The sequence below is a fragment of the Ips typographus genome, unplaced genomic scaffold (genome assembly GCF_016097725.1).
Source record: "Ips typographus isolate SLU unplaced genomic scaffold, UJ_Ityp_2.0 IpsContig44, whole genome shotgun sequence".
NCBI classification, from domain to species: domain Eukaryota; kingdom Metazoa; phylum Arthropoda; class Insecta; order Coleoptera; family Curculionidae; genus Ips; species Ips typographus.
Window position 1 is genome coordinate 330,084 of NW_028098575.1, and position 72,089 is coordinate 402,172.

Consider the following 72,089-nt stretch of genomic DNA (forward strand, 5'->3'; position numbering starts at 1 on the left):
TTCAATTGGGAGAGCAATATTAAATTTAAGAAAAGCACCTCAACCTCTCTCAGGTGATGCTTTCAATTACCTGAATTTCATTGATGTTATCTCGAGTTTTTTTATATTGGTAGTATTAAATGTCTTGTAGTAAACTTGTGTTGTTTATGTGGTCAAAGTATAAGATCGGCTCATTAAACGGTTTTGGTTATAAGAACATTCATGACAGATGTCAATGTGTCATGTGTCACTTGTAAGATGACTAGATTTAGCAACATGTAATATTACATTATGTATTTTCGAGAACCTCTTATGTGTTTTTTTTAAATTTTAATAAACATCTAATTAATTTATGGGCATCTTTATTTGAGCAAACGCCCAAACTACAATATGGGTAACCCAATACAGTGCCTTCTTGATTTTTAAAATTCTTACATTTAAAAGTCAAAGTTGCTATATAAATAACCTGCTGCCATCTAACTTATCAAATTTTAAAATTGCTCCCTTTCGACCTAACATCCTCATGAGTTGATTAGATTACTTCAACAGAAGAAAAAATACCTGCTTAGTGCAGTGGTGCAACAAACCCCAATTAAAAGTGACCCCGATAAGGAGGACGTGGAATGTAAAAAAATTGGAAGAAACATTGTGTATGCTCTTGATCTGGTAAGGCAGGATGAGGTCCGATGTAGACCGTGCCAGTCCATCGTGGTCGTCACATTATGTCACATTCGCGTACCAAATTGCCTGACTTCTTCGTGCCTTGTGCTTAGCCGCACGGTGGCGTCTGCATTCTTCATGCAATGTGCAGAGTGCCGTTCTCAGCTCTTCGAAACATGGTGTCTGCGTCGCTGATGTTACACCAGTTTCGTATGTTTCTTAGCCAGGAGCGTTGCTTTCTTTCTGTACCTCGATGAGTGTAGGAATGTTATATTTGCCTCCTCGAAGGATATGGCCAAGACAGGAAACTTTTCTTTCTTTAATGATGTGAAGTATTTCTCGCTCGCAGCCTGCAGTTCTTAAAATTTCTTCATTCGGTGCATGTGCGATCCACGGCACGCGCAAGAATCTCCGGAGGGTCCACATTTCAAACGCCTCGATGCGATTCAGGATTCCAGCTTTGAGAGACCACGTTTCTGCGCCGTATAGTAAGATGGGCCATATGTAACACAACACTTTACTACCCGTAGTCTAAGTGTTAGAGGCAGACTGCGAGCTAATAAGAAGTTTTTATGTTGGAAAAATGTTGTTTTTGCATAGTTCCTTTTAAGTTTAAGCGCGACTACAACCGGACAAAATAAGAAGAACACCGAACAGGTGGAGGTTGGCAAGGATTAAATAAATTCATAAAACTTGCTGTAGAATGCCAATCAGTTGGAAAACAAATCACGAGTAAGTTTGATAGATATGAATGGCTAATTGCTGGTCTTTGTTCACTCCCAATGTCAACTTGTGCACAGTTACTCAGTTCGCCATGCGTAGATTGACATTAAAAGGAATAGAAAATAAAGACACTTTTCCAAATACACATTACCTACATTAAATAAAAACTCTTCGGCCAAATACTGTGGAGCTGACAACAGAATAAATTACGCCCATAATAAATGTAGCAAAACAGTAACAAGTAACTATTAACGTTATTAAGTACTGTCATAGAAAAGCAAATTAGCAAATAAAACTATACACTACTCACCTTTCCATCTTTAGTTTATTACTGAAATAATTAATTAAAAATTCCGTGCTATTAAATACATTTATTTATTTTTGTCAGATGCATTGAACCATTTTCAAGGCTTTAGTACTCTCGGTAAAATCTTCTAGCATTCAAAGTTTTTTAGCAATAAATATTTTTGTCTCCCTACTGTTTACTGTTTCATACATTTACTTAATACAAATAACGTAGCCACCAGTTGATTTGATAAATATAAATTCACAATCATACTTTAACGATAGTCTGACAGTTCTAATTAAGAAATTACCGACATGGTCAATTATTATCTTTATTCTTATATACGCATTTTCATGTAATTTCTTCATTTGAATTCGCCATTAGATTTGTTTGAAACAATTTCTTAAACTGTCACCAACGTCAAAACTTTCACTAGTCAGTAGACAGGTAACAAAATAACTGGCGGTTACATTATTTGCAATGAAAATCTGTAAAATGATAAATAGCACGGAGACAGAAAAACATTCTGGTTTTGGTAATTTGAGAAAAAGATTCATTAAAATCCATCGAAACGTTCTCGAAATATTTCTGAAAATAGATTTTTTTTCATGAAGTTGGACCATCAATAGCAGTGGAACCAGGCACTTCTTCCTAATGACAATGACGTCAAATCGTCATATTTTGTGTCACGGTACCTTATTGATCATAGGCTTACTGTACACTCTGTAGAATACCTAACTTTGAGAAATAATATTGTAGTACCTGATGCTCTTCCCGAATCTGATCTGATCAGAAATACTGAATAAATAAAGTAAAGATTTGTGATAACTATCCATGCGATAAGTGATTTTAGTGAGTTTTGATACTGTTAATGATAAGGATTAGGTTATTTTTATTTTTCCTACACCTGAGTTTGAAATTTGTATTACTTTAATAGAGTAATTTTAATAATAAAATAAATAATATACCAGGTGTCCAAGAGCACCCTGGACATAGGAGATTAAGATGGGAAAACGGTTTTGATTTTTTTGCGCCTGTACGGTTGATTTGATTGAAAAATCGTATTAATGAAAGTTGTAGTACCTATCACGGGCTAGTTTTCTGTATTTTTTTCAGTTCTGTAACTTGAGCCCTTTCGTCGCGGGGGTGAGGGTAATCATATGTACACAAACCCAAATGTCAACCTCACCTGCTCGTGTGGTGACCGGTCATCCGGTACACCCTGCTAGATAACAGACGATGGCGACCGAATGATTGCCGGAATAAGCAATCCCCACTTCCTGGCCAGCAGCTTCGGGTCAAAGAGCCAGCAAGTGTAAGGGCACTCTTATGTCCTGGGGTCAAGAAATTGATCTCAAAGGCGGAAGAACTATCAATTAGTCAACGGCATAAGGATGCAGAAAGCAACAGGAAACTACTGCATTAAAGATCTACGGATATCCTTAGTATAAATCATCATGGCGATGTTCAAAACGAAATTATCCGGAGTAATAAGTTCCCCAATCGGATCTCCGGGGGGAACAGTAATGAACAAGACTGTGAAAATAAACAAGTTAACGATCGGTACATGGAACGTGAGATCCGTGTATAAACCTGGAAAGATGCATAATGTAATACACGAAATGCAAAGACTGAAACTCAACATCCTAGGAATCAGTGAAACAAGATGGCCAGGACATGGCCAGACCCCAACAAATGGAGGCATGCTATACTTCTCTGAGAACGACGATGATAAATATCACAGACACGGAGTAACAGTTGCAGTCTCTCGAGAAGTTATGGCGTCCGTTACCAACTTCGTCCCTGTCTCAGACCGTGTCATGCTGTTACAACTACAGACCAGCTCAAGGTAGCTAAACATACTACAAGTATATGCCCATACTGCAGATAAGCCGGAAGAAGAGAACGAGCTCTTCTACGAACAAATCAGACAAACGCTTGAATCACTAAAAACAAGAGATATCACTATAATTCTTGGAGACTTTAATGCGGAAGTCGGAAAAGGGAAGAGTGACAGGTACATAGGTGAATATGGATTGGGGACAAGAAATGAAAGAGGCGATAGATTCGTATAATTCTGTCAGGAGGAAGAGATGATAGTAACCAATACCTTATACAAACTTCCAAGCCGACGACTTTACACATGGAAGTCCCCGCAGGACAAGGAACAAAAGACGATAAGAAATCAAATAGACTATATCTTGATAAGCGCAAGGTATAGAAACAATATTAAGGCAGTTAAGACTTACCCGGGTGCTGATGTCTCCCCGAACCATAATCCCCTAGTCGCTCGAATGCACGTTAAACTCAAAAGAATCATAAAGAAGATAGAAACCCGGTTAAATATAAAACACTTAAAGAACCAGGAAATACGGAATCAGCTACAAACAAAAATAAACAAAAATCTGGAAACACTCGAAAGTAAGGAAGAATACCGGAACTGCAGAAACGTAAATGAAAAATGGTGCGGAATTAAATCAGCCGTATTGGAACCCTCAATAGACATGTTAAAGAAAGAGAAGCCCGCAGGAAGGAAAGAATGGATAACTGGCGAAATCCTTGATCTCATGGATAAGAGGAGAAGCTATAAAGGAAAAAATGAACAACGATATAAAGAAACACAACGAATACTCCGCTCAAAAATCAGGAAAGCAAAAGAAGACTACTATAAACAAAAATGCGAAGAAATTGAGAAATTACAAGCCAAACATGATAGCTTCAACATACACAAAAAGATCAAAGAACTCGCCGGCACCAATAAACAAAAGCAACTCAATATATTAAACAACAACAACGGAAAAATAGTCACAGAAACAGTACAAAAACTAGAAATATGGTAAGACTACATTACACAACTATTCGAAGATGAAAGACGACAAACCAATCTTGATAATATAGAAGGGGATTTAGGCCCGGACACAATTAAGGATGAAGTGACATATGCACTGGAGATGCTGAAGAACGGAAAAGCTGCAGGTCCGGACCAACTGCTAGTGGAGATTCTTAAGCTGATAGAGGAAGACCGGATTCCTATTTTGGTAGAATTAATCAATACTATATATAGAACAGGAATAATACCAAATGACTGGTTGCTATCAACTTTTATAACTCTTCCAAAAAAGAAAAATGCCAAGCAGTGCTCTGACTACCGTACCATTAGCTTGATGGGTCACATATTGAAAGTCCTGCTGAAGGTAGTCCATGGTAGAGTATTCAGGAAAATAGACATAGACATCGGCGATACACAATTTGGATTCCGTAAAGGCCTAGGAACGAAAATGAAAGCGCTAGTTTCACTCAATGTTCTGTCACAAAGATGCCTAGATATAAATCAAGACATATATACATGATTTATAGACTACAATAAAGCTTTCGATAATGTAAGGCATGACTTGCTCATAGAAACATTAATAAAGAGAAGAATAGACCTCAGAGACATAAGAATAATATCAAACTTATACTATGGTCAAAAAGCAGTAGTACGAATAGAAGACATGACATCAGGAGAAATAGAAATACAGAGAGGTGTTCGTCAAGGGTCTATACTATCACCAATCCTCTTTAATCTGTACTCGGAGGACATAATAAATAGGGCACTTGATGATCAGAACATAGGCATTAAGATCAACGGCATGACAATAAATAATCTGAGGTATGCTGACGATACAGTTATTCTGGCTGGAACATACGAAGATCTGCAGACGCTAATTAATAGAATGGTCACGGTAAGCGAAGAATATGGACTATCACTGAACATAAACAAAATAAAATATATTTTGATGACAAAAACAACTCAGGACATTCGTAGGATATACGTAAACAATCAACCTATTGAGAGAGTAAGAGAATACAAATACCTAGGCACGATCATTAATGAAAACAACGACAGCTCACAAGAAATACGAATCAGAATCGAACAGGCCAGAAGCACATTTATTAAAATTGAAAAGGCTTTTCTGCTGTCGGGATCTAAACCTGGAACTGAAAATACGACTAATGAGATGCCATGTGCTGTCCGTACTGTATTATGGGATGGAAGCCTGGACGCTGAAGGTAACCGAAATGAGGAGACTGGAAGCGTTTGAGATGTGGGTATACCGAAGAATACTGAGGATTTCATGGGTAGACAGAATAACCAACGTGGAAGTGATGAGACGTATGAATAAGGAGAGAGAAGTTATTACGACAATTAAGGCCAGAAAATTGCAATATATGGGACATGTCATGAGGGGGGAAAAGTATCGAATATTGCAACTTATTATGCAAGGAAAAATCGAAGGAAAGAGATCTGTGGGGAGAAGACGTAATTCATGGCTGAAGAACCTTAGAGAATGGTTTGGTTGCAATAACAACGAACTATTTAGAGCTGCGGTCTCAAAAATAAGAATCGCCCTGATGATTGCCAACCTTCGAAACGGAGACGGCACCTGAAGAAGAAGATACAAATAATTGATAATATACTAATAATATCTTGGCATACTATCGGTTTGTGTCTCTCCCGTAAAAATTGCCAAAAAACGCTTACGCCTATTTGTCAAATCGACGTAGACATTAAGAAGCATTTACGAGCCAATCAAAACACAAACAAAAACATAGCTGGGTAAGGGTACTGTTCTGTGAGCTGATGCTGTACAAAAATATATAAACAACTTAAATGTTTACTTAAAATAATTAGGAGAAAAGTTTTATTTTTCATTAAAATTACTTTTCAATGGTGTGAACCCTATTCTGTCTACTTTTTACACGTGTGACCTTTAATATGAATTGAAATAAAAACTTTCGCAAAACATTCTTTGACACATGACAATCTTTGCATTTAAATGGCTTTTTACCAGTGTGAATATGAGAATTTTAAGTAGAAACATGCTCAAAGCATTTTCACAATGTTTACATTTAAAAGCCTTATAAATAATAAATTATAATAATTTTTATTTTAAAATGTGTGTTAAAGTCAGGTTGGGTATGAAAGCATTTATTACAGAACTTGCAATGATAATCATCTTTTTTTGAATAGTTTTCCAAGTCATGGTTGATATTATGATGATCTTTTTTGTCAGAGGTATGGGTGTTTGGTTTTTCGTTTTAATAACAGTTCGCACTTAAGATTGGTTCGGAAATGGAAGGGATTTCTGGGTGCTTTTTTACATTAAAAGAAGACACATTTAAATCAGTTTGCATAACGTGAGTCTCACAATTGGCATCTGGTAATTGATGTGATGTGACAATTTTTCAATGCAGCTCTTTTGAAAAAACAAACAGTCTGCGCATTTATACTCGGGTTCTGGTTCATAGAGGGTTCTAGGTTCATGCTGTGTCCAATGACATAGATCACAATTGCTAATTTGGATATGAAGTTGCCGACAGAAATACTTGCAGGATTGTTGATGTTGGTGACATTTGACCTCGCGACGATCCTTTCGCGGTTCTATGCGCGTCAAACATTTGTAGTAAGGCCGTTTTGCTTCATGATCCACATTTGAAAATTGTGTACACAGCAACTTATGCCTGAAATAAAAACTAGTTTACTTTCAATTCCCAATCAACTTAAATGTAATTTGTTAAAGGACAGAATACCTATGACTGTATGTATATTTATTAAAGTGTCTCGATATCTAAAATTTGATTGAAGTCCCACAAGACCCTTTTTGACCTGTTTTTGCAACAGATATGGTAACCATAAGATCGGTGACCACTCACATACATCTTCAGTTGTAAATAAACCTCAACTCTGTCATTAAACAAATTAATGCATTTCAGCCATGTAAACACGGATATAATAATTTTTAAGCTTGTGTTGAGAAAAATACTGATTACACGCGACGCACAGTGGTAAATCCACTCTATTTTCAAATTTTTTAAAATGTGGTTACTTTTGATTCTCTTGTTTAAAATTAAACAATTTCTTTAGATCTTTTTCGGATGAAATACGGGATTAGAAAAATTACACTTAAAACTACCCAATTTAAGTAAAAACTTATAAACTGCATTCATACAGAGTGAACCAAAAAAAAATCAAAATAAAATCTTATGTGCATGCATTTGTAGACGTGTGTTGAGTACCATAGCAACACGCTATTGTCAATAGTGACAATTTATTTCGCCGCTTCGAATTTTTGGCATCGAATGACATTATCTTTGACTCTTTCTTTTGTTAGATTAACAGTAGTAGTTTTCCGATGGAGAATTATCAGTTATTATAAGGCAAGTAGGGAAGTTAGAAAGATTATTAATTTAAAAATGAGCTTAATTTATAAACAGGTTACGGGAGCGCGGCTTCTCACTTAGTGAGATAAGGAACATCTTGGCTGCTCCCAGGTCCACCGTCCGTACACACCGTACAGGGTTTTCAAAAGAAATGTTCGGTTTGGAAATGCTGGATACAGACTTGCAGGACGAAGTGGTCGACCGCGTTCTACAAGTCGCCGCCAGTCAGTGCGACGTCGCCGCATCTTAAATGCGACCCAAGTTAATGCAGCCTTGAAACGAACGTGTGCAGTCAATCCTTCATCCACTGTACGAAGAAGGCTGCATGAACGTGGATTACATGCAAGAAGGCGAGCCGCTTGTCCAGCTTTGCTGCCTGCACACCGACTTGAGAAGGAGATCATGAAATTGATGAACGGAGTAAGTGTATGTTCACGGATGAATGTCGGTTCAATTTGTATGAATCTGACGGGCGATTATTGGTATGGAGAGAAAGAAATGAACGATATATGGAAGAATGCATGGATGCTAGGGTTGCTTTTGGGGGAGGTGGAATTACAGTTTGGGGCGGGATTATGAAGAATGGAAGAACAGATTAGTCTATTTGATTGAGGATAGTATGAATGCGCATAGGTACAGGGATATGTGTATACGTGATATCGTTGTGATCCCTTTTCTCGAAACTTTGGGAACGGTTTTATCTTAATTGACGACAATGCTCGTCCACATCGAGCCAGAATCGTACAAGAAGTTTTGAGAGAGAACAACATCGAACGAATGGAGTGGCCTGCAAAGTCACCGGATATGAACGTAATAGAGCACGTATGGAGTAGAATGAAATTGAAAATAAATGGCTCAGAGCATTAATTTCAAAATTTGAATGAGTTGGCAGAAATGGTGAGGGTTGAATGGGAGGCAATTCCCCAAAATTTTATTGCAAAGTTGGTGGATAGCATGCCAAGAAGGGTTGCGAAGTTGCAACAAACTGCTGGGGGGCCGACAAGGTTTTAAGAACAAATGGGTTTGTAGTCCGCAAAGTCATCGGATATGAATGCTGTGGACTTGGTTTTTTTAAATTAAAAACCATTATTTTCGATTAAATTTACCGAATAAAAATACATGTTTTATTTGTATGGTAAAACATTTGATTTATCTTTTGTATGATTTTTTAACCCACTCTGTTTATAAAGGTTCGCGGTTTATAAATATTCACCTAAAATGGGTGAGTTGAAATGCAATTTTGCTAATCTTGTTTTAAATTCAAGTAGTATTCATTTCATTGTAACAAGATAATTAAAAAGAACCATTCTAAAAAAAAAAAAATTCATAAATATTGTAAACGGCCCTTAATCGCCAAACTGTCGAAAACGTCTAGAGATATGAATTGGGTTACTAAAAAAATAGTGTGCTTCTCTATTCAATATCATTATTTTCCATTAAAATGACTGAACATGCTAAGATTTATGATAAAACATATGATTTTCTTTTAAAATTTTTTTTTGGGTCACCCTGTATTCCGCAGTGTATGTTTTTTACTTAAATTGGGTAGTTTTAAGTGTAAACTTGCTAATCCCGCTCTTCTTCCACAAAAGATCTAAAGAAATTGTTTAATTTGAAACAAGAGAATCAAAAGTAACCACATTTTTAAAATTTTGCAATAAATTTTGTAAACGGCTTTTAATCGCAAAACTGGCGAAAACGTTTAGGCAAAAATTTTTTTTGCGAGAAATGGCGTTGGACAGAATTTTTCATTTTTTGACTACACCTCAGTCACACCCTGTATACTCGGATCCGTGGCACCTTTCAAAAAGATCATTTAGGTCATAAGAAAGAGGAAGAAAATACCTTTTAATCCTCAAAAAAATTATTAGCATCAAGTAAATCAATTTGAAGAAGCAGCCGCTCAAAAAAGAGCAAAAATTTTGATGTCCCATTCTTTTTGACGAGCAGTTTATTTTTCGAAATAATTCAGGGACTTTTTACACACAGTGTATGTTTATTTTTTTTTAGTTTGTCCGGTAAATTACCAAACGAAATTTTTTGTAATTAAACTACAAATTCCGACCATTTTAGACTAAGCGTCCCGATTTATCTGTATTCAAACGCAGTTTTAATTGATGTGGGATGAACTAATACTAAATGTTAAAAAATTATATATGAAATACAGATCTTAACTGATTATCAAACTAAACGCATTATAGTCCTAATATGGGACATTATCAAATATTGTCCCGTTCGCTAGTCGACAGTTTTTGCAATTATTTAGCACACTTATTTAGTTAATTTAAAAAAATTACTTTGGAGATATTTTAATGACGTCAATGCCAACTTAGATAGAAACTACTTTATATCTTTTTTAACAAGAAAACTAAATTTTTTCTTACATGTATATACTATTAAAGCAAAAAACCAGATAAAAACAAAATAATTATATGAAATATAATAAAAAAGTTGAAGACAGTATCTTGAAACCGAAATGTAGAAATTGAAAACCAAATATAATAAAATAGTCCTTAAAAAGTTGCTCTAACAATGTTCAGGAAAAATTTCAAATTAGATATGATACAGCACTTTTTTCTGAAAATGCTCGATTTTGATTTTTCGGAATTAACTCAAGAACGAAACAAAAATTTAATGGTGTTGGAGGCAAATGGTGTTAAATTGCCCATTAAATGCACTAAAACATTCCTCATTTGACCTTTGCAATAACTTTTTTACGGAAAACGACTTCCATCAGTATAGAGAATCTTGGAACCAATAAGCATGAAATAATACGTCTGAACTCTTCGCTACACAAAAGGCGGCATGCACGCATGGTTACCACACGTGGTAAGTCTTTTATTTAGAACGTGCCTTGTAATATACGTTTCCACTTCTTCAGCAAACCCGTTAATGAAAGATTACTGAACAAAAAATATTTAAAAAAATAATAAAAAATTTGTTTGTAAATTTTCTTTTTGTTTGCACAAAAATTGTCAACGTAGACAAGGTGTCCGATGACAAAAGACATTGATCGATATAAGAAAGACGATAAATAGAAGAGTTTTGTAAACTTGGCAACATAAAGTAAAGCCCAATCCAGTAAGCTCAAGTGCAATTCAATTAAAATATTTTCAATGTTACAGCACTTCTTGTAGTGCCGCAAGTAAGTACTAACTTGCTTATTATAAATAAAACATTCCGTTTTTTGTTACACTTTTAAATACTCTTGACGATTATAAGTATGTTTCATATATCATATTCTATATCTATATTCAATTATTTTCGATATATTGTAACATAAAGATTACACTAGGTGCCGTTAACTTAAGTTGCCCCGGTCTCCCCCAGTACAATGTTTGTGTCAGCAGTATTGGCGAATTGGGGTCATGATGTGAGTATAAATACTGCACCAAATGCACGTACAGATTACCGAACTCTGGGGTCTTCCCCAGAGGGAGGTCACTGACTGATCTCTGGGTTAGTCTGGGTACGCCTATTGTGCAACTTAACGTGGAGCAGTAGGTGACCAAGTGCCACACCCTAGATCAGCCCTAGCAAAGGAAATAGTGTGGGCGCGCAGCTTAAGTTGCCGTTCCAGCTTACCTCCCTTTGTTAGGTTCTTCACGTCTTTGCCGGCTCGGTGAATGCCCTCGGACCTAAGTCTAGGGTTCATTCACCACCGCTAAAGCGCTGCCCCCCGTGTACCTTTGCCTAGAAGCCAGACCACGTCATGATCCCCGCCATCTTAGCCATCTGGGGGTAAGATTATCGTCTAGAGATTAAGGCACTATTACTTAATAAAGTGGGTTACCTGTGGAATCCTGCGTATTCTTCCCCCTCAACCAACCCTTAACGTGACAATATTGACGCTTAAAAAATGAAATTTTTACAACCTGGAGTGCCACAGGTCTTAAAGTGGTTGTGAGATAGATAAAAATGATTTGTAATACTTCAACCTAATAAAAATGAGACATTTTGGTGACATTGCGAGACAATCTCACTAAATTCCGCTCCACCTTTTAAATTAACCAATTAATTTTCTATAGCATGTTTTCCTTACCAATTTTCCTCGTCCTCGTGAAATTATGTAAATAATTTGTAAATAATCATTTTAAAATAGTAGCACTTTAAAATACAAGCATCCCAAATACTTTTGAGTTTTTTTGATTAGTTAATTAAAATGGCAAAACTATTTTTTGAGGCACACATTGAGCCACACTTCTCAACCATAGTGACTCTTTGGTGTTTATTTTTTACTCTACCCTTTAAGTATCGTACAATTAATTTGGACTACCCTGTATTAATTTTTTAATGTTTCTGTATAAACCAGACATAAATACTGCTCGCGCTTTTAAATTAACCAGATAATTTTTTATTCTAGGATGTTTTCCATAATTACACTAGTCCTTTAGGACCAGTGAAATTTGCAAAGATGCAACTAAGCCACCAAAAAAATTTATTGGTAATTGAAATCTCTCGTGGTACCCCTGATAATTTCAGATTATTAAAAAAAGTTAAATTTTAAACCGTCAAGGCCCTGTATATCCCAGTCTATCAACATTCGGATTAGGAGTGTTTGTGTGAATGGCCATCATTTCACTTTTTACTCTTTAAATGACTGTATTGCACTGTTTTTTGTGTTTTTCAGCTTAAAACACAAAAAATATTTTGTATGCAATTCTTCAAATTGTATCATATAATCTAGAGACATCGGGTGACTTAGCAGGCTACGAAAAAAGGTCGTCTTTTTAAATGCTATATCTATATTTTTATTTCATAAAAAAATGATATCAAATTTAAAGCGAGACTCATTAGTAGGTATTGCCAAAATTTGTATAATAAACCTACAAGAAACATTAAAAAATAGTCTCTTTTTTCTGCAAGCAACTGATGATATAAAATATAGGAAAAAAATATTTAAAAATATTATATTGTATGAAGTCACACTTTTTACTGGTGTGACCCTGTTACACTTAAATATATATTTCGGAAATAGCCCTTTAATGTAGGTCTCCGTTGACACGAAATTTTTAATTCTACGATTTTCCAGATATCTTAAGTTAGAAAGACCACCCTGTACAGGGTGTATCAGATTTTAATACGCAAACTTAAACTTTTAAAGTATATTCCAAAAATGTTTCGTTAAAGAAATACAGTGTGGAAGTTTTAATTTTCTAGTAGTTTTAGGCCCCCAAATGGTTTTCTAGTGAGCCAATAATGTTTTTTTCCTAAAAATTCAAATTCCTGATTTGATTTAGAAACTTTTTTCTGTCATTTATTGCTTCCGTATCTGTAACCGTTCTCAAGCAGATTTTTTAAAATTTTTATTTTTATGCAAATTGGAAGAGAGTCTGGGGTGGTTTTTCTGATAAATTTGTAACTAACTTAACTTAAGAGGAAAAAAAGTTTGAAAACTAAATGTTTGTGGAAGAAAAAAGAGGACCCAAACACCAAAAAAAGAACACTCGGTAGAGTTTTGCAAAATGTTGGCTTATCGAATGACATAGCATGATAAAATACATATAGTCCAAATTTGAGCTAAATGTCTCAAAAACTGTAAGCAAAAAAACTACAAAAAATAAAACTTTAACACCCTGTAGTTCTTTAACAAAGCATATTTGAATATAGTTTATTTAGCAAACTGTAGTTATTTTTAGACGTAGAATACGCGGTTTAAGTTTGCGTTTTAAAACCTAAAACATCCTGTATAAGTTTAAGAATGTATATTATATTATATAGACGCCTAAAACTCGGTTAGTAATATAAGCTTTAAATCTAAACCTGTAAAATATGTGAAACTAAATATGTTTCGTTTTATTACCGGTGTCAATATTTGTTAAGTAGTATAACTTGTTAGGTTAGAAAAATGAAATACAGTGCATATAGACTGTTCACGATCTTTTTGGATCATGGAATTTTTCCTGTATAATGAAACAATTTTTTAAACGCCGAGAAAGATTTTTTGGTATGTTATTCAGAGGGACACTGTAAGTTGTCACATTTAAATAAACAATTATCATTATTTGGCTGATGTACAAAACCAACAGTTTCAAGAAAAATAATTGTAGTACGAATTAATTAATAAGTAATAGATGTCTATCATTAAAACACCAATGCTTACTGTCCTCGAAATAACCAATTTAACAAAATAAAACAAGTTTTTTAATATATATTAATTTATGAATCTTGTTTAACTCTAAGAAGAAGACACTTGCATTATCGAACATCTCATTATTAGTTGGCAACGCGGCAATGAAATTTAAAGAAATATTTGCCTATAACTTTAAATAAAAATCATTGTCAAAAATATACAGAGGGCAAAATTTCAAAATTCCATGCATAGAGTAGATCTAAGGTCGTGAACAGACTATAAGTAGTATAATAAAGGGTGGTTTAGTTAAAAACTGCAAAAAAAATAATTTAAGCTTTGAATTTCTTTGACCAATTTTATAAATCATTATGTTTTCTTGGTTTTTGGTCAACTTTTCAGGTCAACTCACAATGAAACAGCATTCAAGTCAACATTTTTTTCTTTAATGTGAACGTTTCGGAGTTTATTTAAATCCTTCTTCAACACAAGATTACGGGTGAATAATAGCTAGAAGGTTGTACATTTCAATAAAAAAATAATAAAAAGCTTTTTATAAATAGACTTACCTATCGATAAAAAGCAGCCCACACAAACACACAAAAGTGACAACAAAATTTCGACCATGTAGGCAGCTAAGTATGACATCATATTAGTTTTAATTATTTTTAAATAATTTATTTTGAGGGGTTATATTTTAAATATTTTGGCCATATTGTCAGTAGCCTTGAAAATTAGCAGGCCCAAACTGAACAGTCCATTTGTTGGAACCAAAATTTGTTTATATTAACAACATTCCTGAGATAAAACCTAAAACGCTCTCTACCCCTCCACAATGGCATCAATTAATTACACCAGAATAAATTTTACATACAGGGTGGCGCAAAAGTCCCATATTGTTGTTATTTCTGGTTTTTCTAAAAAAACATCCTTGTATTAAAGATAGGATCATTTGGTCTACAGCATAAAAATACTTTAGACTATACAGGGTGTTGCGTAAGTGCGGGGCAAACAAATTTTTGTTTTTTTTAAATGACACACCCCCTATATTTTTGCATATTGGTACTCCATGTAAAATTCTGCATCTGAATCAGTTTTCCGCTTTCCATAAACTGGTGGCTATTAAACAAAATAATCAAATTAAGGGCAAAACATAAGTATTTGTTATCGGCAATAATTGCATTATTACTTGTAATAAAGTGATCAAAATCGGCCGAAGGGGACTCAAACATGTAAGTAAAGGCTTAAATAGGCTTATAAAATGTTGCGTCATACAAGGTGTTTTGTACATAATGCTAGAAGTTAAGAAGTTAAGAAATTTCTAAGTGTGTTTAATCGATTTTTTCAAATAGAACACTCTGTATCTAAGCATTGCATCTTATACTAATACCAATTTTTTTCAACTTTCATTAAGATGTCTCTATGCCTATCTTCGCTAGTTTGGGGCTATTTTAATTTTCCTGAATTATTGCCGTAAAAACGCGTAAAAATAAATAAATAAATTTAAATATTACTTTCGAAGTTGGCCATTTTTCAATAGAAAAAAAGGCTATCGACCACTTGGTCTTTCTGCCTGTTTACAGTGGGATTTTTTATAGTATACATGTGAACTTATTTCTATTTATTTACAATTTATTTACAAAAAAAAAAAGTAGTCCTAGTTAAAGTGCTCTAGTAGGGTGGCAGTGGGAAAGAGTTAACGGGATTGTCCGGTTTGTCTTGTTATGCACAGTGGATTTATTATTGTCCAGTTGTTTGGATTATTTTTCCATTTGTTTTGTAGTTGTATAAGTCTGTTATTTTGGTCATGTTTGTACGTTCGTACAGAAGTTGGTTGTATGGGTTGTGTAGTGGGTTTTCTGGGTATCTTATTTTGGTTATTAGTCTTAGAGCAATCTGTTCCGTAGTCTGAGTATATCTTTTAGTTTTGTCAGTAGCGTTTGCTCTAAGTAAGTGTCCGTAGTGTAGAACTGGTCTACAGATGGATTTGTATATTTGTGTGCCTGTTTTCGTGCTGATACCTTTGTTCTTGTATGTCAGTGATCGAAAATGTTTTGTCCGTTTAATAGTTTCAGTTCTTGCATTTTTTAAGTGTTTTGTAAATTTCAGTTTTTGGTCCAGTATTACGCCTAAGTATTTTACGTCATGTTTGGGTTCAGTTATGTGGCCGTCTGCGATTATGTTTGGGGAGTCGTCTTTAATCTTATTATTTGGTAGTAAAAGTTGGCTTTTAGTTGCGTTGGGGGTCAGTCTCCATCTGTAGAACCATGTCATAGTAGCGTCAGTAAGTGATTGTAGTTTTGACACTGATTATGATGTATTTTTTTCGTGTACTATAAGTGCAGTGTCGTCTGCGTATTGTAATATGTATGCGGTTTTGTCATATTGATTTTTGTCCTGCTTGTTGTGATTGTATATGTCGTGGCAGAATAGGTTGTAAAGTAAAGGTGAGAGGGGTGATCCTTGGGGTAGTCCTTGTTCAGGACTGATAGGAAAGGAAAGTGTGTTGTCTATTCGGACGTGCAGTTGTCTATTTTCTAGTAAATTTCTGATTGTGTAAAGTAAGTATTTTGGTGTATCAAGTTTATGTAATTTGTAAAGTAGTCCTTTGTGCCAGACACTGTCAAAAGCTTTGTTAATGTCCATGAACAAACAAGCTGTTTTGTTGCCGTTGAGGCGCGTTGTTTGTATGTTGTTAGTGTAGATAAAAGGTGGATGTATAGTCGAGTGTTTTGGTTTAAAGCCAAACTGGTATAGTGGAATATGCTGTCCAATCTGTTCTTGAAGTCGGTTTTTTATGATGAGTTCGAGTAATTTGCTTAGTACTGGAAGTAATGTAATAGGTCTGTAATTTTGAGTTTGTGCTGTCGAGTCCATTTTTTAGAATGGGTATTATTATGCCCGTTTTCCATGCATCCGGAATTATGTTGTGTCGAATGCAGTTGTTAAGTAAGTCTAGTATAAGTTTGTGAGTTTCGGAGGTTAAGTTTTTCAGCAATTTGCTTTTAATTTTATCCTTGCCTGGTGCGGTGTTCTTTAAGTTAGATAGTGCTTCATCGTATTCAACGTTAGAGATTAACGGAAAAGTATTGTCTGTTTGGTTGTCTGAGTATTGTACGGTGCCATTTTCGTTTATTGTTCCAAGCGGATTGGTTTTTTTGTATCGTGATAGTTTTTTAATTTTTTGCCAGTATATTTTTCCGTTGTCATGTTCGATTTCTTGGCATGCTTGCAGCCATTTGTCTTGTTTGTATTGGTCTATTAAAGTCTTGACGTTTCTGTTGAGTTCGTTAAGCTTTCTTTTTAAATCATTGTCTTGTGTGTGCGTGTATAGTCTGTGTGCTCTTTTTCGTTTGATTAGTCTCAAAAAAAGGCAGGGTATGCTGGTAGAAAGTGTTTTTTACCCGTGGAGAAAACTTTTGTACTGCCAATGTCAATTGTTCATGTAAGTTTTCTATGGAAGGTATGAAAAAATATTAACAACAAATAATAAAAAATATTGTAATTATTATAAAAAAATAAGTGAAAGTTGTACTTAGACATGTGTTATATTTTTTAATATTTTTACCATACAAGGTTTATTAATGACAAACTCTTTCCGACTTATCCCTTTGCGTTTAGTTCTCCTAAAGTGTTGAGATTTTAATTTTGATCAATTATTGCTAAGAGATCATTACTTCTTTCCTTTAGTTTTGGCTTACTTTGTGCAATATTGCAAAATAAAACATGCTGGGGTGTTTATTGATGAAAAAAATTTAATTTATTAAAACACTGAAATAAAAATAATGATTATTTTATTAAAAATAACCAAAAAACTGACAGCTAAATCGATAATAAATTTGATATTTAAATGCTGTTAGTGAGTTTCACAGCACTCTAGAAATTTTAAGCTACTTATTCTTAGGCGTTTTTAGATGATAATTCAGAAAAATTAAAATAGCGCCAAAACAAGAGAAGACAGGTATAAGGATATCATAATGAAAGTTGAGGAGAATTGACAGGAGAATAAAATGCGACCCTTAAATACAGGGTGTTCCATTTAAAAAATCGATTTAACCAATTTTACTATTTTTGTTTAATAAATTATACAAAAATATACGGGGTGTTTCATTTAAAAAACAAAAAAACATTTTTGCCCCGCACTTACGCAACATCCTGTATAGTCGAAAGTATTTCCATGTTGTACACCATAAACTTTTATATAAAATATTTTTTTCGAAAAATCAATAGCAACAACAATATGGGACTTTTTTTGTGACTTTATTCTGTTTTCCAGATATTGTGATGTTTGTCCAATGTATACTGACTGATTGCAGGGAATTTCATATACAATATTGCTGGTTTTATTTTTTGAAGTTTCAGATTTTAACTTGCTGAAATGAATAGAGTTATGTTGTATTTAGATAACAGATTGTTAAATTGTGTAGATAAGCCTTTGATATATGTTATCAGTTTTGTTTTTGAGGATAATTGTTAAGTTTTAAGGCGTTCTTAGATTTATTAATGGATTTATCTTGAAACTGCCTGTCTGATAATTTTTAGGCTCGGTCAGCTAACCCTATTATTACAGATATTTTTGGCTTAAAGGATGATTTGAACCAAAGTGTAAATAACGTGAGGACCATGTTTTTTTAGTAAACCATTCGGTTAAAATGTTGATAGTTGATATTCGAAGAAGTGTTACATCTAAGAAGTTTAGAATTCCGTCAAAGAAGTTAAAGTTAGTTAGTTAAAGTTTTAATTTTGTTTTGAAATGCTGCATGTTTTACTAGGTTTTTGGAATTTTGCAAGCTCATTAAATGGCGATTGGATACATGAAACAATTGGTCGTAAGAGAATGTCTCTCTTATGTAACTTTGGTAAACCTTAAATTTTGAGCGACAGAGCACTGTGGATAATTAAAGGCTAATTTCATGAGAAACCACCAACTTACCTAAATCAGGTACATAAATAAAATTGGCTAAAATAACAACACAAAAAATTCCTGAATATTTGGTTTGCTACAATATAGCCCATACATAAAAAATTCCAAATGGGAACAAGTTGGAAATCGCAAAAGATAATAATATACAGGGTGTCCGCATTTTTTTATAGCAAAATTTCTACGTTCCAAGCCGAATTTGAAGTAAATCATTGAAAAAAAAATGCGTTATTAAGATAATAGAGGGTAGGGACCAAACTTAAATCAATGGTTATTAAAAGTCGCTGGTTTTCTATACAATACAAATCAGACCTGAATATCTTATTCAATTTAGAAAGAAAGAGTTTTCTTGTTACTTTTCGCTACAGCGTTTCTGTTCGGAGTAAAAAAAATCATGATAATGTAGGTACCTAGAACTATTCGGAGACATTTTTATTAAAAAAAAACGCTACGGCACTGCCTGTTTCTTACGATTTAATGATATTGTTAGTTCAAAAATTACAATTTTTTAATTAAAAGTTGAACACCCTGTATCTCCGTAACGAATCTACTTTGGACCATATTATTTATAAAGCAAACTTGGATTATTTTTTCATATCTTATGAAATCCTGTAAAAATATGACGCATTTTTCGTAAAACATGTGTATAAGAGTAACAGGGTTGTCCACGTTATTCTCACTCCACTCCTTCCCACACTGTTTCCGATCAGGATAAGGCCGATCAGATGATAGCCGAACACAGAATTCCTAGAAACATCACCAAGAAAAATTGGCGACAGTCGTTTTTTCCTCGTTCAATCTGCGGCGGGCTCAGAATGTCGTCGTCGAACTTGGGTGGAATTTTTTTCCACCCAAATTCCTATTTTCTCAAAACAACCTGCCTAAACAAATAGTAAGACAATGGAAGTACTACCCCCGGTGCGTATCAGCATAGCTGAAGAACCCCGCGGCTCCCGGAGTCCTGGCCATCGGAGTCGATGGGGGGTGGCAAGCTACCATTAAATCAATCGGCGGCAACTGAAGAAAACAGAGCGAAAACAAAACGACCTCGACAGTACCATTATCAATATGATAGGCCAGGATTAAGCAAAGGCTTCTCAAAACGATGGACGAAAAGCGACAGTTGATTTTAAACCGGGTCGAGGCAAAGCTGGGGAACAGATAAGTTTGTCAGCGAGTCCGAAGAGGATTTTAAAACAACAGAGCATGGCAACAGCCAGAAGCAAGTTGCCGTGGCACATCTAAGACCACTTATAACCACCAGGTAAAATGTTGGTCAGATGGCTTGGACGGAAAGAAGCTTTTAGGGGTTATCCTTATTAGTAATTTTGCGCCACCGCATTGCGGATTTAATCATTCAACTAGAGGTAACAACTATAATTATAACAAAAATCACGGTAGCAGACAAAGGACATATTATCACTATCGGAGAAAACCATAAATTCGAAACACTAACAGACGTTATTCGGGAAATCGCGGTAATCGCGGAAGAAATAACTGTAGTACGAATAGGAATTTTAAGAACCAAAATGACTTACGTCATTATGAAGATACGAGGTAATTAAATGCTGCAAAATCGATAAAATAAACAATTGCGTAGTTTTATCAGGAAAGTTAGGTAATGGAATTTTTCAAAAAGAAGTAGTAGTCTATATTCTTTCAGTGGAGTTGTACAAGTTCAAAAAAAAAAGGAATCACACGCAGTCGTCTCAACAATACTGTCGTCCACAATACGTCTCCTACAAGTATTATGGAGACGACTGCGTGCCATTCCCTTCCTTTTGTAATGGAATTTTTGTTGCGGGAGGTCTGGTTCGACTCAATCCTAACTCAATTTCTTTTAAAATATTGTCACATGTAGAAAAAAGGGTTGTTAGGGGTAGAAGATAGACAACAGTAGTCCTGCATGCTTCTGTATTATAAGAAGGGCTTTAGGCACTAACAAGGGGGGTGCACAGTTGTGTTAGCCTTTCGGTTGCGCCTGTAAGTAAAACCCGTGGCTACAAGCACGAGGTACTTATCCGGCGCGCCCAAAGGGCTAGTTTAAACTGACAGGGTTAAGGGTTCAATCGGCCACAACAAGTTATAACGAAGGAACCCTTTCTTATCAGCCTGGGGCTGCGGAGAAAGTAGTTAGCAGCCGGTGTCACTACAAGTTGTAAGCTTCTAGCTGACAAACCCAGGGACCAATGATCTTAGATGTGCTTGGGTGCACCTTTTATATTCGTACCTGACCGTAATCCTGATGATTATGTTTATTAGCAATTTATACAGTGTAAGGTACGAATATAGTGGGTGATCTTCCAATCTGTGACAATATTAAATACGCGTGATCAGGATGTTCAGTTAAATTATTAGTTGCGGGTGCAAACGATTTCGAGATAGTGAGTTATGCAGGAATAAAATCTTTCCTCCGTGGGTAGAGTGGACAAACTTTTAGATCTTATTGACAGAAGTATTCTAAATAAAGAGGAAAGATATTTCATTCAGAAAGTCTGCGCTAAGTCCGCTAACGTGTTTCATTTGCCATGCGATTTACTTTCTGCAACAAACATTTGCAAACAAAAAATAAGATTAAAACAATATGGTGTTCCGGTTTATGTAAAACGTTATCGACTTTCACATGCTCATAAAAAAATAAATCATTGAATAAATCGATAGTATGCTCAAGGACGGAATAATAGAAGAAGCGAAATCCAAATGGGCAAATCCTTTACTGATTATACATGAAAAACCTGATTGCATTGGTAATAAAAAGTATAGTTTGGTTATTGATTATATTTCACTTAATCGGGAAATAAAAGATGAAAAGTGGTCGCTAGGTTCAAATTTTGGAGTCACTCGGGAAAGCCTTGAATTTTTCGAATTTAGACCTAAGGCAAGGCTACTATCAGGTCGCATTGGACGAAGTAAGTAGACCGTATACAGCATTTACTGCCAACAGGACAATTGCAAATGACAAGTCTACCTATGAGCACAATAGTAAAAGTACTTCAAATGCTAAAAGAAGTCTACTTAAAATTCAATCCAAAGAAATTTTTCAATTTATGAGATAAAAGTTATGTATTTCTGCTATTTGTATTGTATGTAAATAATATTGTACACGCGATTAATGATTGTAGTATAGAACTGTTTGCAGATGACACGATGATTTATATGATTGGGAGGGATTTACATGAAATTCATAAAATAGTCAATAATGATTTAGATAGACTGTTCGTATGGCTTAATAATAATAGTTTAAGTTTTAATGTATCTAAATCGAAATGGTGTTTATTTGGAAAAAAGGGCAAATCGATTAATTTTAATTACGGTAGCGTAAGCATAAAAATTAATAATGAAGAACTCATGAAAGTTGAGCAAATTAAGTACCTGGGAGTCTTGCTAGATTCAGAACTGAATTTTCATGCTAATGCGGACGGTATCATGAGAAAATTGTCTAAAAAAGTGGCATTCATTTCTAGAGTAGGAAAAAACTTGTCAATGTACAATAAAAAACTGTTGTATAACAGTATAGCTGCACCACCCTTGGAATTTTGCTCTAGATTGCTATATAGTGTACCGAGTTACTAAATTAATACTAAAGCGATGTACATTCATATAATACTAGAAATTGTAATGACTTTATACTTGTTGACAAGTGCAAAACAGATCAAATGAAAAGTTCTGTTTTGTATAGGGGATTGTATCAATTTAATTCGATACTCATTGATATTAAAGACTGTGATAACATTACTGTATTCAAACGGTTGTTACGAAAATATGTAAGATGTCAACATTAACTTTAATTTTAATTTGTTTTTTGCCGTTAAATTTCTTTTATCTTTTTAATTTTTGTATTGGATCGTTTTCTTTGTAGCATTGCTATTAAATGAACATTATCATTATATTTAGGTCACATTATCTCAGCCAAAGGAGTTTACTCCGATAAAGAAAAAAATACAGTAGTGCAGCAATATCCGGTACCCAAAAATGCTAATGAGACTAAAATATTTGTGGTATTTACAAACTGCTATAGAAAGTTTATACCTAATTTTGCAAAAAAAACGGCTTCTCTAAATCACTTATCAAAAAAAAGAGTCAAATTTCAATGCAAGTGATCGTCAGAGATCTTTTGAGGCATTAAAAATAGCGCTCTGAAGTGCATCTATTCTACAGTATCCTAACTTTTCTGAAGACAACACATTTATTTTAAAAACTCATGTATCGGGTTTTGCGATAAGAGCAGTGCTGTCAAATAACGACGATAGACCAGTTGCTTACGCAAGCAGGTCATTAACAATGTCGAGCGAAGTTATCATACTATAGAGAAAGAGCTATTAGCTATCGTATGGGCGGAAAAAAAACACTTTAGATTATAGACCACTAATTTACTTGTTTGGGATGACCAATACATCTAATTGATTGACAAAGTTTCGCTTAGTTTTGGAATAATATAATTTTGTACTTGTAATGTAATGTCGCACTAATTGAATCTTGGAGGACCAAGATATTACAGGAAGGCCGAGTGTCAGCGTCACAAACTATTTAAAATTACGCGCCATACTGCCCGGATATACTTAAGGTTACAACTGTCAAGAGAGAGAGAGAATTGTGAAGTTAAATAAAAGTAATAGATGTGTGTTATCTCGGTCCTAATAATTTGTATTATTTTGTCCCTAACTACGAATGCGAGGTTTCCAAAGGGCGGTAGTTGTGATGTCCTTTGAGTGAACTAACAATATATAACATTTTTTTTAATACATAAACAATATAGGCAAGTAATCGACTTAAAAAATAATGAGTTTTATTAGTTTTTAAGTTTTTGGACCTGTACTAAATATAAGGCATGGGGCAAAGTGAATAAACCATGCTGTTAACTTTGCCCCACATTTTATAATACTTCGACAGCAAACATTTTTAGTAGAGATAAGTAACCTTGGAATATGGGAAACTTTGCTCCAATTTTTGACAAAAAAAGGTATTAAAAACTATTTGGAAATCAAGTACCACTTTTTTTATATTCTATAACAAACATTCCATAACCTAAATAACAAACAAGTTATTCATTCACAAGTTATCAAAAGATTTTCAAATTGGTTAGAGGTATGCCGCATTACAGATACATGTAACATCTGAGAAAGGGACGTTGAAACGCATTTTTTCAACCTTTGGTTGTCCTGATAATGTGTCTTGTGATAACATACTGTTACGGTTTGGGCCTACTATGCTCGATACTTCTGAACGAGCTCTCGATTCGGGATGAAACCGATGCGCCGCAATATCTGGCCGGGCGCGTGCTAAAGTAGGCCACAGTTAGGAAGCGCCACACCTGGAAGAATCTTGGACGTTCGATGCAAATCGCGAAGAGTTTTGCGGTCATTCTAGAACGTGGTTTGCGAATATAAAAGAAGCGGTGTCAGACGGCACGAGTAGTGAATTTGGAAACGCGGTAAAGTTTAAATAGTGGAATAATTGTGGAATTGTAGTAGTGTTTTTAGTAGCTGAATTAATTATTGTAAGGAGTGTTTTAAAGTGTAAATAAATTTATTAATTGTTGAGTTAAACTGACTTTGTGTGAACCCACGGGAAAATCGTAACAATACTTTTCAGAGGTGCAGCGGTTAAAGGAATCGCCACTCCATGAAACTTAAAAATTGTTGCGAAAGTCTAAAAACGTAACATGTTTTATATTTTATTATAGTAATTTTATTATTTATTATTCCAAAAAAAATGAAATCAATTTAGGCCAGTTTTTTCTTCTATTAAAAAAAAAACATTTATTACACAACACTTTTCTTTAACTGCCTAAGCAACAAAAGTCATAAAAATTAAGATTTATAGCACTTCGTATTTATTATTTATTATATCCCACCATACGGTGAATTAAATAGTTAATATATACAGTGTGACCCATTTAGAATGGAAACACCCCTATAAAATTTTAGGTTAATAACCGATTTCAATGATTTTTTTTTTGAAATAATTAGGAATGAAATGTCTATTACGGGAGAAAATTTTAAATATTTATTTCAGTTTTCAGGTCATATTACGATACTTTTTCTTGATAGAAAATGCAGAATTTTTATTAGCGATTTTTTTATTGAAAAAATTACTACGCCACTGGATCTATAGTGCTTTCAAATAGCTGTGACCAAATTTTATTTATTTTTTTTTTTTTAATTTTTTTTTTTGATTATTTTTTTTGATTTCTTTTTTTTTTTTTAGAAATTAATCAATTAATAATTAATAATAAACAAGTAAATAGTAACACCATTTTAGGCAACAGTTGATGCAGGGTGTTCTTTTGTGACCGTTAGCTTAGAGGATTTTTGAATTTTAATTTGTCATAACTTTGTTATTAATGAATGGATTTTCATGAAATTTTGGTCACAGCTATTTGAAAGCACTATAGATCCAGTGGCGTAGTAATTATTTCAATAAAAAGATCGCTAATAAAAATTCTCTATTTTCTATCAAGAAAAAGTATCGTAATATGACCTGAAAACTGAAATAAATATTTAAAATTTTCTCCCGTAATAGACATTTCATTCCTAATTATTTCAAAAAAAAAAATCATTGAAATCGGTTAATAACCTAAAATTTTATAGGGGTGTTTCCATTCTAAATGGGTCACACTGTATATAAAAAAGTTAATACTTATAAACAAAAAGAAAATTTTTAAATTGAACTTCGTAGCTATGTAAATGTAATGATAATGTAACTATAAATGTTAACCTTACTGGTTAAATTTTTTCCTCAACTCGAAAGTTTTATATTTGAACATCAATGACCAGACTCCAGATTTTAGTGAACCATTTAAGTTATTTAAGAAAAGTGAAATTTCTTAGAATGTCTGGGTTTTTGCAAAGTTTCACACAAACTCTTAAAATAATTGGTCAAAAACTCGTCCACTTTCATTTGGAGAACTCGAAGTCAATTTCATTAGATTCTTTAGTAATAATTGAAAACTGTTGACCCAATTTGACAAGCTTGGATCTTCATCACATTAATAAGGCTGAAGACAATGAACCTGTCACTTTTCCGGTACCCTACGCTTTTGGTAAGTTAGAGAGTTTATTTATGAAGACATACTACTGCAGACATATTCTGCAAATTTTTGATACAGTATTTGTTGTGTTATAGAGATTATTGGCAACGATGTAAGGTCGGTTGAGAAGTGAAGGTTAGAGTCATTTAGTGAGTTGAACGTCATATACGGTGTTTGTGCTAGTAAGTGTATCTCTAAAGTTCAAAGTTACTTCTATTCCGTTAGACATTGAAACATCCGAGTAGCCGAAACACTTAACTAAACATGGTGGCAGCTGAAAACCAATAACTAACACTCTTGTGTTGTTTCACTGAATGTCAAGGTTAAAAATCTTATTATGACTGACTAAAAGGAAAGAGTACCAACCACAGTATCAACTCCAAGAAATTTTAACTTCGCCGATCTGTCGTCTCGACAAATCTGAAACTTTAGTTCGAGCGCCGACAAAGTTAGTTCCCTTATCGGATAATACAAGTCTAGGTTTACCTCTACGGGCAATAAAACGGTTAAAGGCTTGTAAGAATTTATCAGTTGAAAGATTTGTCACAAGTTAGCAAAGAACAAATAAATATTGCTGCATAGCATTTGACTTCTTTAAACGGTTTTGATCTTCTATCACGTAAGACAAAAGGACCAGCATAATCGACGCCGGTATGTTCCAATGGAAACTTCGCCTTGAACCTATCAGCAGGTAAGTAGTAGTAGTAGTAGCAGGTAATGTATACAGGGTGTCCCACGACGAAAGACATCGATTGATATTGGAAAAAGTATAAATGGGAGAGTTTTGAAAATTTGGCAGGATACTAATGTGGGCATGCCCAATCCAACTAAAATATTTTCAAGATGGTTGCACTTCCGTTTATACCGGAAGTCGATCACAACTTTCTTATTTTAAATAGAACACCCTATATATTATTACATATTTGGATTCCTCACAAAATTCTGACCAACTTTTGTATAGAATGCCCTATGCCTATCTCTAGCCGTTTTCGAAATATTTGATGTTTTTCCAAAAAAGTGACAGTTGCAACGCTCAACATATTTTTGTACTATGTTAAAACCGTATTTAATTTTGCAATTAAACTTTGGGTTATTGTAAATAAAGGATCGTTTTATTAAACTGAGGGTGCGTAATGACTCATTTGTATACAGGGTCGTCAAAAAAAAATCATAAACTTGCCACTAAAAAAAATGAAAAATCTCTAGTTTTTTAAATAGAATTAGACCCACATTTTTTACGACGGAATCATTTTGAGCATTAAAAATTACTATGTTTCAATTTACTTGCCTATACCTAAATCCAACCCATTTCGTTTTATTTGAGAATAAACATTTTTTATTGTTACGGTTTGGGCCTACTATGCTCGATACTCGATGAAACCGATGCGCCGCAATATCTGGCCGGGCGCGTATTAAAGTAGGCCACAGTTAGGAAGCGCTACCTGGAATATTCTTGAATGGTCAAGGCAACCCGCGAAGCGTTTCGCGGTCATTCTAGAACGTGGTTTGCGAATATAAAAGAAGCGGCGTCGTCGACAACGTAGTAGTTAAGAGTAGTGGATTAGTGAATTTGGGAACGCGGTAAAGTTTAAATAGCGGAGTAATTGTGGAATTGTAGTAGTGTTTTTAGTAGCTGTGTTAATTATTGTACGGAGTGTTTTGAAGTGTAATAAATTTATTAATTGTTGAGTTAAATTGACTTTGTGTGAACCCACGGGAAAATCGTAACATTATTATAAAAATTCCAGATTTCTTGAAAATTTCTCTCTAATTAAGTGTGGATTTATGTCTATTGAACATTCCATTTTTAGTGAATTTGGCCTCGTCGCTCCAAATAATATTATTCAAAAACAATTCATCTCCATAGTGACTAGTCAGCAAAAACTCACTAAAAACAATTCTCTTCGGAAAGTCAACCTCTTTTAAGTGTTGCACTAATTTAAATGAAAAAAGGTGAAATTTATGTTTCTTCAGGATTCTCTGAATTGAGCTTTTGGATATGCCTGATTCTGCGGAAACTTGTCTTATTGACAAAGTTGGATTAGCAACAAAATAGCCCAAAATTGCAATTTCTACATTTGTATTATTAAGGATTGGTTTTGTTTTAATAGCTTTTATCTTCACATATCCCGTATTCTTAAAATTTTCAATTATTTGCTTGACAGCTTTTGGTGATGGCTTTGGTTTTTCTGGATAACGAGCGGCAAATACCTCACATGTTCTACTCACAACTTTACCACATTCTCCGTAAATAATAAACAGATTTAAGTAATCTTGGTTTGAATAACGTAACCGCAAGGCATATTTGCAGTTGTCAAAACACTCAAAACTAGTGTTATTAACATGCCCTGCAGGTCTCCAATATCACCGTGTGTCAAAAGCATGACCAACTAGAACACCACAGAATCCCAACCGTGCAGCATAATAAAAAAATGTTTATTCTCAAATAAAACGAAATGGGTTGGATTTAGGTATAGGCAAGTAAATTGAAACTTATAGTAATTTTTAATGCTCAAAATGATTCCGTCATAAAAAATGGGGGTTTTTATTAAAAAAACTTGAGATTTTTCATTTTTTTTAGTGGCAAGTTTATGATTTTTTTTTGACAACCCTGTATACAAATGAGTCATTACGCACCCGCAGTTTAATAAAACGATCCTTTATTTACAATAACCCAAAGTTTCATTGCAAAATGAAATACGGTTTTGACAGAATACAAAAATATGTTGAGCGTTGCAACTGTCACTTTTTTGGAAAAACATCAAATATTTCGAAAACGGCTAGAGATAGGCATAGGGCATTCTATACAAAAGTTGGTCAGAATTTTGTGAGGAATCCAAATATGTAATAATATATAGGGTGTTCTATTTAAAATAAGAAAGTTGTGATCGACTTCCGGTATAAACGGAAGTGCAACCATCTTGAAAATATTTTAGTTGGATTGGGCATGCCCACATCAGTATCCTGCCAAATTTTCAAAACTCTCCTATTTATACTTTTTCCAATATCAATCGATGTCTTTCGTCGTGGGACACCCTGTATAATAATATACTAGATAGATATAATCATGGTTAAATGGAATAACATGGTGCAATTACGGACTGCAAACCGACAGTGGCAGTATTTTAATCGTAACTTTCATTATTACCGGTAATTATTTAATATTTTCCACTAAATAGTGTTTGTAAACGGTTGAAAACTCAGTTGCTTGACATGAGAAATATTTATATATTTTATATAGTATTTTTTATTTGTTATATCTATTTCTATTTCTAACTACATTGTTTGCATTAATTTTGTCATACAATTTTTTGTTACCAAGTTTTGATGCAAACTCACTTGTGCACACCAATAAATTAGTGCTACCTTTATCTTTTTTTTTAGAATCCAAATTTCGTATTTACTTCTTGTTGTTTCGAATCCAATACGGGGGTTTTGTGTTAAAAAATGATGTTTCAGGGTGTTGCGAAGATGAGTATTATTTTGTTTAAAAAAAAATCTTGTCTCTACTACCCTGTGACTGCTTCTTTGTTCTGGGGATGATTTCTAAATGGATTTAAATTTTAATTTGCTAGTTTTTTAGTATCTGCTGTGCGTATTGGTTTCTGTAGATTTAATGTGGCTTTTAATTGCAACTCGTAAACAGTCTAGTAATGTAATAATGTAAGTCAACGTTAATGCATTAGAAACATGTTATTTTGTCATTTTGTAAATTCTAGATGTTCGTTAGAACTAAGTACATATTGTGCACCAAAACCTGCTGTACGGAAAAGATTATAAACATGAATGAAAAAAATGCTTATGGAAACCTATGCTAACCTAGTGGCTCATCACATTAAATTAATCAAAAACAGGGTTATGCAGCAATCGTTTTTAAAGCATTTGTTGTTTAATTAAACTTTCAGTTAAACAACAAATGCTTTAAAAACTGACTCAACCAATCTTATCAAGACTACAAATTTACGTTCCAGGTATGTCTGTTTTATTATTGTATGTTGTTTGTTAATGACTTTTACTGACCTTTCATTATTTTAGAACATTTTAACCATTTTGAAAAAGATCCTGAAAGGATCGAAACTTCAATGTAAAAATTAAAATGGGGTAACAGCTTCCAAGAGATTTTATCAACTATCACCTAACAGAACACGAAACATAATGCAAAAAGATAAAGATATCTCTTATCTTGTTCTCTTATTTATAATAAATGTTGCTATATGCATTGTAATTATTTTATCATACATCAGTAAAATATACATACATAGTACATTATAAAGTGAAAAATATAATTACTTTTTAAAATTTATTTATATTCAATTTAAATTTATTTCTATTTCGTTCCATTGATGTCCCTTACGTATCCCAAAAACTAAACACACATTGATTCTACGTTGCAACAACGTTCTCACCAATGTTTTAACGTTTCTCGTTGATTTTTGGGAGTGGTTTTTTAGTTGATTTGAAGTTGAATTTACGTTGAACAGAAAACCGCCACCATATAACAACAAATCAACGTTATTTTTATATAACTTGTTTTATTTAAAATTTTAAAAACATTGCTATCTCTTGCAACATTTTTGTCGGACATACGGTTTTTCCAAAAAAATTCAATACCTTACAACTCAGTAAATTTTTAGCCGAGACGAACAAACACATACAAAATGATGTAAGTCTCCTGTAGACTTGGATTTATCCATATCAATACTCTTGGCTGGTTCCTCCTCAGATGTAAATATAAAATCAGAAGAAACTTTGCAACAATAATTAACAACTTTAACTGAGGCTTTGGTCAAAGAGTTTATATAAGTATCACCTTGGATATAAGAGAATTAATTATTTGAAATGTTGATTATTTGAAAATACTAACAGATTTTGATTCAACCACCTGACTAAAAAGAATTCTTTTAGTTTGACGTCATACAGTTCCTCGAAAAAGTTACCATCGGCCCGATTTCCAATATTAAATGTACAAATCTTTGTACAACTTGTTGACATTTTATGCGAGGATGCCAATACGAGGTAAATATAACGCGAATTTTAAATTTCAAAGTTCAGTTTATTCATGTGTTCGTCCGCCTGGGTAGATTGGTCGCGTAGGTTTGTAGCATCAGTTTGTGTCTTCTCGCAATTTGTGTAGCGGTGTGCTTCGATCCATATTGTTACTAATCTCGTGTTTAAAGTATTTGTCTGTTTTTTTAGCGTAGCTGCTATTTGTTTAATTTCTCGTTTGGTGTTTTGTTCTATATTGCTTTCCAGTTCTGTGGCGAGTTTTGTAATTGCAGCTATAGCCTCCTTTAAGATACAGACTTCGGGGAATTCCCTTTTTTTCTTTGGTTCGTCTGGGTTCTCTACGCCTCCCATGAAGGTGTCAGCTACTTTTCTTTTAAAGTAAGGGTCAGAAACAGACATGCTTCTGCGCGACTTGAAAAATGTGTGTAAATCCTCTTTTAGTTTAGTCTAGTTGGTATTTGCTTCGCCTATTGTATTTTCCTGGTTTTTATCATCGTCCATTACGGCTACAGCGGAGTTTTCCTTATTTAGTGGTGTTCTCACAAGGCTCGACCTTCTTGCGAAGGGATTTCAGCGACGCGTGATTGGCCCTCCTCAAAATCAATAGGGCCGGCACCGGCTACCGGGGCTTCGGTAGCCGGTCGGAACCGGTGGTAGGATTTTTACCTACCTGGGGTACTGTTTGTTGGTTATCACACATCATTTGCTTGTTTTTCCTGCCCTTCCGCGTTAGTCACTCTGGTTGTCTCTCCACCGGGGTTGGTTACCCGATCTCGAGATAAACCAGAATGTCCAAGGACCACCACGTGGAGGTGCCGATAGGACGTTGGCCCCCCATAGAAATGCTTACTGCTAGAATGTCATATTGGTTTGGTCCCACTTTTTCCAAAACTTGGGAGTTTATGTTTTGCACTCGTTATTTAGTATTCATGTAAATTAATCCAAGCTTATCCATTTAAACTATTTAAGAGAACTGAAATTAAGCAGAGTTAGTAAATACATACAGTCATTTAACCAGGTCATTAGATTAGTTGTTCCCCAATTATAGGACTTTTTTTAAACATTGTCAGAATAAGAGTTCTGCAGAAAATTTATTAAGTTGTTGTGTTTTAATTGTATCAAAAATATTATAAAAATCATCTCCAAATACAAACTGTTAATGGAACTTAAAAAAGACATTACAAAAACCATAAACGAAGGATATAAAATAAAACCATCTACGGAGTGGTCAAACTTCTGAAGTGTTTGTAAAAGAACATTCTAACCAAACTAGATGTAGCAAAATATTGCACTGAAAAACCATGTTGTCACAAATGTGATGGGGAGTGCAAAGACTAAAAATTGATCCAAATATGACACTCAGCCCGGGATATAAACTGTCCAATTTATAAAAGAAACTCATTACAGTACAAATGCAATATAAATTATGACACAATTTTTTTATGAAGACATTTTTTAAATCATCCCGGCTAAGCATGAGAAGTAAAAGCATAATTTCCCCTATATATCTTATCTTTTACTAGCGAAATAAAACATTCAATTGAAACTAATGGTGCTAGACCTGTATTTTCAAAATCTTATAGATATCCGCAAATTCATAAAGAGGAAGTAAAATCCCAAATTAACAAAATGCTTGATCAAGGAATTATTCGTCATTCTACATCTCCATGGTCTTCCCCTGTATGGGTTGTCACAAAAAAACTAGATGTTTCTGGCAAACAAAAGTGGTGTGTCGTAATAGACTATCGCAAACTCAATAAACTGACAGTTGATGACAAATACCCCCTACCAAATATTTCCGATTTATTAGATCAACTAGGCAAGTGTGAATATTTCACAACACTTGACCTTGCTTCTGGCTTTCACCAGATTGAGGTAGACCCAAAAGATATTTCAAAAACTGCTTTTTCTGTTGAAAATGTTCTTTACGAATTTGTTCGTATGCCATTCGGACTCAAGAATACACCGTCCACTTTTCAGCGTGTCATGGACAACATTCTTTTAGGTATTCAAAATGTACGTTGTTTAGTTTACATGGACGACATTATTGTCTATTCACCCACTATTCATGAGCATATTTTTAGATTAAAAGAAGTTTTTAAGCGTCTACGTAAAGCTAACTTAAAAATTCAATCAGATAAATGTGAATTTTTAAGAAAAGAAGTTGCTTATCTTGGAAACCTAATCACTCAAAATGGCGTAAAACCCAATCCCGAAAAAGTAAAATGTATCGAACAATTTCCAGTCCCTACTTCACCTAAAGAAATTAAATCTTTCTTAGGTCTTGCCGGTTACTACCGAAGATTCATCCCTAATTTTGCAAAGAGTTCCAAAAGATGTTACCTTTAATTTTGATGAAGAATGTGTAAACTCGTTCAACACATTAAGAAGAGCTTTAACTTCAAATCCAATTTTAATTTACCCAAATTTTGATGAACCATTTTTGCTTACAACGGACGCAAGTTCATTAGCTATTGGTGCCGTTTTATCCCAAGGTCCTATTGGAAAAGATCTTCCAATTGCTTACGCTTCACGAACTTTATGTAGTTCCGAAACAAAATACTCCACAATTGAAAGGGAACTCGCAATCGTATGGGCAGTCAAACATTTTCGTCCATATCTTTTTGGCCGTAAATTCACTCTCATTACAGATCATCGTCCTTTAACATGGCTTTTCTCAATAAAAGACCCCGGAAGTCGCTTAGCACGTTGGCGGCTAAAGTTAGAAAAATACGACTATAAGATCGAATACAAACCCGGAAAAATTAATAGCAATGCCGATGCATTATCAAGAATAAAAATCATGTTTCACACCAGGACCCGAAATTTTGCTTTAAACGAAGAAGCTGGACCATCTACTAATAATGAAGATCCACTTTTTGAAGATGACAGTTTTAATGAAATAAATGTCGAAGAAGTAACTAACGAATACAACACATTTACGCACTTATATAAAACCACATCTATGAACGATTATTCAAAAATCGAAATATCTAATTTACAACTTTTGGATAAATCCCATAAAAATATTGTCACATTCTTTCGGAGGAATAGACTTGAAAAATTACATCATGAAATCATTGACGATATATTAGAAGAAATTTTCGATTAATGTTGTTTCTAGTAAAAGTGTTAAAGATCGCAAATATTTTATAATCCCGTTGCCCTACGACAACGACTCCGTAGCTCTAGTTCTCTTTTTCACATTATACAAAGATCGTGATAAATTTGAACGGAATACAACGTATTGTATAGAAAATAACATACAGTTACCTATAACTCCCAGTACCTAGCAGCGCACTGGTATGGAACTCTGTACTGTACTTGTCAGGTAAAATTTTTAACAGCATTCCGGTTGACATGAGAGGTATTTCAAATTTTAACGTATTTAAACGGCAGCTAAAGTACTACTTGATTAATAAGTCTTATTACTCTGTCGCAGAATTTCTCTCGGGTAATTGATTGCGGTTTGCCCCCTATTGTTAATGGTTCTAATTGGATTATTAATTTATTTTGTAATAATTAACTTAAGGTATGGCTTTGTCAGTGAGATTTTTGTATCTTTGAACAATAAAGCATTATTATTATTATTAACTGAAATGCTATGTTTTATTTTAGCTGATAAAGACATTCATTTTAAAATAATAATTGAAAATGAATGTCTCTATTTTGACATATTATGTCAAAATATTGTCAAAACTCCAGAGCCAGACCAAATCCCAATAATTTTAGACAAGTGTCACAGCGGAAAAATAACTTACATCGTGGCATAAATGAAACCATTAAAAGAATCAAAGAAAAGTATAATTGGCCAGGTTTAACCAAAGATGTTGAAAAACTAATCAAGAGTTGTGAAACTTGTCAAAAAGTAAAAGTTTGTAGGAAAAACCTTAGTACTCCTTTAGTTGTCACAGACACTTCAAAAACACCTTTTGAACGAATTAACATGACTCACCATTCGTGACGAATTAACGAAATTTACTCAAGCTTACCCCCCATCTGATAAAAAAGCTTCTAATATTACTAATACCTTAGTAGTATTTTTCCTTTGAGAATACACTGTGATCGTAGTAAAGAATTTGATAACGTACTCGTGAAAGACCTCTGTCGCCTTTTCGATATAAAATTAACTTTTTCAAGCGTAAGTCACCCCCAATCAAACGGTTCAATAGAAAGATTTCATGCTACACTAAATGAAATGATCAATATTAACAATACAGAGCATCCTGACGAACATCCTTTTAACATTCATCCATACGCTGTAATATCTTATAATAATACAAAAAAAACAAAACTCATGGTTTCAGTCCTTATGAATTAGTATTCGGACATACCTCCAGTAGACCTCCAGAAACTTTTAATAATCAAAAAGAACTGATTTCGAAATACATCAGAGATTTAAACAATCGCATGGAACATTATTATAAAGTAGCTAGAACAAGAACCATCGCACAAAAAGAAAAAGCTAAAATCAGATTTGATAATTTAGTAACTAGAAATAATATAATATAAAATATTATAATATAAAATAGGTGATAAAGTGTATGTTAAAGAGTCTCAAATGAAAGATAAATCCCATAATAAATTTAATGGTCCTTTTGAAATTATTGAAGTATATGAAACTTCAGCTAAAGTTAAAAACCTAACTACTAACTCGATTTCAAAAATAAATTTCGACAGAATGAAACCATTCTATGACTAGATGTTTTCCTTTCCAGATTCCTCGGAATTACATCGCAAGTCATCGCTCAGTTCAACATATATTGTCCCCCATTAATAATACTATAGGAATATTTTACCATGAAGCAGGTACAGTTAAAATATCAAATGGCAAATGGACACTTCTTGTTTACAAAGACCTTCAAGCAATCCGCAACAGTATACGCGATAATAATAAGATACTTGATGATTTAGTAACATCATTTAACGATCCTTCACTCCGTATGACATCATTTAAAGTTGAAATTCAAACTCATGTTAGTCTCATAAGGCAAACTGCCAGCTCAGTGGAACAAAAATATAAAGAAATTTTAGCTGATACAAACAATTACGCTTTTCGTAGTAAACGAGGTTTAGTCAATGGCATAGGTAGTATTTTTAAATCCATTACAGGAAACTTAGATTACGCTGATGGCGAATATTTTAACGAATCTATTAATAAAGTCACACACGACGAACACGAGATACAACAATTGCTTAAAAATCAAATATCAGTCACAAGTTCAGTCCTACGACACTTTAATTCTACTATTCAGCAATTCCAAATAGACGAGAAAAATTTCAATGAAAATATAGCAACTATTCAGTATGCTTTAAACCACATTACTGATGATGTAGCTTTTTATGACGCACAAGTAAAAGTATTAAATTTCTGTCAATCATTAATGGAAAGCTACGTATATTTGGAAAACCATCTTGATGATATTTTAAATGTCATCACCTTTGCTCGATTCAAAATCTTGCATAGCTCAATAATCACTCCTATTGATTTAATCACTTCTCTCCAGGAAATTTCACGAACATTATCTAAAAATAATTTTCCTTTACCAACTTACACTTCAAGTGTTGCTAAGTATCTTGATATTATTGAATTAGAAGCCTACCAATCAGAAAACAAAGTAGTTTTTGTTCTTCTTATTCCATTAGTAGAACCTGAAACGTATACACTTTTTAGAACATTTCCTATCCCAATTTTGGATAATCGAACAGGTTTGTTTCATATTCTTCAAACAACTAAAAATTACATCGCGAGAGATGATGAGTCTTTATTGTATGTATCACTTCAAAATTTAAAGAACTGTAAAAATCTGCAGACAAGAGTGAAAATCTGTTCTAACCTCCTCCAGTATCCTATTGACAGCGATGCTATATGCGAAGCGCAACTGTTGAGACAACAGAATGTTCTTCCAAGAACATGTCAAACGTCAGTCCTAGTCGCAACCGACTACAACGTTCAAGAAGTTGACTACAACTTATGGCTAGTTACAATCTCTGAACCACTACCTGCCACTGTACGATGCGGAAGCCGAAACCCAGAATCGCAGATACTGAAGACGAACTCAATAATCAAACTATCTCAACCTAATTGCAATGCCTGTATTGGAAGTACTAGAATTCATTCAAAATATCTCGTTCAAGAACGTTACGTATCGAAGCCATTCTGTGAAGATTCCCTATGATTGCTGCAAACATTTACCAGCACGATTTGACGTTCCTGATTTGAAGCCTCTTCAATTAAGCAAGATTAACTCTGACGATTTGAACGTGGCCCAACACAGACTGAATCAATACTCTGAAGAATTGGACAAAATTATCCAAGAACCTTTTATTACAAAACATTACCACTGGTTTACTACAGCTTTAATCGTAATTATTGTTTTAATCATCATTGCACTTATTTTATGCAAATGCAGGAAAAAAAGGTCCCCAAAACTTTGCCTGACCGGAAATAGTGGACCACCGCCATCGCCAAAGACTGAACACAGCAAACTTAAACAAACCCAATGGAAGAAGCTACTACCAAGAAGAAGGACTAGCATCCACCCAGAACCATCCTTTGATGAATCCTTTGAACTTCAAGCTGATCCATAAAAGTTGTTGCATGGCTCCAACTTTTTCCTAAAAAGGGGAGCTGTTATTTCATGGTCACCACCAAGACCATATAGAAGCGGACATCGACCCATTAAATTGTCAACTCAGCTTAACGGAAATAGCGTTACGAAATAGTTATAATAGTTGAATTGTGCAATAAAGCAAAGTCAGCTGAACTACATAATAAATTAAGTATCAAAGTGTCAATTTGCGTCTATTATCGTCTATACTTGTTAAGAGTTAGTAGTACCATTATTTTTATTTGTTTTATTAGAAAGTGTAATCTTTAAAATAATAAATAATTTTTTAAAAAGTGCTTTTTAAGAATAAGCACCCCACAGGTACATAGGCTACAAACTTAGAGTAGTTTTTGCTGAAACAAACTGTAAAGTTCATAACTGTGACAATGAACTTATAGCAACTGCAGATCTTGTCCTGAATGTTTATAAACTTATGTTGCCAATAATGTTAATAGTTGTTTGCAGTTTCTGAGACCGTATCTAGTGAAATTTGGCACAGAGGTTTTGCTCATTTGAACTATCATTATTTAAAGAAAACTAAGATTTGAAAAGACAAAAGCTTGTATTGTATGTTGTGAGGGAAAACAGACACGTATACCTTTTGCTAGTAGTAAAATTAGGGCCAGTACTTTTCTTGAAGTACATGCTGATGTTTGTGGGCCTATGGAGGTCAAATCTTTAAATGGGTCTAGATATTTCTTACTTTCGCAGGATGATTGTAGCAGAATGTCGTTTGTTTATTTCCTGAAGAGAAAAGATCAAGTTTTTGAGATCTTTAAACTTTTCAAGGCCATTGCAGAAAATCAAACAAACAGAAAAGTAAAGTGTTTGCGGTCAGATAATGGCGGAGAATCCTGCAACCAGAATTTTGAAGCAATTGTACAAAAATGTGACATATTACACCAGAAAACCAATCCTTATATTCCTGAACAAAATGGGATGATAAAAAGGATGAACAGGACTATTGTAGAGAAGTCCAGATCTTTACTTTTTGATTCTAATCTCCAAAAGGAATTATGAGCTGAAGCTGTAAACACTTCAGTGAACTTGTATAATAGACCATCAGTAAGTGGTATTGAAACCACACCTTTTGAAGCATGGACTGGTCAGAAACCAAATGTTGCTGATTTTCGTTTTTGGTAGTAAAGTTATGTGTCACATACCAAAGGAAAAACGTCACAAATGGGACAAAAAATAAAAAGAGATGGTTTTGGTGGGGTACGGTGAAGTTAAAGGTTACCGCCTTTATGATTCATCTTCTAATGAAGTCGTGACGTTATTATTGTGGAAACAAAACATCAGATGTATCTGATTCAGTGGGGGATCAACCACCACAGCAAGAATTGGACAGAGTCCTAGAGACTGATTCTGATGAGGAAGTTGCTGAGAATAGCAGTGAAGAAGACTATGACGATCCAGATTTTATACCAGATGATAAAAATCAATTTCAGTCTGATATTGTCACGTTTAAGGGTGCGTAGTGAGGGATGGTAGAGAAACAACTTAAGTCACAGACAAGCCTCGTTTATTATAAAATGATTAAAATAAGGAATACAGTGAAGTTATTCTTACCCCCAGATTAGAAGGGCTACTAACGTCGTATTTACCGACTCCTTCTGAGAAATTGATGGTAAAAGAACCAACAAGTGTCAACTCCCAGAAATTTAAGTTTTGCATGGACACTTGTCGTTAAACACTGTATGAACAACACAATGAAAAACGAACTTTTCAGAAAATTTTGCCGTGCGATGAATAAATGGCTTTAACATAGAAACAAACAGCACCAATATCAGTAGCCAAGCACAGATATCAGAGCAGCCAAGCGAGCTAATGCGTTAAAGTTGCTTGTGCCTGTGTGTGCCTTAAAAGTTACTCTATTGAGAATAATAATTATAAATTTATAAATCTCGTGCTTGTGAGTTTGGTGCTTATTGGATACCGTTATGGAGTCCAAACACTTAAGTGAATTAAAGCTAGTTGAATTAAAATCAGAACTGAAGCGTCGACGTTTATCCCAACAAGGTAAAAAAGCAGTACTGATAAACCGTCTCAAGTGCTCGCTTGATTCTAGTTTTTTGCCTGTTGGTTGTAAACAAACAGTGAATTGTTTGCAAAGAGAAAAGGTGGCTGAACCCACACATAAACATCATTTGCCTTCTCAACGACCTAAAACTCAAACTAAAAGGGGCAATCTTTGTTTTAAACTGATTAATAGGGTTTCTGAACTAGAGGAAAAACTGCATTTTTTAAAGGTAACTCTTACAAAGTTGAAGCTACGGCGAAAGAAATGTGAGGTCAATGTCAAGTCTGTTGCTGATCCACATCAAGCGGTAAAATCCGCGGCTCTGGTGGAGTTGCCTTCTAATCTACCCCCATCAAGGAAAAGAAATAAAAGCAGTGAGCAAACTTCTTCGCCCTTTCATGAACCGCCTGGGAATCCACGGAAGCGGATTTTTATTGCCGGTGACGGAAATGGCGAGGATTGTGTTTCGATCACTGATTCTATACTTCAAAATCACGGCGGGGAGAATAGCCTAGTGACATCCTTTCTTAAACTAAATGCTCTTTTCGAGGAAGTTTTGAATGTTATTCCGAAGGCTTGCAGTGATTTTAATTTCAATGATCACATTTTTATTTTAGCAGGTACCAGCGACGTATTAAAAGACAAAAAGGTCAACAAAGACCAAATTTGTAAACTCTTGACATCCTTGTATCGCACTAATGTTACAATATTTAGCATTACTTACTGTCATGGTCGTGTGGTTTTGAATGATCTAATGTACAAGTTCAATTGTGATCTGGTTAGAATTTCTAAGTGCTTCTCGCATGTAAAGTACATCGAAACACACATACACGTACAATCAACAGTCGGTTATCGCAATAAAAAAATTATTTTAAAATCTGTACTTTTCTCCACAATTTTATACTTAAGTGTAAATAATAATCTAATTGTGGTGCCGTTATCTGGAAATATTAGCGTGAAGACAAGCACTGGGGGAAAGTTAACCCAATCGTCGACGTCGGTTCCTTTGCTCGGTTCTGTAACTGATATCTGTGACGCAATTGTCTTATCTACTCCGGATAAATCTAATCAATCCGCGCACATCAGTCAAAATTTTCTACAATAACGTCGCCGAAATGTCCATTGAACCACAACCGCGTTACATTTGTCCATCAAAATATTCAGTGCCTCGCAAATAAACTATTAGATTTAAACTATATTATGGAATCGCAAACTGGTGATTTTTTACTACTATCGGAACACTGGCTAAATACTGAATATATTAGCGAAGTGAAACTACGGGATTTTACTCTTTGCAGTAGCTTCTGCAGAAGAGCTTTGAGACATGGTGGTGTTGCCATTTATAAACGCGATAGCTGTAGCTATTGTACTGAATGTTTGGACTTGTTTGAATATTGTGTGGAGGGGACTTTTGAGTGCGCTGGTTTGGTTGTCGCAGACTTAAAGTTAATTTTAGTTGTAGTATATAGGCCTCCTAACGGTCTTTTTACCGACTTTTTAAAATATTTTGACTGTGTTTTAAACAATCTTTTTAAGAAATCACTTTATTTGGTTATAGCTGGTGATTTCAATCTAAATTTTGCTGTACCTAGTTTTAATCTATCGCTTTTTAATGATTTGTTATGCACATTTAATTTGTTGGCTACTATTAGGGAATCAACTAGAATTACTGGTACGTCTTCAACCTGTATTGATAATTTTTTAGTTAGCGCCCCCCTTTTGCATTCGTCCCTGGTGGTGGACTTAGGGTTGAGCGATCATTATGCGCAGGTTCTGGTGGTTGATGTTGATAATATACTTTTTTCCCCGAAATCTGAGACGCAGTACGCGGTGAGAAGGAATTTTTGCAGAAACAATATAAATAGATTTGTGGAGTTTATCGAAACCGAGGATTGGGCCGACGTTTATTCTCAGAGCTGCCCTGATAGCGCCTGCCAAGCCCTTTTTAGGATACTCTCTGATCAGTTTGAACAGTGTTTTCCGCTGAGCAAACAACGCCTCACAAAAAAACCCGTTAAGTCAAAGATTCGTGTTCTGCCCCCGGAATTGCAACAATTAAAAAAAATGATAACATTATACAATAATCTTTGTAGGGTTGATTCCAGATATAGGGAAATTGTTAACAAAAGCACAAAGATATACAGAGAAAGGTTAAGGGAGCATGTTAGAGGTGAATACGACGGAAGAATACTCAAATCTAGTAATAAGTCGAAATCAATGTGGAATTTTATCGGAGAGGTCAAAAAGGAAAATCACGTAAGTGAAATTAAAATTTGTAATAATGGGGTACAGTTGTCTGACGAGAGTGTGGCTGAAAATTTTAATTGTCACTTTTCTACAATTTCGGCAAATCAAGACACTATCGATTACAAATTTATAGAAGCATGCACTACTTTGAATCAGAATACTTGTTTTCTATCTCCCGTTTGTACGCTGGATGTTTTGGACCTTATCACTGCGTTGAAGAGTTCCAACTCAGCCGGTTTTGACGGAATTTCAAATAACTTAATTAAGCGCTGTAAGCTTTTATTGTGTGATGTACTTACTTTTGTAATTAATCTTTCAGTGGCAAAAGGTCAATTTCCTGATTGTCTAAAGCTCGCAATTGTTATTCCACTTTTCAAGAAGGGTGATCCCAATGACTATTCAAATTACAGAGCAATTAGTTTGTTATCATGTGTTTCTAAAATTTTTGAACTTAACTTACGAAATCAAATGTTATCTTTCTTGCAGAAATATAGTTTTTTCAACGCCTCTCAGCATGGATTTACACAGTCTAAAAGTACTGAGTCTGCACTATGCGATTTTCAAATTCGAATAGTTGATGCACTGGACAAAAACCTGTCGGTTGTTGGCCTTTTTGTGGACTTCTCGCGAGCTTTCGACCTGGTAAACCATGATATATTACTTGCAAAGTTGCACAGATGTGGTTTTCGTGGTAAAAGCTTTGACCTAATTTCCTCTTATCTGTGCAGCAGACGACAATATGTTACCATTAATAATAAACAGAGTAAATGCTCATTTTTGACTACCGGTGTTCCACAAGGGTCTATTATTGGACCTTTTCTGTTCTTGGTCTTTGCTAATGATTTATTAAACTTTATTGAGCAGGGTGCTTCTGATGTACGGGTCACAGCATATGCAGATGACACAAATATTCTGATAATTGATCGGAGTACTGACGCTGTAATTAAGAAAACAGAAATAATTTACGATCGAATTTGTTTATGGTCCCAAAAAAATCACTTAAAGTTGAATATAAATAAAACTAATTTTGTTCATTTTTCTAATAACAGAAGTTCACTTGGAGAAATTGGTATTTTCGAGGGAAAGGATAATGCTTTATCTTCTTGCTCTACTTCGAAGATGTCGGGCATTACTTTTGATTGTGGCATGAATTGGCAGGATCATATAAATATACTCAGTGGTAGGCTGCGCAAAAGCTGTTATGCTCTTAAATTTATGGCCAATCACTTTAAAATTGATGTGCTCCTATCTCTGTATTATGCAAACTTTCATTCACACCTGCGTTATGGCATACTAAACTGGGGTCTCAGTGCTCATGTGTCGCGAATATTTTTAGTTCAGAAGTACGCCATCAGGATAATGACTGGGATAGGTCCACGTCAGTCCTGTAGACCTATGTTTAAAAAACTTGGAATTCTTCCTTTGTCTTCTGTTTATATTTATCAAGTATGTGTTTTCGTGTTCAAAAATAAAACCAAGTTTGAAACTTATCGTACATCGCATTCACACAATACACGTAATAAGGACCAGTTGCTGCCGAATTATCACAGAACTGGGTTATACCAGAAAGGCATTTTCTTTAACGGGTGTAAGTTTTATAACCGCATTGACGATTCCATTAAAAATTCACCTAACGTCAATGTGTTTAAGTCTAGATTAAAGCGGCTCTTACTTGAGAGAAACTGTTACAGTGTGGAAGAGTTTTTAGATGTAACGTAATTTATGTAGTTTTGTATTAAGTTTGTCAATTTGATGTATTCGCATTATTTGAGCATTCTTGTAAATGTAATGACGTTTTCCTCAGTTGCATGTTTTGCATGCTTAATTGGAGAAATAAATGATTTATTATTATTATTATTATTATTATTATTATTATTATCACATTTAAGAAAATTTAGAATTTCATTAATATTTAGCACAAGCCTGTTTTGTGTTTTATCATATAAATTCTTGAAATTTAGATATATTTCTTCAATATTTTTAGACCTTTTATGGACACTACCTGACAGTACTAAAACTTATTACAAATATGTAAATTAGTCATGGAAACGGTCATGTGTCAACCATTCCAAACAATGCATACTTTTTCTTAAAGAAGCATTAAGTACGTAGAAAATAATCCAGATATTCCTGATTACAACTTTGAACAAGCGGCACAAGTAAACGCAAATTTATTACCAGAGAAATCCAGTCCAACAGAAATTAGTTTTTGGATTCTGATGTCTCTGTCAATTTACATTGTTATTCTATTTGGTTTACTTTACTCTACTTTGTTTTCAATTTATTTACAAATTAATTATAAAATATAATTTATCAACTGTAACGACATAAACCGCCGAGCAACATTTGCGAAAAATATATATTTCAACAACTACTGGAATTAAATGACAAAAATATTAAATGTTAACACTCAGGTTCCTATTCAGTTCAAAAAGTTAAGGAAAAGGAATTTATTTTGTATGAAAAAAATATGTTTCATTATTTGTTTCTCTGGCCATACAGTCATAGAAACGGGGACACTGGAACTGAATCCACTTTTTGTGAAAAATGACTAATATTTAAAAAATTATTTAAATATTAGTTAGTTTATTGTTGTGAAATAAAACGATTTTAGCACGATTTTGTAGTAGAGTAGAAGATTTCCTTATATACAGCGTGTATGAATTGTATTGTACCTTTCTTATTGCAAAAAGTATTTCTTTAATGACTGTTAGCCCAAGAATATCACTTTTTTAACGAATGGCGACGTGTGCACAAAATGAAAACTGTAAATGGCGTAGTTCTCCTAGTTTATTTTCAATATTATTTAATGTTGGCGAGACACGTTTTGTACTCATTCATTAACTTAAAAAATAGATATTGGCTTCAATAGCCATTAGAAGACGTAATTAATAAGAGTATCACGACTTGTATTAGGAGATATAAGGGTAACACTGAGCTATTTTATTTCATTAATATTTACATACAACTTCCTGCAAACAACCTGCAACTTCCTTAAAGAATTCTTGTTCAATTCTTGTTTCCCTAGGGGAAACTTTGTGATTGTTTAAAAAAAACTTGCTGCTTTTTGGACCAATCACAAACTACCAAACAGTGCTGTGATTTACGCAAATACTGCACAAGTGGACTTATTGAATCTTTAACCTTACTCATGTGTCCACTTAAAACTAAAACTGTCACTGCTTCGGAACGACAATTTTCCAACATTTTCGTGAATATGTCATCAATAAAAGCCTATTACAGTCTAAATAACCTAATGTCCTCACCAGATGATACACACAAATACACTTACACCTTGACCAGAACCCAGAACATTATTCATGGTGGTCCCACCATGAACCATTTAAATTCCCCAACTCCCTCTCTCACGGAATTCATCAGGACCCTGTTAAATTAGTATCCAGTAATTAACTATTTGGCAACAATGCCGGAAATAATGACAGCAAGTGTGTCAAATTTGCTTTATTCTTTTCGATAAAATAAAGGTTAGTTATCAAGTTGCAATTCCACGAGAAACCACGTTGTTTTATTTCTGACGATCCCAAGAACCTAATTTTAACAGGTTATGAGCCCAGATCCAGTTTCTTCAAACTAAATTGTTCATGATATTGTTATTAAAGACGCATTGTATGTACCAAAGATTAAAACAAATCTTTTATCAGTTAGTCAACTTACAAAAAATGGAAATTCTTTGATTTTTGATCAAGCTGGTTGTAAAATCTATAATAAAAATAGAGTATTGATTTGATATTGAGTATCTGATTTAGTTGATAATGTATACAAATTCTTAAATAGTGTAAATTCAAAAAAATGTTTTTAAGCACCTCATTAAGTACAGCCCAGACATGGCACAGAAGGTTGGGGAACATACATTTTGCAGATTTAAATAAGATAAGCAAAGGTGCTGTACAAGGAATTCAATTTAGTGACAAAATAGAAAAGCAACACTGTATAACTTGTTATGAGGGAAAACACAGTAGATATCCTTTTCCAAATGCAAGGACAAGGTCCAAAGACTTTCTGGAAATTATACATACTGACTTATGTGGTCCTATGGAAGTGAGATCAATAGGACGTTCAAGATATTTTCTAATTTTTGAGGATGACTACAGTAAAATGTGTTTTATTTACTGTATAGCATGAAAGAGTGAAACACAGGAGTGTTTTAAAGTTTTTAAAGCCATGGTGGAGACTCAGAAAAAGAAAAAAATAAAAGTTCTGAGAAGTGACAATGGTGGGGAATTCTGCAGCCATAATTTTGAAAGTTATTTAAAACAACATGGAATTATTTATCAGACCACAAACCCGTACACTCCACAACAAAATGGTACCAATGAACGCATGAATAGAACCATAGTTGAAAAATCTAGATGCTTCCTTTATGATGCAAATCTAGAAATAGATAGAGAGAATAAATTTTGGGCAGAGGCGGTTAATGCTGCAGTCTACATTAAAAATAGATCAATAGCTGCTGCTTTTTAAGTGATAAAACTCCATATCAAGTTTGGAATGGTAAAAAACCAGATGTTAGTAATATTAAGGTTTTTGGTTCGACCGCTATGGTACATATCTCTACCAATAAAAGAAGAAAATTTTACAGAAAGTCTGAAAATAAAATACTGGTTGGTAACAGTGAAACTATTAATGGTTACAGGCTTTATAACCCACGTAACAACACAGTTATCACTAGTCGAGATGTAATTATAATGGAGAATGTGGAAAATCAGGAAGAGACTGTAATTAATTTAGATTATGAGTCTGATAGCAAAGTAAATGACAGTGAGGATAAATCTACAACCCTAGAAAGTGAGTTACTACAATTTTCAGATTCAGTGGGGAAAGTCTGGGAGAAAATCCAAATGACAGTGATTATAAACCAGATGAAAGTTTTGAGAGCGAAAATTTAAATCTAGATTTCAACCTTGATCTAAAAAGATCACAGAGAGAACCCAAGCCAAAAATATATGATGATTATGTAACTTACATGTGTCATGATGAGAAAGAATTTCTGAAAAATGGGGTTGTAGACATGGAAAAAGATCCAGAGACAGTCAAAGAAGCCTTCTCTTGACCAGATAGTGATCAATGGAGGAAAGCTATCAATACTGAATTTCAATCGTTGGAAGAGAATATTGCCTGGGATCTAGTAGAGGCACCAAATGATAAAGTGATAGAGAATGCGTGTTCAAAGAAAAAAAAAAGACAGTGCGGGAAAGTTGTGTTTTCGAGCAAGATTAGTGGCTAGGGGGTTTATTTACACAAAGGGAAGGTATAGATTATGATCAAACTTTTGCGCCTGTTGTGAGGCATAATACTTTAAGGCTATTTATTGCTTTGTCTGTAAAGTTAGATCTTAATATAACTCACCTAGATGTTTGTACCGCATTTTTGATCGGTTTTCTGTAGAAACCTGTTTACGTAAAACAACCTGAAGGTTTTAATTCTTCAGGAAATGGTGATAAGGTTTGTAGACTGAAAAGGGCTATATATGGTTTGAAACAGTCATCTAGAGCTTGGTATACTCGAATAAATGTTTTTTCGATAAAGTTGGGTTATAAAAAATCAGCATATGAACCTTGTGTTTATATTAAAAGCTCCGAAGACTGTCTCATAGTTATAGCTCTTTATGTTGATGACTTTTTTTTATTTTCGAATAATTCTCTGGAAATAAATACTCTTAAATTGTCTTTAAGTTCTGAATTTAAAACAAAAGAATTGGGTAAACCCAAGAATTGTTTGGGAATGGAAATTATTCAAAATAAGTCTAAGGGTACCACACAGTTAAGTCAAAAAGGTTAACCATACAGTTAAGTCAAAAAGGTTATGTTAACCAACTTACCAACGATTTAATATGCAAAATTGTAATCCTGTCAAAACTCCTATGGAAAAGATGCATGCAGGTATTTTACACTGATTGCAGCAGTGTAAAATACCTTTATCAGCAATTTATTGGAAGTTTGACGTACTTGGTTGTATTAACTAGGCCTGATTTGTGTCATACAGTTAGTTTTTTGAGTCAATTTGACTAATCATATAATGAGAGTCACTGGAATTGTGTCAAAAGAGTTTTGAAGTATTTACAGGGAACTAAAAACTACTGTTTGACATTTAGTAAAAATGACAATAACATAGAAGGTTTTGTAGATGCTGACTGGGGAGGGAACATAAAGGACAGGAAATCATATTGTCACGAATGGAAAATCCATTAATTCAAAAGATGGACTTATTGACTTAAAAACATAAGAATATTCGAGGATTGCGAAATATTAAGCGCACGAGGCAAGGTCGCACCATGATGCACCATATCGGTGATGAGTCACCACCACCTGCTTTACAGAAATGTGAAAAACAAGCGACAATAACAAAGGACGTCAGCCGATCAATCGGGTATAAAAGACGTCGATTTCAGCAGTATAGGGGGAGTGTGAACCAATCGACAGTAGTGCGACCAGCTGAACCAGGAAGTCGAGATGTCGACTCTCCTCGGTCAAGAAGATCAAGTTAAGTAGTCCATTCTCCAAAGTTGTTCCAACACGAAAGTGACCAAGCCAGCCGCCAGAAAATGCTAAGTCCTTAGCTATGTAAGTACAATTGTTAATTGTCAACTTTTAGTGTGTTTATGACCGTATTGTGCCGACCCATTTGTGTATACCGTATTTAATAGATTTTAGTGTTTAATAGAAAACTCAGTGTTTGATTCCATCCTTAAAACTGAGATCCCGGCACGACGTTTAACGTCGTTAGTCAGTTTAATTGATGAACTCAGAAGGGCTCATAAATTAAACGTGACATTATTCTGGTTTTGTATTCAAATTGTGAAACTCACGTATATCTTGGGAAAGTAAAAAAACAATTGTCTGTTTTTCTGTCAAGTACTGAATCGGAATATGTGGCAATTTCTGAAGCTAGAAGGGAAACTATTTTTTTGCAAAACTCATACAAAGAAATTACTGGTAATTTTTGTAGTATTCGTATTTATAACAATAGTCAAAGTGCACAGAAATTGCTGGTAAATCCTATTCATCATAAAAGAACTAAGCACATAGATATTAGGTATCATTTCATTACGGATATAATATCGAATAACTTATATCTGTTCACTATCTGTCTACCGAAAATATGTGTGCTGACGTTTTTACGAAAAGTTGTAAAACATGACAAATGTGTGCAGATATTAGGTTTAATTAATAATGGTCGTACTGAGATCAAAGATTAATTTTAAGTTTTAATGTTAATTATTGATAAGTGGGGGTGTCAAATTAGTATCAATAATTAACTATTTGACAACAATGTCGGAAATGATGACAGCAAGTGTGTCAAATTTGCTTTAATCTTTTCGATAAAATAAAGGTTAGTTATAAAGTTGCAGTTCCACGAGAAACCACGTTTTTTTATTTTTGACGATAACGCCACAAACTTTGAGAAAAAGAATATCGGACAGACCAGGCAGAAGGAAAATCCGGTACGACCACCACCACACCCATCATCATCAGATTCAAGAAACATTCATCAGATTCGAGAAAACACCAAACAGGTTTTTAAGAAAACTTTAATATTATTTCACTTATGTTTTTGAATATAACTTGCAGATAGTGTTAAAAACTCTGAAGATGAACTAGAAACGTCGTCGGTAGCATCTGAGCCTGCAAGTTCAATGAAAACCTGCGAGAACACCAGACCCAAAGAGTCCTACTTGGATATTGCGTCCAAGTTTCTTGAATTTGTCAGTACGTATCTTTGGAAGTATACTTCTGGCTGTCAACAAGTTAATACACAAAAAACGTCGCTAACCATGTCCTAATAAATCTTAAAACAAATGATATCCATTCAATGAAAAGAGATATTAATTTGTTTCTTTTTTATTTAAAACGTCAAGGAAAATCGAATATCTCCACGCGCTGTTTGTACAACACCACGACAATTAACCAATTCAGATACCAGGTTCAGAAAGCCACTAATTAAAATTTGTTTTCTCGGAAATACAGAATACTATGCCTTAATTTAAACAACTTTTAATATATCGTCGTAATAATTTTTGATGGGAGACATGAACGTCAACGTTTTCGCTTGCTTCATAGACTACCAAATCCTGAAAATAAACCGGAGTAGACCAACAGGAAATAAACATCATCTTCAACTTTTACTGGCACCAAATCGCCGATGTGAGAGTAAAACAAGGGGAGTAAGACAGGGCTGTACACTCTCTCCGTTCCTTTTCAACAGACAGAGGCCATATTTAGAGAGGCCCTAGACACAGTAAATGGGGGCATCGCGGTAAATGACATCAAGATTAACAATGTTCGGTACACGCATGCCACTGTGATCATAGCAGATAACGATAGACCTGCAGGGCATGGTCGACCGCGTTGTTCAACACAACGAGCAGTATGGACTGCTCATAAAGAAAGTGCTTGTTTATTCAAAAACTAACATCAACGCAAACCTGTAATTAAGGGCAATATCGTACAACAAGTATACTCCTTCAAGTATCTGGACACAATAATAAATGATCAGATCGACTTAAAGAAGGAAGTAAGATCCGGAATTGAACAAGCTAGAAAATTGTTTACTCAAATGAAAATACATATCACAAAATCGGACCTTCGAACTTCGAACTCGTATGGTCAGGTGCTACATTTACAATTGGACGCTTAACCGTGGTCTAGACAGTAGCCCAAAGGCCTTTGAGATCTACTTATACAGAAAAGTACTCCGCATACCATGGGTACAAAAAGTAACAAAAAAGGAGGTGGTGCGCCGTATGGGAAAACAAAAAGAACTTTTACTGACAACAAAATTCAAGGTTAAAAGATCTCAGAAGATGGTTTGGATGCTCATCAATAGACATATTCAGAGCTGCAGTATCCAGGACCATGTTAGCCATTTGGATCGCCAACCCTCGTGTGGAGACGACGACTTAAAAAGAAGAAAAATTGTTGGGAAGAACCATACATTTTCAGTTTTGGCATCAAAAAGGCGCATGTCACGGATCAACAAAAAGGTATGCTTGGAGACGCACGTTCTCTTTCACCTTCGGACGCGTGTTGGTCTGTAAACTGTTAGTAAAATTAGTAGGTAATTTGAAAAATATCGCTGAGTCGACAATAGAACAAATACGTATAAAGGGATGTTTTCGACAACTGTAAAAAGGTAGCTATAGAAGAGCTTACTGCTAGAATGTCATATTGGTTGGCCCCACTTTTTCCAAAACTTTTAGGAAGTTTATGTTTGCATCCGTTATTGAGTATTCATGTAAATTTATCCAAGCTTATCCATATAAGATATTTAAACGAATGAAATTAAGCAGAGTTATTCAATACATACAGTCATTTAACCAGGTCATTAGATTAGTTGTTCCCCAATTATTGGACTTGCATTTGGAGGACTCTAAGGCAACTAAACAAGTTGCTTTACGCGTTGCAAATTACGTGCTTGATGACACACCCCCAAACGGTAAGTTTTTTAAATCTTGTCAGAATAAGAGTTCAGCAATAAATTTGTTTTCATTTTCCCAAAAATATATTAAAAAGCATCTCCAAATACAAACTGTTAATGGAACTTAAAAAAGACACACAAAAACCATAAAAGAAGGATATAAAAATAAAAACATCTACGGAGTGGTGAAACATCTGAGGTGTTCTGATATTATTTTTACAAATTGGAATGATGTAAATCAAATGTAGAGTTAAAAAAAATATTTTCAGCATTTTCTCTTAGCCACATTAGTTATATATATATTTTTTTTTTTCAAAGTTGCATCTTTCATAGTTTTTGAGATATCGCCGATGACCTCTGTTAGTGGAAGACCCGGTACATAAAACTGTGGAGTTTAATACCAGAAAAGATGTGAGTAAACTTTCAATTGCACGTGAAATAGAGTGTGCTGTAGTGGACTGTCATTTTCAGGGGGTAACAATTGGGGTAGTTTGTATTTATAGGCCACCTTCGGGTGATTTCAACCTTTTTCTAGATAAATTACAAAAAGTAATTGGAAAACTGAATGCCGGTATGGGACAAAAACCCAAACCAATTTGCATAGCAGGAGACTTTAATGTTGAATTGCTAAAGGATAATAAGCTTAAATTGGATATGCTATCAATGCTGGATTTAGACAAACTATCTTGAATACTGGAGAAAACAATAACTCTGCAACATGCATTGAAAATATTTTTGTAAATAGTAGTTTAGACTATCTAGATAGCGATACTCTGGAAACGTGTATTTCCGATCATATGGCTCAAATTATTGTTCTGTAATTAGAGGCACCTAGTATAAATATGGCATCTTATAGGCGATTCTATAGTAAGGAAAGTAAGTTGTATTTTGTCAATTACTTGAAAAATGATTATTGGTCTTTAGTCTATAATAACGGAAATGAAAACATTGATTCACAATGGAATATTTTTATGCGAGATTTTATTAACATCTTTAATTATAGTGTAACATAGTAATTACACTATGTTCCGTACCTACATTTGCTTCGGTCTCCCCCAATACCAGACTTATGTAAACAAGATCGGCGAATTGGGGTCATGATGTAGGTATAAATACAGCTTCAAAGCACGTACTAATCACTGATCTCTGGGATAGTCTGGGGTTACCATCTGTGTAGCTTTTAGTGGAGCAGGTGGTAACCAAGTGCAAGCACCCGGAAATCAGCCTGTAAAAAGAAATAGCACGGGCGAGCAGCATTAGTTGCCGTACCGGCTTATCTCCCTTTAACAGTACCATAGCGTCTTATTCGGCGTGGTGAATGCCCTGGGACACTAGTCTAGGGTTTTATTCACCCCCGGTAAGCGTGCGCCCTCCGCGAACCTCAACAACCATCTCCACAGACTCACCGCACATCATGATCCTCGCCTTCTTGGCAATCGGGGGGTAAGACCATTGTAGTTTTATCTTAAATAAAAGCGGATTACCTGTATACCTGTGGTTTCCTTTTTCTGAACTACCCCTTAACGTGACAATAGTTTTCCTTTAAAATTAAGTAATAAAAACAAGTCAACAAGACAAATCGAACCCAAAGGTACAAAATTGCAAAAATAGACTGGACATTCCTCCATGTTATGTAGATTGGACAGTAAATATAAAACTCAGTGCAAAGTAGTAAAAAAAGAATATGACAATCTTTTGCAAATTACTAGATCTGAGCGGTATCAAAAACGTATTTTGACATCTGTTAAGGCAATAATCAAAACCTTCATGTTATGAATTTAACGCCTTAAATAGAAATTAAGTGCTACGTTTTTAGAATGCATTGTATTAATCTTCCTAAAATGCAAAATCCAGACGCTACGTCATCGAGGCGACTTTTGCACCTCGGTTGCATGCTTTTTCTATTGTCGAAAGGAGTTCGTTAGTATCGACGCGAGAGTCCGGTTCAGTCTTTCGCTAATCGATCACGTTTTGGAAATAAAACATTCATTTTGGAAGTACGCGGAGTGTTTTATTTTCGTATGGCCATCAAATCTTGTTCAATACAGTCCACAGACGAGCAACCACGAAGTATCGTACAACATCTGATAACAAATCTAAATGTATGTGGGCAATATATAGGGAAATTATAGGCAAAGAAGAACACTCGGATATTGGTATTGGTGAGAACATAGAGCAGTTGCCTACTCTTTATAGTAAATTTTTGTTGAATAAAATTCCAGCTATAATAAAAATATTAAACAATGCTAAGACTGATGTTCAAATTAATCCTAGTAGCCGGTCTATGTTATTAAGGCCAGTCTCTGAGGCCGAGGTATGTGGATTTGCTACTAAAATGAAGAATAAGTACAGTGCTGGTGTGGATGAGATTCCTGCTAGTATTGTAAAGATGACAGTTCCATACATTTGTCATTTCTGATAAACAATGCTTTGGAGCAGGGGTTTTTCCTGGCCAGTTAAAAACAGCAGTACTTAGACCGATCTTTAAGAAAGGCGATCCAACAATTTTGGACAATTACAGACCTATTAGCATTCTGCCTTCCTTTGCAAAATTATTTGAAATGGTAATGTGTGATAGACTTTTACACTTTATGAATAGGTCTAATTTAATACAACCTATTCAACATGCATATTTGGCTGGATCATCAACATACACTGCTGTTTGAATTTACAAGAAAAATAATAGACCTTCGAAAAAGGCTGTTTAGCAATGGGAATATTCTTAGACCTATCTAAAACATACGACTGTGTAGATCCACATCTTCTTCTAGACAAACTTGAATTGTATGGGGTCAGGGGAAATGCCTTAAGTCTGTTTAAATCATACTTAACTGGGAGAAGGCAGATTGTTAGGGAGTCCACATGTGTAAAATATTATTGCTCAGCGCCTTTGGCAAATGAACTGGGAATAGCCCAGGGCAGCATTGCGGGATTGTATTGATTTTATTTGTTGTGTTTTTGAATGAATTAGCTTCTGTGGTCACTAGTCCGGATGAGGCTATTACTTGTTATGCAGATGACACTAATCTTCTTGTAGGGAATAGACAGTTGAGTCAGGTAACTCGCGGTGGAACAGAATTCGGTGATAGGGTAATTCAGTGGTTTTCAGGAAATAAACTTTTGCTTAACAATGATAAAAAAAAATGTTGTGCTATTCCGGACTAAACAATCAAAAACAGAAAGACAGCAGTTTTTGTCTCTTTGTGATAGTGTGTCCAGCGTCTTGCATAGTACAAAGTTCTTGGGACTTGCTATGGATGAATTTCTGAACTGGGATGAACATGTGCAAGGGTTGATACATAGACTTGCTTCAATATGTTACGGAATACGGGTTACATCTAGGTATCTGCAGGATACAAATAGCTTGAGAATTTTGTACGGTGCAAACTTCGAGTCCGTTATTAAATATGGGATTATTTTCTGGGGTTGAAACAGTTCAATGAATAAAGTATTTGTTGCTCAAAACCGCGCTATAAGAGTTATTCTAAAGATGGGCTTTAGGGATTCTTGCAGAGGTAAATTTAGGGCAAATAGTCTATTAACAGTTTTTGGACTGTATGTATATGAGAGTGTGTCATTCTTTTTTAAAATAAGAGTAGATTTAATCTGGAAACGTTTCATACTTACAACATACTTATGCAAACTTCTAATCATTGATAAAATATGTCATAATATTCTGGGGATGCAATACAGATACTCAATCTGTATTGTATTACAAAAACAAATAATTAGTTTTTGTAATACAATACAGTATACAATAACAAAATTGATTATAACGAAAGTTGTAGAGGTATTTTTTACGAAGAGAAAAATCATTACTCTTTATGCACTAAACATATATGAAGGTTTATTTTTTATTTTCAAAAATAGGCTATTTATTATATATATTTATTAGCAACGAGAGTAGCAATTACTACATTACCAGAACAATGGATTTAGAATATCCACATATCTTCCTTGTTCTTAATTTGGAGGGATAAGAAAACTATGTATAAGTCAGTCAAAACATCTGGTCACATTTTTCAAGTGGCTATGGAACCCTTCATGAAAAAGCAAAACATTGATGGAAATGCTACTTATAAGGAGTACAAATTATTACAGGAAGTGTATACTAGATGGAACAGTACTTTCTATGTGATAGAAAGGATCCTGAAAGTTAACGATTCAATTGAGAGAGCAATATTAAAGTTAAGAAAAGCACCTCAACCCCTCTCAGTTGATGCTTTCAATTACCTGAATTTCATTGGTGTTGTGTCGGTTTTTTTATATTGACATTAAGTATACTTTCTAATTATTATTAAATATCTGGAAACATAATAGGGTGTCTTCTTGGTTGTTAAAATTTTTACATTTAAAAACTCAAAGTTGTTATATACACAACCTTCTGCCATCTAACTTATCAAGTTTTAAAATTGCTCCCTTTCGACCCAACATCCTCATGACTTGATTAGATTACTTCAACAGAAGAAAAAAAATCTGCTTGGTGCACTGGTGCTACGAACCCCAATTAAAAGTGACCCCGATCAGGAGGATGACGTGGAATGTAAAAAAAGTGATAGAAATATTTTGTATGTCCTGGATCTGGTAAGGCAGGACGACGTCCGATGTAGACCGTGCAGGTACATCGTGGTTGTCGCATTATGTCACATACGCGTACCAAATTGCGGGACTTCTTCTTCTTGTGACCTGTGCTTAGCCGCACGGTGGCGTCTGCACTCTTCATACAATGTGCAGAGTGCCGTTCTCGGCTCTTCGAAACATGGTGTCTGGGTCGCTGATGTTACACCAGTTTCGTATGTTTCTTAGCCAGGAGTGTTGCTTTCTTTCTGGACCTCGACGTCTATTCTTCTCTATTTTTCTTTGTAGAATAAGTGTAGGAATGTTATATTTGCCTCCTTTAAGGATATGGCCAAGACAGGAAACTTTTCTTTCTTTAATGATGTTAAGTATTTCTCGCTCGTAGCCTGTAGTTCTTAAAATGTCTTCATTCGGTGCATGTGCGATCCACGGCACGCGCAAGAATCTCCGGTGGGTCCACATTTCAAACGCTTCGATGCCGTTCAGGGTTCCAGCTTTGAGAGGCCACGTTTCTGCGCCGTACAGTAAGATGGGCCATATGTAACACTTTACTACCCGTATTCTCAGTGCTAGCGGCAGACTGCAAGCTAATAGGAAGTTTTTAAGTTTGAAAAATGTTGTTTTTGCAAAGTTCTTTCTAAGTTTAAGCGCGACATGAAGCGATACAACCGGACAAAATAAGAACACCGAACAAGTGGAGCTCGGTAAGGAATAAATAAATTCCGTAAATAAGTTTGATAGATATGAATGGCTGATTGTCGGTCTTTGTTCACTCCCAATGTCAACTTTTGCACAGTTACTCAGTTCGCCATGCGCAGATTGACATTAAAAGGAATGACACTTTCCCTAATACACATTACGGACATGAAATAAGAACTCTTCGGCCAAATACTGTTGACCTGAAAATAATAAATAACGCACAAAAATGCTGCATATGGCAAAACAGTAAAAGTACAGTAATAGAAAAGCAAAATAAAAAATAAAACTACACACAACTCACCCGACCATCTTTAGTTTATTTTTAAAATAAATAAGAATTCCATGCTATGAAATTCCATACATTTATTTATTTTTTATCAGATGCATTGAACCTTTTTCAAGGCAATGGTATTCGTGGTATACTTGGTATAGATCACAATTGTTAATTCGGGTATCAAGTTGCCTATAGAAGTACTTGCAGGATTGTTGATTTTGGTGAAATTTGACGTCATGACGATCCTTTCGCGGTTCTAGGCGCGTCAAACATTTGTAGTAAGGCTATTTTGCTTCATGATCCACATTTGGAAATTGTGTACACAGCAACTTGTGCCTGAAATAAAAATGAGTTTACTATCAATTCTCAACCAACGTAAATGTAATTTGTGAAAGGACAGAATAGCTATGACTTTATGTACATTTATTATTGTGTCACAATGTCTAAAATTTGATAAAGTCATACAAAACCTTTTTTGACCTGTTTTTGCAATAGATATGGTAACCAAAAGATCGATGGCTACGCACATACATCGTCAGTTTTAAATAAACTTGAACTCTGGTATTAAACAAATTAAAGCAATTCAGCCACGTTGATATAAATATAATCATTTTTGAGCTGGTGTTAAGCCCTTTTGCCCTTTGGGGAACTCAAGGTTATCTGGATACATAGCCGGGTCCGAAGGGAATAAAAACCCGGATGAGCCCGGTAAAATCCAGACGTGGACCAGCTACATACCGTAACCTCCGGGGCAACCCGGGGAACGGGGACCTTGGCTTTACTGCCTGGGCCGAGTGGATGTTAGGCACCACTATAAAAAACCTTCTGAATCCCAAGGTATCGTGCGCGCTGACGGGATGGATGGTCAGCCAGGCGGTCTGACATCTAGCGACGAACCTGGGGGCACCTGGCGCACCCCCTTGTATAAATGCCTTAGCGTCGTGTGGGGCTCCACGGCGTCGGACCACATTTCCCCATTACTCGTGGGACCAATATATGGATACCATAAATGAAATTTCTTCGGAGGACGAGGGGTCTTTGAATTCCTCGGCCTCAACACATTCGGCCGCCTCCAACGTAGGCCCTCTTATTGGGACTACGGGGGGTCCGGCCTGTACAAGTACCTCGATGCCGGAGGAGCCCGTTAAGGGAAACTCGGACATCGAAGGTATATCGAAGGACCTTGGCAAAATCAAGGTCATTGTCAAGCGCGAGAGTGGATCTCAGCGGAAGAAGAGGCGACGCCGACAGGCGGCTGCCGCTTTAACTGCGGGATCCACAGCCGCGATCCCGGGGCCGTCGACGGCGGCTGAGAGCACTGGGGGGCCCCCCGTGGGCGCACCCGTGGCTCACAGCGGTGCTGGAACGAGCCAGGGAGGCAAAGTAGCCCTTCGAAAGAAGAGCAAACAATCTGTCACTGGAGGGACGAGTAGTACACCGGGGTGGACTCTGAGGGGTCCGGCACGGGTTCCGGGGCCTCACGACCCTCTAGTGGAATCCTAAACCCCCCAAAGAGGTCCGGGACAAAACCTGCGAACTCAGAGAGGGGTTCTAAAGGATCCCTCAAGAGGCAAATGCAGCCTGGCATGACGCCTCCTGAGGGGAAATTGGGCAAGCGGCGTCGAGGGGCCGATACGTCCCAAGGCGCCAGCTATTCCCTAATTGTTGCTGAGGACAGGGACCTGCAGGTCGTCGTGACCAGGGAGGTAAATCCAGACTTGGGCTTCAACGGCGACCAACTGGCAGAGTTCCTGGACGCAGCGGGGGAAGCCGTCCCCTCAGAAGGAGGCATGGCCGTCCAGTTCCTCTCCACAAGATTGTGGAGGGGGCAAATTCTGGTGACGGCGGCCAATCAAATATCGAGGAGGTGGCTCCTAGAGACACTTCCTCTCATTAGACCATGGGGACCGGATGTGTCGCTCGTCGCCGCTGATCCCGAAAGGTTTCGGCTGCGGAGGGCCACGCTCTGGATCCCCGGAAAAAAGCACCCGTCGAATGAGATCGCGATGGCTCGGCTGGCTAGCCAGAATCCGAGCCTGGGGTGCTCAGGATGGCGGGTGTGGAGTAGGAAGGAGGAGCCCACAGGCCTCTCGCTGGTAGTGGGGATCGGGGAAAACTCGGTCGCCGCGCTGGCGGGGGTCGGGTACCGTCCTTTCTACGGACTGACGAAGGCGAGGCTGTTAATTCTCTCGCCCTTGAGAAATGAAAACGAGGGTGGTGCGTCGGAGGTAAGTGATCGGCCCCTCGCTCCTGTCGAAGGACAGGGGCAGGTCGCAGCTGTCACCGTCTCGGAGGCTACCATGGGGACAACCCTGGAGTCGGTGGGGGAGCCCGTGAGAGCGGGATTTCCTTCTGGTTCAGGGGAGGCGGGAGAAACCGAGGCCATGGGCGGGGCGCTGGATAGCGCCCCGATACCTGAAGCCAGGGGACATACCGCCTCGTCGGACGAGGAGTCTTCTGATTCGGAAGATGGCCAGAACATGACTGTGGTCGAACGAGAGTAGGGCGCGCAGGCGGCCTACTCTCAATGATAAATAATATTTTACTAATGGATAAAACACGCTTTATTCAGATAAACCTTCAGCACGGGAGAGCCTCAACGGCGCTCCTCTGTAGAAGAATAAAAGAACTGAGCTGTGAGGTGGCACTGATCCAGGAACCTTACCTGTTTCGGGGCCAGATCAGAGGGCTCGGGGCGATGGGGGGGACGGTTCACTACTGTTCCTCATCACCGAATCCTCGTGCCTGCATTGTCACCCGCAGCATACAGGCGCTGCCAATGACTGGTGCTTGCACCAGGGACATGGTCGCAGTGAGGGTACCATTGTCCATCAATGGCACAATTAGGGACTGTGTCGTCTGTTCGGCATATTTCCCGGGAGACTCGGTGTGTCCACCGGTCGAACTTGAGTCTCTCGTGAGAAGGTGCGCAGAGGAGGACACTCCAGTATTAATTGGATGTGACTCCAATGCTCATCCCGAGCTCTGGGGCTCCGCCGGGACCAGCGGGAGAGGAGCGGACTTGCTGGAATTTCTCTGCAGGGAGGGTCTGGGGGTCCTCAATAGAGGTACCGTGCCGACCTTCTTCATGCCGGGGCGGCAGTCTGTCATCGACCTTACGATCTGCGGTGGGCCCTTAAAACAACAAGTAAAGCGATGGTGCGTGTCGGAGGAGGATTCCCTCTCCGATCACCGACACATCCTTTTCGATGTCGAGGGGATAAGCATAATCCCCTCTTCCACTTACAGGAACCCCCGGACTACTGACTGGAGCCTCTACAGCGAGGAGCTGGCCAGTAGGATAAGGGTCATGTATAAAAGGACGCGCACGGCAGAGGACGTTGAGGCCTCGGTCGAGGAACTCAACGCCGCCGTACTAGCGTCATACGAGCACAACTGCCCGGCTAAGGAACGGGTAGTTGGAGGAACGCCATGGTGGAACTCTCTCTTAGAGAGACACCGTAAGAAGGTCCGTAAGCTTTTTAACAAAGCAAAAAGGATCAATACTGTGGAACACTGGGACAACCACAAGTTGGCTCAGAAGCTCTACAAGAAAGCGATACGAGACTCCCGTAGAGATACGTGGAGGAGGTACTGCTCGGACATTGAGGACACCACTGAGGCGTCCAGATTAACGCGGATCCTCAGGAGGGAGTCGTGCTTACGCCTGGGCTCTGTGGTCCTGCTGGGGATATTTAGGCGATCACTCACTCTGGGGTACATCCCTGAGGCCTGGAGAAGAGTGAGAGTCGTGTTCATTCCTAAGCCGGGAAAGGCGGATTACTCTAATCCGAAATCGTTTCGTCCCATTAGCCTCTCGAGCTTCATGTTGAAGACTCTTGAGCGCATTGTGGACCGTCATATTAAGGAGGAGCTGCTCACTGTGGCTCCTCTACACGAGAAGCAATACGCTTACAGGGCGGGTAGGTCTACGGAGGCCGCCCTTCATCACCTCGTACAGAGGCTGGAGAAGGGCAGAGCGCCCGGATGCGCCACCCTGGCGGCGTTTGTGGATATAGAGGGGGCGTTTGACAACACCTCCTTTGCATCGATATGCCAAGCCCTTGAGCGGCGTGGGGCCCATCCGGTGGTTGCCGGGTGGGTGAAAACCATGTTGTCCAACCGTTTGGTTTTTGCGGAGCTCAACGCAGTCACGTCGGAGGCGTGGGTCGCCAGGGGATGCCCCCAAGGGGGCGTTCTCTGGCCCACTCTTTGGTGCCTAGTTGTTGATACTCTGCTGTGGAGACTCAACTCCGCAGATGTCTACGCCCAGGCCTACGCGGACGATGTGGCCATTCTTTCGAGTGGTCGTGCCGTCGGGGGCCTGGCGAGGAATATCCAGGCTGCCCTTCAATCAACACAGGTTTGGTGTGAGGGGGAGGGGCTTTCTGTGAACCCGGAAAAAGTGGAAGTCGTCATCTTTACGAGACGACGAAAACTCGGACCGTTGCCGGACTTAAATCTGTTTGGCCGCATTCTGGGGTACAAATCCCAGGTCAAATACCTAGGGGTCATTCTAGATTCCAGGCTGACTTGGAACGAGCACCTTGCAGTCAAAATCGGGAAGGCCCGCAATGCTCTCTGGGCGTGCAAAAGGGCCTTTGATACCACGTGGGGACTCCAGCCGAGAATCCTTCGATGGATTTACTGCGCTGTTGTTCGCCCAATGATAACATACGGAGCGATTGTTTGGTCCGGAGCTATGGATACGGCCAAGTCACGAGCCTTGTTGGACAGGGTTCAAAGACTTGTCTGTGTCTGTATTACAGGTGCAATGAAAACTGCCCCAACAAGGGCACTGGAGCGGCTATGTGGGCTCGAGCCGCTGCACCTGTTTAGACAAAAAGAAGCCGCCAGGGCAGCCCACAGACTGGCAGGTCTCAATATGCTGATTACAGACTCAGCTGAACCGTGGGGTCATCTCGGGGGCTGGGGGGAGGCGTTGAGGGAGTGCCCGGAACTGTTGATGAAGCAGGATCGGGTGCCTCCGACGCTTCTGTCAAGCGGATCTCTAAAGTTTGTAGTACCCGAGAGGGAGGACTGGAATTTCTCTCAAAACTCTATCCTCCCGTCGCATGGAGACGTCTGGTTTACAGATGGATCCAAAACCGTGACGGGGGCAGGGGCAGGTGTGTATGATGCAACTTCGGGGACGAGGCTTAGCTTTCCTCTAGGCTGCCACTGTACCATCTTCCAGGCCGAGATCTTTGCGATCATCAGATGCGGGGAGTTTATTTTAAGAGCCCCGTAGGGCCCGAACCTATTGTAGGACTTGCCGGTGTGGTCGGATCCGCCATTGTGGACCGTATCTTCTGGCAAAGATCCGATATTGCTTGGGAGGAGGCCGGAGGCATGCGGCAGTCGCGATGTCTCATGGGCTTCTTTTCAAAGAACAAGTCGAAGTCACTGATGGAATTATCCAGAAAGGACCTCAGATGTGTGACAGGACTTCTCACGGGTCACTGTCAGATGAGAAGACACATGCACATTCTGGGTCTGTCACAGGACCCGATATGTCGCTTGTGTCAGGAAGACGAGGAAACTCCGACACATGTTCTCACACAGTGCCCGGCACTTGCGACGATCAGAAAAGAGCTTTGGGGTAAGAGTGTGATCAACCCCTTAGATATTCAAGGTACCCGGCCAAGGAGGCTCTGCAGCTTTGTCAGGGCCACCGAATTGGAGGGGTACTAGCTTGTGATGGGTCACAATGGGCCCGGCTAGCGGCCTAAGTGTCTTCTCCGTAGGGAGCCCATCAAACTACATTCATTCATTCATTCATTCAAGCCCTTTTGCTTAAGAAAACACTGAACGAGTATAAATACAGGAAAAAAATATCATAAACATATGAAGTAGAGTTATATTCTGCTGGACAAACTAATGTTTGAGGTAGATTGGTTTTAACCATGATGTAAGTTCTAGTCTAGTGCGTTGCAAACAAAAAGAACTAACCTGGCGCTATCTAGCTGGTGAAGACAGAATTGCTTGCCGCTTCAAAAACCCTAAATTGTGTAGTTTTTTTAATCAAGGTTTTTCAACGAGTCAGCTTAAACTCACTTTGTGGGTAAACTCACAAAAACGTGGTGGGTAACAATGTAACTGGTTATATTTCCCTAACAACACTGATCTGAAAATCAAGATTTTTACCGCGGTAAACACTGGGATTTCTACAGTGTGAACAACAGTTAATTCAATAGTAAATTGATCTGATTGGATGGAATTGCCACGTTAAATTGTGAATAATACCCATTACACGCGACGCACGGTGGTAAATCTGAGAATCTATTGGTGTATAACTACAAGCATATGTTACTAAAGTATTGAAAAGGTGTAAGGACTTTAAGCTTTACAATTTATTACAGATAATTCGAATGACAAATTTCCAGTTTAAATTTTGTTCTCATCCGGTGGTTAATTAATTGATTGTTACTTTGAGAGTTATTAAAAAATACAGTGAATACCACACTTTGTAAATAGCGTCTTATTTCCTAGAGATATTCTTGTGCATTTGACATTTTGTATGGTTAACTTGTATTTTGTATTGTTCCTTTGCTTGAAATTTTAAAAGTTTGCTTGAAATGAATTACCATCTCGATCACCGGATTTGACGCTTCTAGAATATTTTCTATGGAGCCACGTGAAAAATACTTTATTTTTTACCACAAAACCGTCAAATTTAGATGATTAAAAAAAAATTATGGATGAATGCAATCTGTAACACGCGACAGGTTACAAAACGTCATTGAACATTTTTATTTTGATCAGGCACATTTTTAGCATTTAATCAAATAAAAAATTGATCATTACTTGAAATTGTAGTTTCCTTTAATGATTAATAGCTGCCAAACTATACAAGTTAACCATACAACATGTTTCATGAAATGTGATCAGAATGAGAAACCGAATCAGAAAATGTCTTTCAAACATAGTCATTCCATAAGAAAAAACTTAACATCAATTCATTGCCATCTTGTGACTTACCCTGTAAATTCATTAATCATATAACGGTAAAACGTTTAAAATGCGTAAATTTTTAAATACAATGTTTTTCAAATTGTAGAATATTTTTCGAAATAATTAAGGCTTGCCGTATATTTTACACACATTTTTTTAACCAAAAGACATTTTTTTCGAAGTAATCTACAAATTCCGACATTTCAGACTCAGCTTTCCGATTTATATGTATTCAAACGCAGTTTTAAGTTGTAGGATGAACTATAAACTAAACGACGAGAAACGTAACTGACTATCAATGCAAATACACGCAATTTAGTCCTAATATGGTAAATTCTCAAATATTGTCCCGTTCGCTTGTCTATAGGTGTCGAAATTTTTAGCAAACTGATTTAGATAATTTTTTGAAATTATTTTGGATGTTTGATGAAAACGACATTGATTAAGTACTATTTGCATGTCAATGCCACCTTAAAAATTGCTTTTTATTTATTTTTTTTTAAATATCAAAACAAAGTTTTTCTTAACATGTTATACAGGGTGATTCACGCTGATGGTATATTAAAAGTATCTAGAGACCGACTCAATATTTTTTGTTGAAATTTGGCGTGTAGCCTAGGTTAGGTCCAAACTCTCTATCTAAAATATTTTGAACTTTGCGGTGTTGCTAGATCATTCGGAAAGAATACCAACTTTTGATTTTCAAAACACCCTGTTTCTAATCTCATTTTTGAATTCCTCGCATGAAGACTAGTAATTAATATTAATGTTTTGTGGTTTACGATCCTCGGTTGAACGGTTGATGTTAGGTTTCGGGAGTTGGATCATCAATGTCTTGAAATCAAACTTCACAGAGTAGCAACGTTGGCTACACTGGAAAGTTTGATTTCAAGACATTGATGGTGGATTTGTCAGCAAAACGGTAGTCTAAACATTAATTAAATTCTCTGAAGTTCTGAAAGGTTTGCTTATGTGACCTTTTGTCTTCAGTCAGACAATGCCACATGGTTGAAAAGCCCAGAGACTAAAAATGAAAAAACCTACAGGGTGGTCAATATTTGCCTTTGTCGGACAGATAGAAAAACTACCAGAAGTTCGTTTTTTAAATGGATACACTAAGGTATTATGGTTTGTAATAAAAGAACATTAAATTTAGAACAAATTTATGTATACTCTTATACATAACCGTTGCTGATTTATTAAGAGTTTTTCCTTAAAGTGCGTATAAAATCGTGATCCATACTAATCTGAATACGGACACCTGCTTGTGCTCAGTTTAAACCAGGTTGAATTTGACAAATATCTGTCAGAACATGTTGTGGTTATAGAAACGATAACTAGCCATTAACCCCAAGCAGGTGTCCGTCCCTAGGGGAACCATCACCTTGTCGTTGGTGGGAGGGCTCAGTAATCTCCAGTACTTTGGGAGCGATGCCGGCGGTAGCGTAGCTACCGGTAGGGACACCCATGCCGGTAAGGTCTCAAAGTGGATGGGGATGGAGATGAAGCTAAGAAGGTTCCCACGTAGCGTCTGACCCAGAGTGGGCGGCTACAAACAGCGTCGGTTCCCAGAATGGGCGGCTGAAATCACACACTCACCAACACGTCTGGCCAGCGCGGTGTTTTATGGCCAAATACCCCTCATTATGGCGATTTCTCAAACAAACGGAAGTGTACCCCAGGTGGGTAGATCACCAAATGACAACTCCCACACCCTGAAAAGGGTCTGCCTCGAGGATTCTGGGGGAGGCAAGAAATCGTTCCAACGACTTACCAACTTGAATAAGACGCCAAACAGAAAAAAGGCAAGAAAACTAAGTGTTATCACCTATAACGCAAGAACTCTTTTGGCTGAGGAAAATCTAATAGAACTACAAACCGAATTGCAGAAGATCAAATGGGACGTTGTAGGACTCGGCGAGGTCAGAAGGAGGGGCGAAGGTTTGGTCACACTGAAATCGGGTCACTCCTTTTACTACGCCGGGGAAGAAGACAAATCGGAAGGCGGAGTCGGCTTCATAATTAATAAGCGACTCAAAAATCAGATCCTAACTGTTAAAAAGATCTCCACCAGAGTAGTCTATCTAGTCCTGAAACTAAACAAAAAATACAACATCAAAGTCATACAAGTCTACGCACCGACGACCTCCCATCCCGACGAAGAAGTAGACATCTTTTACGAAGAAATAACTTCAGCCCTAAACGAAACATCTACGCATTTCACCATAATATGCGGGGATTTCAACGCTAAAATCGGCACGAAATTAGACACATCTGAGTCATCACTCGGGAACTTTGGATCCGAAGGAAGAAACGCTCGTGGGGAAACCCTACTGGGCTTCCTACTTCAACATAACCTGTACCAAATGAACAGCTTCTTAAAAAAAAAGGCCCATAGAAGATGGACATGGGAGAGCCCAGACGGCAGGACTAAAAACGAGATAGACTTCATAATCACAGACAAACGGCAGATTGTAAAAGATGTAACAGTATTAAACACCTGCAGAACTGGCAGCGACCACAGAATGGTGCGCTGCAAGGTCCAAATGGAACTTGACAGAGAACGATATAAACTGATAAGGAAAAAGTCTAAACAAACATGGATAACACCGAGCGACACCCAAGGATTCGAAACTCAGATCACGAATATACTACAAACAAGCGCCAACTCATACACAAACATCAATAGCTTAAACGGCGCTATAACCAACGCGCTAAAAGAAAGCCAGGCGGCATCCTACTCGAAAGGCGGAAAAGAAGACAAAATAAGCCAAAACACGAAAAACTTATTTGCCCAGCGCGACCAAATGAGAAGAAATGGGAGCAACAACATTGCTGAGCTTAAGAAGATAAATATGGAAATATCAAAGGCAACCAGACGCGACCTCAGAAACTACCGCAGTAGGAAGACTCAAGAGACAATAGAACAGAACAAAAGCATGAAAGTACTGAGAAGGCATCTAACCGAAGGCAAAAAAGACATAGTAAAACTAAAGAACAAACAAGGAAATGTCACTTCAAACCGAGAGGAAATCCTGAGCATTGCGGAGGAATTCTATTATGATCTATACAAAAGCCGCCACAAAGAACAGCTGAACCCAGACATAACATCACGTATACAGGGAGTTATAAACCAAGGATCCGAAGAGATGCCCGATATCACCATCGAAGAAATCAGAGGAGCACTAACAAAGATGAAAAACAACAAATCTCCAGGTGAAGACGAAGTGATGACAGAAGCGATTAAGATGGGAGGCTCTCTTTTACTGCAGAAACTACAGAAACTCTTCAACATGTGCTTACAGGAAAGTGATATTCCTGACAAGTGGTACGAAGCAACCACCATACTGCTCCACAAAAAAGGAGACATAACGGACCTGGAAAATTACCGCCCAATAACCCTTCTTAGTCATCTGTATAAGCTCTTTACTAGAATCATAACGTCAAGATTAGAAAATAAACTTGAACTCTACCAACCCAAGGAGCAAGCGGGATTCCGATCTGGGTTCGGAACAAACGACCACTTGCAAAGCATCAAAACCCTCATAGAAAAAACAGTGGAATACAACAGACCACTAATCCTCCTGTTTATAGACTTCCATAAAGCTTTTGACACCATTGAACTGAAAGCTATAATGGACGCCCTAACAAGTTGTCGTATAGACTATAGATCCGCAACACTTATTCACAATATATACAAAAATGCTACCATGACTATTAAACTACACGAAGCCACCAATCGCATAAAAATCGGCAGAGGGGTGAGACAGGGGGATACCATGTCTCCTAAACTATTCATAACTGTCTTAGAACATGCTTTTAAAAAACTTAACTGGGATAATAAAGGAATAAACATCGATGGTGAAAAACTTAACCATCTCCGCTTTGCAGATGACATAGTCCTAACAACAGACTGTCTAAGAGAGGCGAAACAGATGCTAAGAGAGTTAGAGGAAGCATGTTCTGAAGTTGGTCTAAAAATGAACTTCACTAAGACCAAGATCATGACAAACCTTGTCATGGGCGAGACAATAAACATCGGAAATAATGAAATCGAGCAAGTTGACAAATACATATATTTAGGTCACGAAATCCGAATATCAAGGGACAACCAGACATGTGAACTGCATAGACGGATTGGCCTTGGATGGGCGGCCTATGGGAGGCTGAAAGATATCCTTACGGGTGACATTCCTACTTGCCAGAAAAGAAAAGTATTCGACCAGTGTGTTCTGCCGGTGCTCACTTATGGCGCAGAGACCCTGACTTTAACAACAGTATCGGCGAGGAAACTCAGAGTCACACAACGCAAAATGGAAAGAGCAATGCTTGGGCTGAGCCTGAAGGACCATATCACAAACCAAGAACTGCGCAGAAGATCCGGAGTGTCGGACATTATTAAGCGTATAGCCTCACTGAAGTGGAGCTGGGCTGGACACGTGGGCAGACAGGGAAATGACAGATGGACAAAAAGGTTGCTAGAATGGAGACCACGTACCGATAAGCGCAACAGAGGAAGATCGCCTACACGTTGGACCGACGACCTAAAGAGAATGGCAAACAACTGGATCCAAGCGAGCCAGGACAGACAGGGGTGGAGAGCCATGAGGGAGGCCTATGTTCAGCAGTGGACGTCGAGGGCTGATTGATTGATTGAGGTGTCCGTATTCAGAGCAGTGTGGATTACGATTGTATGCGCCCTTTAAGGCAAAACTGTTAGTAAGTCAGAAACGGTTGAAGTAAGGTGTAAGGAAGTGTATACATGGATTTGTTCTAAATTTAATGTTCTTTTAATACAAACCATAAAACACCGATGGATCCATTTAAAAAAACGAACTTTTGTCAGTTTTCCTATCTGTCCGACTAAAAGGTAAATATTGACCACCCTGTAGGTTTTTTTCATTTTCTCTCTCTGGGGTTTTCAACCATGTAGTATTGTCTAACTGAGGACAAAAGGTCATATCAGCAAACCTTTCAGGACTTGAAAATCTAATTAATGTTTAGACTGCCGTTTTGCTGACAAATCCACAATTTTTATGAAATATTGTCACGTTAAGGGTTGGTTGAGGGGGAAGAATACACAGGTAACCCACTTATATTAACTTATAGGGCAGAAGGAACACGGGGGGCGACGCTTTAACGGGGATGAATGAACCCTAGACTTAGGTCCGAGGGCATTCACCGAGCCGGTAAAGACGTGAAGAACCTAGCAAAGGGAGGTAAGTAGGAACGGCAACTTAAGCTGCGCGCCCACACTATTTCCTTTGCTAGGGCTGATCTAGGGTGTGGCACTTGGTCACCTACTGCTCCACGTTAAGTTCCACAATAGGCATACCCAGACTAACCCAGAGATCAGTCAGTGACTTCCCTCTGGGGAAGACCCCAGAGTTCGGTAATCTGTACGTGCTTTTGGTGCAGTATTTATAGCCACATCATGACCCCAATTCGCCAATCTTGCTGACACAAACATTGTACTGGGGGAGACCGGGGCAACTTAGGGTAACGGCACCTAGTGTAATCTTTATGTTACATGCCCTGTTATCTTCAGCAACAATTTTTGTATTATCACTTAAAGAAACAGGGAGAAATGAAACTTACCATATGACTGGTTCGCGGGGTCTGTCTTGTCCCTGTAATGTTAGAAATAAACCACTCATGTGGAGTAAAACGAGGTTGTTCAACATAAACATATAATAAATAAACTTAATCTAAGAAAAACAACAGTAATTTTGTTTCCTGCTTAATGAGTTAAATCAAAACTCCCTTGCCGCTAATATTCAAAGGAACAGTTCAGTTATAGAGAAAGTGGCGCTAGCGATTAATGGGTACACCACAACAATGTTTGTAAAGTCACTGCTTGCAATAGGCAACACAAACCCGAGAGTTTTCCAAGCGAATTCAAAATGGAGCGTCACTTACCACTAAGCATCTTCTTAGGACTATTACATTTGGTGCATTACTTGCAACGTCTAGAGCAGCATCAACCATGCAACCATAAATCCAACCCAGAACTGGAACTGGTATCAGAGGTAGTCACGCTAAGCTATTTGTGATCGCTGGCAATCAAATCTTCTAGGTTTAATTAGCGTCCGACCAAACTATAGAGAGAGAAAACCCCTTTTTGGGTTTAATATTTGTCAGAGTACAAATATTACCACTTGTGAGAGTAAACGCAAGCTTTTGCTTGTTTTTAAAAACGTGATGCGTAATTACGCTGCAAACCAAACGAGAGATTACGAGAGAGTGTCGTTACCCGGTAAAAAACCACATACACACCGAAAAACACCGTTTTCGGCGAGCAGACTCCCCCACCTCACGGAACTACGATTCGTCTAGATCGGGCTAATAATAGAACGGTTGCTGCGACGAACATTTTGTTTCTTTTGTTGCGAGTTTTCGCAACATACTCCCCCACGTTGGAGTCCACCACTCCAACAACCCTGAATGAGAAAAAGAACACCAAAAAGAGGAAAAAGAGAAATTGAAAGAGAAGGATAACCAAGCAGATCTTTTATTGTGGTTGCTCGTCACACCACAAAGGACAAACCTTTACGATGCTTCTGGTAAAGATTCCTTCTTTAGTTTTAACTTTGACTGCGCGTACCCTTCCATCTGGTCCAGGCAGGACCTCAACCACCCGAGCCAAAGGCCATTTTAGAGGAGGACTATTCTCGTCCTTTAAGAGCACCAGAGTGTCGACCTTCAAATTGGGATGAGATCTGACCCACTTTGGTCTATTCTGAAGTCTGTTCAAGTAATCAACCGACCATCTTTTCCAAAAAGTTTGGTGGATCTGAGTAATTTTCTTCCAAACGTTAAGACGATTTTCAGGAACGGACACAAGATCTTTTTCAGGGTAAGCTGTGAGACTGTCTCCCACCAAGAAATGACCAGGAGTTAAACTACCCAAATCGTTGGGGTCATCTGAAAGGGGGTAGAGAGGGCGTGAATTGAGTATTGCTTCGACTTGAACCAAAATAGTGTAAAATTCTTCGAAAGTAAATTTAGTCTCCCCCACGAGTCGTCGAAGGTGATACTTTGTACTTTTAATCGCTGCCTCCCAAAGACCGCCCCAGTGTGGGCTTCTAGGAGGAATAAATTCTATCTCATCCTTGGCAAGGGCTTCTTTTACAGCTGCTGAGGTTTCCTGTGATTTGAGGAAAGAGTGCAAGTCTTTAAGTGAGTTTGAGGCACCTAAAAAATTAGTGGCATTGTCACTATACACTATAGACGGTTTTCCCCTACGAGCTATAAACCTCTTCAGTGTCATAAGATAGAGTTCCGTGCTAAGACCAGTGACCAATTCAATGTGCACAGCCTTTGTAACCAAACACACAAATATAGCGATGTATGCTTTAATCAACGGTGCTTTACGCAAATGAGAACCTTTAAGAAGAAACGGACCACCGTAATCAACACCAACTCGGCTGAAAACACGACATCTGCAAACTCTTTCAGCTGGTAGATCTCCCATCAATTGTTCGGCGGGACGAGCTGAAAATCTAAAACAAATGACGCAACGTCCTATGATGCGTTTGATTTCACGAAGCCCGTTTAAAGGCCAAAATCTTAGCCGAAAATTGGAGAGTACAGTTTGTGCTCCAGCGTGTCCTAAGCGTTTATGTTCTTGCGTAAGTAAAAGCGTCACTAATTTGTGGCGTGGAGGGAGCAACAATGGATGTTTTTGTGCAAAGGAGTGTTCTGAATTCACAATTCGTCCACCCACACGTAACATACCAGAATCATCTAGAAAGGGATTGAGCCTTGCTATTTGTTTGTCATGGACAGATTTTCCTTGAGTCAAACTTAAAATTTCTTTGGCAAAACACTGAATTTGAGCCATTCGAACTAATAGAGTTTGTGCTTGAGTTAGTTCATCAATAGATAAGAAATCTCCCAATCTTTCCTGTTGTTTATGTCTCAGACTATGAGTGAATCGTAAAATATACGCTGTAACTCTCTGCAATCTTAAAAAACTAGAAAATCTCTCAAACAGATCGAATCAAAAATCCAAATTTCTTGAAAGGGTATTCACCATTGCAACTTTACGTTGTTCCGGTAGTTTCGACATAGATATATCCGTGTCATAATCTTCCAACCTTAAATCCTGTTTCAACAAGAACTCAGGTCCATTCCACCACAGAGAGCAATTTTCAACTTCCGAGATTGAAACACCACGTGACGGAAGATCCGCGGGGTTAAACTCTGACCGAACATGTATTTGAAATTAGACGTCATTTCCTGAATTTGGGCTACGCGATTTCCCACAAAAATGTTCCACTTGGATGGTTCACCCTGCACCCAACACAGCGCAATTTTTGAGTCACTCCACAGATTGACAGAGTCTATGGAGAATCTTGAGTCAAATATGGATTGAATTTCCTTAAC

General features: G+C 36.8%; 2 long non-coding RNA genes across 2 annotated transcripts; both read right to left on the reverse strand.

Annotated features, from left to right (window-relative positions):
- Positions 1–6,815: 6,815 nt before the first annotated feature.
- On the reverse strand, positions 6,816–29,998 carry LOC145739798 (uncharacterized). The gene is made up of 2 exons (XR_014181220.1): positions 29,894–29,998; positions 6,816–7,153 (listed from the first exon to the last, which is right to left on the reverse strand). It is a non-coding gene; the product is annotated as an uncharacterized LOC145739798 (long non-coding RNA).
- On the reverse strand, positions 11,159–14,669 carry LOC145739794 (uncharacterized). Its single transcript, XR_014181216.1, has 3 exons — positions 14,492–14,669; positions 11,646–14,432; positions 11,159–11,587 (listed from the first exon to the last, which is right to left on the reverse strand). It is a non-coding gene; the product is annotated as an uncharacterized LOC145739794 (long non-coding RNA).
- Positions 29,999–72,089: the final 42,091 nt, after the last annotated feature.